This window comes from Panicum virgatum, chromosome 4K (genome assembly GCF_016808335.1).
Source record: "Panicum virgatum strain AP13 chromosome 4K, P.virgatum_v5, whole genome shotgun sequence".
NCBI lineage: Eukaryota > Viridiplantae > Streptophyta > Magnoliopsida > Poales > Poaceae > Panicum > Panicum virgatum.
In genome coordinates, this window is record NC_053139.1 from 18,555,120 (window position 1) to 18,627,208 (window position 72,089).

The 72,089-nt window shown below is 44.2% G+C and overlaps 1 protein-coding gene and 2 pseudogenes across 1 annotated transcript; all 3 read left to right on the forward strand.

The window, feature by feature from the left end:
* The first annotated feature begins 18,307 nt into the window (after nt 1–18,307).
* On the forward strand, nt 18,308–22,501 carry LOC120703378 (annotated as a pseudogene).
* Nucleotides 22,502–45,332: 22,831 nt separating this feature from the next.
* On the forward strand, nt 45,333–48,828 carry LOC120703379 (annotated as a pseudogene).
* Nucleotides 48,829–50,740: 1,912 nt separating this feature from the next.
* On the forward strand, nt 50,741–65,385 carry LOC120703380 (phosphomannomutase/phosphoglucomutase-like). Its single transcript, XM_039987432.1, has 6 exons — nt 50,741–51,407; nt 62,345–63,128; nt 63,255–63,454; nt 63,642–63,754; nt 64,822–64,962; nt 65,038–65,385. Exons 1-6 carry the CDS (start codon nt 50,853–50,855, stop codon nt 65,102–65,104), a joined length of 1,860 nt encoding a protein of 619 aa, XP_039843366.1. The 5' UTR covers nt 50,741–50,852; the 3' UTR covers nt 65,105–65,385.
* The last annotated feature ends 6,704 nt before the right edge of the window (nt 65,386–72,089 follow it).

The window sequence follows — 72,089 nt, forward strand, 5'->3', positions numbered from 1 at the left end:
AATCAATCGATGGTTGGTATATTGGCAGTAGCTCAAGTAGGCCACTGCTTGAGCTCAGCGTTTGGTTCGCATCACCGACGGGAAGGTCAGACTCCCTCAGCTGACTGAGCAATCATACCTTCATGGCGACGATGTCGTTACAGAATTTAAATACAGAATTTAAATGCTGAAAAGTAAGTGCTGGAAGTTAGCCATACAATATAAGCCACCTTTAACATTCCCTTAAATCCCTAGGGCTTTACGTTCTAGACTCTTCCTTAAGAAACCAACGCATTTTTGCAAACTTAACATTTTGAAGTCAAATTTTAAAGATTTCTTGTTAGAAAACCTTGTCGTAGTCTCTGGTAAACTGCTTATTTAGCTCTGATACCAGCTGTGGCGGAACCACACAAAATAACTTGGATTAGTGCGCTAACCATCGTTGCAAAGGCAACTCTGATCCAACTCGCACGTACCTCGGCAGTTCCTCGAGTAAAATCTCGATTAAAGCCATGAAAAACTGGGATCGAATAAGCAAACCTCGCACGAAGGCGAGTTCAGAGAGTACAACAACACGCATTTCATACATCATAGAGCCTTGCAGCGGAATTTAAAATTATTACAGACCAGTTCTGAAAGTAAAGACAGTAGTACTACAGAAGTCTTATCTACAACAGTTCATCAGAGTTTATTATTGCAATGGAAGAATAAAAACATGGTAGCTAACGATAAAATGATGTCACGATGAAGCCCGTACGAGACATCAATGTATAGAGTTAGCATTGGTCGGGGAAGCAACCCACTCCACAGACCAACCCGGAGGTAAAGCAGTTAAATCAGCAAACCTATCTTCAAAAGTAATACCTGAAAACAAAGCCACAAGCAAGGCTGAGTATACTAATACTCAGCAAGACTTAACCGTCAACGGATATAACTCAGTCCACTTTGTAAGGATCACCAGGGTGTCCGACCCTAATGGGGGAGGGGGTGAATAGGGTCGCTAATCGCTTTCTATCCTAGGGCTCAATCTATTTGCATGAGATAAACCTAACACGTCCTACACATGCTAGTTATGACTAAGGTTTATCTATGCTACTCTCTACTTACCCCAAAAAGACTTGCAACCTATAGCCAATCCTAATCAAACTAACTAGGAAAGTAAAGGCACGCAAGATAGAGTAAATGCGGAAATGTAATACAGTAAGTAAAGAGGTAAGGGAGAGAATATACAAACTCCCGTGAAGACACCAAGACACACGATTTAACGTGGTTCGGTTAGGACACCAAGTCCCTCCCTACGTCCACGGCCACTTGTCCAACAAGAACAAGTGTGATGCCAAGTCTCTTCGCTTGATCACCGTCTTGCGTTCGCCACCGTAGGGGCGGCCCTTCGGGTCTAGCTACGCCAATCTTCTCTTTGTCATCACTTGAACCTAAAAACCTGAGAATGGTCATCTTAACACATATATTAGTGTAAGGATCACCGGGGTGTCCGACCCTAGAGGGGGAGGGGGTGAATAGGGTCGCTAATCGCTTTTTAACCTATGGCTCAAACTACTTGCATAAGATAAACCTAACACGTCCTACGCATGCTAGTTATGACTAAGGTTTATCTATGCTACTCTCTACTAACCCCTAAAAAGACTTGCAACCTAGCTAATCCTAATCAAACTAACTAGGAAAGTAAAGGTATGCAAGGTAGAGTAAGTGCGGAAACGTAATGCGGTAAGTAAAGAGGTAAGTGCAAGAGGGATGCAAACTCCCGAGTAGACACGGTCATGTAACGTGGTTCGGCATAAACGCCTACGTACACGGGACACCGAGGCTCTTCCGATCACCGTCTTGCACTACGCCACCAATGGCGATGCCGGCAAGCAAAGGCAAGTGCCCACAAGACACCGAGTCTCGTGCACCGCCACCGTCTCTCTCGGTCACCCGGCCGAAATCCACTACGGAGCTTCTCCACCAAGGAGGGGGCCTCCTCTTCCCCCGCACAAAGTGTCGTTGCCACTCCACACCAAGACGGAGGGTCACACGACGGATCACAAGTTGCTTGCCGCAGCAAGACTTCTCTCAAGGGAGCTCTCGCAAGAACTAATCCCTATTACAAGCACTAAGCACTCTCACAAGTGTGCTTAAGCCTATATGATGTACAATGAAGCTCTATGGTGGTTGGAGATGATCTTTAGCTCTTGTATACTTCCTTGAACTCCAGCACACTCAAATGACCCGGCCTTGGGGGTATATATAGGCAGCCCAAGCAAATGTAGCCGTTGGAGAAAAGCTGCCAAAAAAACGCTTAACACCAGTTAATCCGACGTACCTCCAAAGCCATCGTCGGTTTAACCGGTGTATGTAAACTGCTACTTGAAAAACTAGCCGTTAGCAATTAACCGGTGTATCGCCGGTTTAACCGATGCAATCAACCGGTGTATGTAAAATTATCGTCGGTTTAACCGGTCCTCCAAAAACCACCTCTCTGGACAACTGAACCGATGCAATTGACCGATGCATCGTCGGTTCAACCGGTGTATGTATTTTCATCGGTCTTCGTTTGGCAATGCACCGACGTATGCATTTTCTTCAACGTCGGTTAATCCGGTGAGTGTATCTTCAGTTTCCAGCTTCTGGACAATTACACTGGCGTGTGTCTTTTCCTTAATGTCGGTTAATCCGGTGAGTGTATCTTCAGTTTCCAGCGGAACCCCCGTAGGGGTGGCTCTTCGGGCCTTGCTACGCCTCTCTTCTCTTTGTCATCACTTGAACCTAAAAGCCTGAGAATAGTCATCTTAACAATCACATTAGTCCAAGTGTTGTGTGTGTCATCAATCGCCAAAACATTATATTGAAATATGGCATGAGAGGCCATTTTCGCTACAATTAGTCCAAGTGTTGTGTTGTCTACATCAATCACCAAAATATTATATTGAAATATGGCATGAGAGGCCATTTTTGCTACACACTTAACTAGACATGCAAGGCTTTTTGGCTAGAGGGCTTTGTTTTGCCGAAAAAGCGACTAAGAGTAGATCCTTAATTTCAGAGTTTAACTTTTCCATATTCTAGTTCAATTAACCATTCTAGATAAGCATTTATTTCTAAACAAGCATGGTAGTGAAAAACATTAATCATACAACAGTATTATCATCAACAACATATTCCACTTGTTACTCTATGTAGCAGAAGTGTTAAGGAGTCTCATTTTCCGTGAGCGACGGAATGATTCGAATCGAGTTTATTAATCTGGCCAGGGGAACCTAACACACACACCTATGGGAACCAAGTCACCCACACAACTATTCCCCTTTCTTTACAGTCCGTGGATCCGAGTCATCCCCCTCGACTACAGAGTAAGTCTACTCTAGTAGCCGTGTGGCGCGACCACCCTGAACAAGTTCAGAAGGGGATGAATGATCGTTCCACTCGCCGGTCTAATCAGGTACTAGAGCTTACCGATTACCATATTCCTCGGCATGTGGTTAGTACTTTTAAATGCTTAACAACCACTACCACACACTACGACCTTATCCATTTTTCTCTCTACGACGGGGTCCCATGATCCCGTCCATAAGCCTTATATTTGCAGTATGTGGTAAAACAGTCAGATCCTATAATCTCGCGAGTAGAAAGACCACTCGATTTTTACCGATCCTAGTTAGCAGAGCATCTAGTCGAACTTAACCTCTAGTATCCAAAACATGGGTACCTAGGATCATGCATCTATGGTTTCAACCAACGCCTGAACGTAAATGCACAATAAATAATAGTACAATATAGATTGCATAGATTAAAAATATAGGCATTAGATGCACCAGGGCTTGCCTTCCCGGGTACTGCTAGCCTTGGGCTCTTCCGAACTTTGGTTCGGGTCTTAGATTAGTTCAAGTGCATTCACTTGTGCACCAGCGGTGTCAGCCTCGTGCGTTGGCACCAACTCGTAGGTACCGTCAACGAGATTGGCAGTTTCTATATGAATGCAACAATGAATTTTGTTACAACATGATACAAACACATTTATTTCCTTCACTATAAAGTTGTAGTCCAACAAAAGATGGTTTGTTGTGGTGATCTTAGTCAACTTTATTTACTGGGCAATCGTTTATAGAGTAGTAATTATAGTGAACTGGGTGGTAGTTTTTAATGCGAATTAAAATACATGAAGTAATTTGACTATTTTAACTCATAAGCTATGAATAGTTTCTGCAGCTACAATATTTATACCAGGTAGTACATCTAATCAGCAACTTGCAGTAAAAATTTCAGCTAAAAACAGTAAGGCATGAATCCATGAAAAATACTCAACACAGATCATGTTTAAAAGAAGATGAATTTCCACAGATCAAAATATAACAGTTATGAAGCTTAATTTGTTACATAGAAGTCTAAAAATGGTCCTAAACATACTGTAATTATTTCAGAATTTTTCTAGTAATACAACAGAAGTAATAAATTCGAAAAAATTAAACCACATATAGTAAAATTAATTAGTACAGAAAGTTATATAGCTTTTCTGGATCTTAAATTTTTCAGACATGCATATATGACCAGGATCAAGTTTCATAAATATTTTTAGATTTTTCTAACCAAGTAAACTATTTATCATAATTAAAGCCTACTTAACAAGCATCAAATCAAATATATAGTTAAACAGATCTAAAATTTCTCAAACTTACGCAACAATAAGGTTTTAGTGACATGCACACAAGAAAAAAGTTTCATATACAGAACCTCAACATTTCTACCAGCATTAATACATAAGCAATACTAGTAGATCTAGGAATCTTGGAACTTTGACTTCGTTATTGATGTCAAAATGGGTTCAAATTTTTACCAGACCCTAGTAACAGTATGACACACATTTTACCCAAAAATCATATAAAGTTAGTTAGTAGAACTCCTAGAACTTCCATATCCCATTTAATCTAATCTTTTTCCTAGATTAAAAACTAGACTGATTATGAAGATGTGCATGTAACAAACTTTGTAGCGCTTGTTGCAAGGATTCCAAAACATTTTAGTTTGCATTTTTATGATTTTTCTAGGATTTCCTAGGCATTTTTTGAGTTCACTGATTTCATTTCTAAAGTTCATGTACATTTTTCGCTCAGACCCCTAGAAAAGATTGCAAGCAATGCAATCCGGACCATGGAACTGGGCCGGCGGCGACGACGGCCAAATCCGGCCGGCGGCGAGGGCTAGGGGGCGGATGGGCAAGAGGAACTCGAGAGCTACCTGCGGGTACCTTGGGTTGGGGCTGGGACGGCTCGAAGTGGTGGAGCCACGGCTAGCGGCGGCGGTTCGGGGGTCTGCTCGCTGGCGGCGACGCTCCGTCGAGTTTTGGAGGGGTTGGACGGGCTCTAGAGCTTCAGCAGGGTGAGGCGAAGCTCGTGGTGGCCTTGGTTTGGGCAATGTGGGTCGGGATTGGGCCGGCCACGGCGAGCTTGAGCTCGCCAACAATGGCGGGTGGCAGAGGGAGGAGAAAAGCGGCTCGCGCGCGAGGGTGAGGCCAGGGTTCTATTTATAGGCTGAGAGGACTTCGTTTGCTTCGCTTGGGAGGCAATGTAGGTGTCAGGGGAGGTCGGGACCGGGACGGCCGATCGTCGGTGGCGCTGGCGGAGCGAGGGGTGCCTCTGCGACGGCGGCCAGGCGGCGTGGCGTCCTCCCAACTGTTCTGGGACGCGTGGAGGCTCGAGGGAAGGACAGGGCGGACGCGGGATGGCAAAACTGGGGGCGTTACGGGGTCCACTTGGCCGAAACCAGCCTCGCACGGCGCACGGCGCGACCGGCGGCGTACGGTCGCCGGTTGAGAGGGAGAGGAGAGAGATAGACTCAGTGGCAGTCTTGTAAATATTTCGAAGTTCTGATTTCAGTTTTCTATTTTCAATTTTTTCCCTCTTCTTTGCCTCAAATGAAAAACTGTTGAATACCAATATTGCTCAGTTTTTCGAGAGCTACAACTTTCGTTTTAGGCACCTTTTCATTTGAGCAAAGGTTTGTGAGTTAATTTAAAAGATTCCAAAACTACACAAAAGGCTTCAATTTGATTTATTTACTTGGGCTGAATTTGGGCCCACCTCCAATTGAGCACATGTCACTAATTGTACCAGAATTTTGTGTACTTTATTTTGGTGAGTTTATTTGTACATGAAATATAGTTAGATTTTGCTCTATTTGCCCTCAAATTGTGAAACCACTGTTCGAATTTGAATTTAAATTGCCTTCTGTTGCTTTTAATAAATGTTTGCTCTCACATTAGCTCTCTCCATTGTTCTAGTTTTGTCCATTAATGACTTTTGAACACCTAGGGTGTCAAGGATCCGCCGGGGACGAAGCGGCGGCGCAGCGAGGATGACACAGACGGCGGCCGGGGACGAGGATCGACGGCCGGGACGGCACGGACGGCGGCCGGGCGAGGATGGCGCGGACGACGGAGCGGTGGCGCGGCGGCGGGGATGAGTGACGATGCGGATGGGATGGGGTGCGGCGGCATCCGGCGCTGGGAAGGGAAGAGCTACGTTGGGGAGGGGCGACTCGATTTGGGGCGGTGGGTGATGGGTGGTGGGTAGGGGCGATGAATTTTGAATCAGCACGGGTGCGAGCGATGTACGGTCGGGGAGGGGGCGACGAACGAAGCACGAAGTACTACTGAAAAAAATGTCACCCTTAGCATCTTTTTAGTAGTAGAGATTTACCGGTCATGAGGTGTTTAGAGGATAACGTATGACCGGATTGATAGGATAAATAGTCATACTATCAAGAGGGGTCATTGTGCCCATGCTTGACTGTTCTTTAGTGCCATATTTGCTTAAACTTATGTTGCATGCATAAGGGTTAACTTCATTTGAAAAATGGCAAGATCGGTTTGAAAATGAGGGCTGAATGCTAGGGGCGGACGGTCCGCCCCTCCTTGGTTTGTCTGGACAGAAGCTCTTGTTTCTGTGTTGTGCCGAAGTATATAAGGGCGGACGGTCCGGCCCTCACAGGCGGATGGTCCACCCCCTAATAGTCCAGTTTGGACATAAACATCGCGTCTCTAGTGGCTCGCAAAAATTGACTGGCGGACGGTCCGCTCAGTGGGTGCGGACGGTCCGCCCCTCATTTTCTATTTTGTATAGAGATGTTGTCTCTCTGAGTTGTTAGAGCTTTTGAACGGTGGACGGTCTGCACCTAAGGTGCGGACAGTCCACGAAGTGCTGTAACGGTAGACTCTGACATGTAATAGTTGCGAATCTAGCCATTGGTTTTGAATGGTGGACAGTCCAGTTTGTTTAAAGTGGACAGTCCGCAAATCCTCTGTATGCACGCATTTTGAGTGTAGCAGCTAGATCCCAAGGGGTACTCTATATATATCACATACCCGGCCGTGGGGGGAGCTCTTTTGACCTCTTGGAAAGCTTTTCTGACATACTTGAGCTAGTTTCCCCCTCTCTTACACACTCTTTACTTAGGAATTGCATTCTTGTGAGTGTGAGAGCATCCTAGTGTATTGCATCAAGAGTTTGAGCTTTGTGGCACTAGAGAATCTTCAAGCAAGCGTCCTTGACTTGTTACTCTTGGGAGTTGCCGCTCCCTAGATGGCTTGAAGAAGGTGATTTCGTGGAGACCTTCAAAGAGATTGTGGAGGAGCCCCGAAATTGGTTGGGAGAGGTCTTTGTGCTCACCTCGCTGGTGTGGTGCAGAGCAACTCTAGTGGAATCGAGGCTTGGAGAGGTTCATTGATTCAAGCCAACTCAATATCAAGGGGAGCCTTGATAGAGGAGCGGTTGATTCTTTGAATCCACCCCAACGTGGATTAGGGGTGACTGGCAAGTCATCGACACTACAGGAAAAATTCTTGTGTCAAGCTCGGTTATCTCTTTGCTCTTTTTGATTCTTGCAATTTACTTTGAGCAATTTACTTTCCTAGTGCTTAAATTGTCTCTTGTCATCCTAGGTTGCAAACCCAACTAGTGATAGGATATGCTAGACATAGGAGCTCACTTGTTTTACTAATTAAATTTCTCTAGTGTTTGTGTTTGAACTTAAAAACCGCCTATTCACCCCCTCTCTAGTCGGTGTTCTTGAACCTACAAGTGGCATCAGAGCTAAGTACTCAATTAATAAGGATTTAATCATCTCGGAGTAGGGACAATGACTAGTGAAAATGAAATTCACGTTGGGATGCCACCATTCTTTGATGGAAATAACTATGATTATTGGAATGTTAGAATGATGTCCTATCTCAAGTCTTTGAGTAGAAAAATGTGGACAATTGTGATGGATGGATATGTTATTCTTGATGAGAAGAATTGACACCTCGTGATGAAGAGAATGACATACTCAATGATCAAGCCGTGAATGTGCTATTTAGTGCTCTTAATGTTAGTGAGTTCAACCGGGTCAAGAATCTTAAGGTTGCAAATGAAATATGGAAGAAACTTATGGAAATTCATGAGGGTACATCAAGCGTGGAAGATGCAAAATTATATGTGCTCAAGGAAAAATTTAGTGAGTTTGCCATGAAGAAAGAAGAAGGTGTGCCCGAGATATTTAACCGGTTGAATGATAATGTGAATGAGCTCAAGGGTCTTGGATTTGAGGTGCCGGATGAGGATTTCTCTCACAAGTTCCATAGATGTCTTCCAGAGGGATATAATCAACACACTAAGCCTGAGAGCACCGTTCGCCAAGCTCAGACTGCAACTCCTTCGAACCAGGGCGTGCCAGTCAATTTGACCTATAAATTGACAAGAAATTGGCAAACGTTAAATTCGAGAGCGTGTCGGCTGGATTTATGAATATCTCTCACACAGTATATCGGCAAACCCTGCCGACACAGAAGACAACAAAAATGGTCGAAACGACCGATACGATCGGCAGACTCAACTGATGCAGAAAACGACAAATCGGCTAGATCAACCGATGTACACGTGGAACGATGTGAAGGCTATCAATGCATAACCTAAACAAAGTTACTCGAATAACGACACTTGGAATAGATCTAATCGGCTTTGTGAATATTCTAACAATATAATAAGATTAATAACCGATCTAATCATTGCTCCAAGTTGGACAAATTTGATAAAAGCTAAAACAATAGGAAAAACCTATAGATCTAGCAAATATCGGTAGATTGTGAATAAATCTAGATGAGACTACAACGATGTGCCTGAAGTCAAAACCTAGATAAAATTCGATAACTTTTGGATAGATCTAAACGAAGCAACAATGATGCGCCTGTAAACTAAAGCTTAGATTTACTCGGTAAACGAAAACTCACAAGCAAATCAAATCGCTCGAATGTGAAGCGTCCTTGATCAACTCGAAAGAACTCACAGAAAAGAAAATAGCGAAGTTGCCAATAAGAAAGTAAATTGCAGAGAAATTGTAAAGGTTTGTTTGATTTGGTGTGTACCAACCTTTCTTAGGTCCCATACAACTGCTATTTATACCCCTAAACTAAACGATTCCTGGCCGATTACGGCAAATACATAACTTGACGCAAAAGAAAAAACTTTCTAAATAAAACAAATCGAACTAAAATAGGACTCCACCGGAATCTGAGCAAATCCGGATATCCCTCCGGCTAAAGGAATCCCCATCGGCAACGGCATCATTGGCCAATCTTCATATCGGATACGCTGATATCTTCCAAATCGGCAACCTTTCTCCATTCCATCGTTCAACTTGATGCGTGTCAAAAAATGGCGTCAACATATGCCCCCCAGTTTCAGAGTAATATATCTTTTTGCTTCGAAACTTACTCCAGTCATGATTACTTTTCTAAACCAACACCTCAAACAGTGTTCAAACCAGTTCTCATACCCCGTGCAGGCGGCGCGTCAAATTTCCATTATGCCCCTCAAGGCAAACACTATAAATATCCCATTCCATTATTCCATCTTCTTCTCCGTCGGCACTCCTTCAGCATTTTCATTCTTTCTCTCTCCTCAAGAACAAATCCGTTCCACCATCCCCAAGATTCCAAGCGGGCTGCTTCCTCCGGCGGCAGGAACTCATCCCCTTTTTGCACCAAGAACTCATCCTCCTCCAGCAATGGCGTCTTTCTCCGAGAAGTACATTTTCTGTGGCAGAACCGTCGGCCCAACATCCAACACCTTAAAAATGGCAGAGACACTAGCAGATGGCAACCAGATCCTGCTTGGGAAACATCTCCTTGGATCAGTATACTACCAACTGCATCAGGTGTTAGTTAAACTCAAAGCCGATTAGCCGATCGGCAACCTTGGAGGGTCATGGTGGTTCATTCAGCTGTGGTTGAACATGTACATGCACATAACCATGGGTATGAATCTGCGACAAATATCCTTTCCATCAAAAAATTTTGCAGAAGGGGAAACACTCCGGACTCACCGATGCACCTCCTTTGGCGAAACAACATTAATGATAGCAAATGATCCTCAAGCTTTCGGTGTGACCGATTTCTTCAGATGCTTCTACAATGGCTTTTCGGAAGAATCCATCATCTAGTTTGCCTACTTCGATGAAAACCATAGCTTTGAGAACCTAGTAAAGTTTCAGCTCGACATCTGGAGAAATGATAAGTACACAATCAACAGCTTGAGAGAAGTCCTCGTCCCAAGAATTCTGCCTGTCAACTTCATTTTGGGACGAGGCTAGCACGGCTTTGAGTTCTACTATCCATCGGAGGTACCACGACAGCTGGGATTTGGCCAAGTACCGATCCAACTTTTCTTTGCCGATAAGGTTCAGGCCAGAGATGCTATCAAGAGTGCTTTAGCCTACAATCGCTTAAAAGAATCTAGAGCCCAATGCAAGTGCTATCAACTTGGGTGATTGGCAAATTGCCGCCTTCACAACAATCCCTTTCAAACACTGGTGGTCAGAATGGCAAGGGCACTTCTTCTGCATATCGGCAAGCATTTACTGCAAAAACTTCGATGCTGATTACCAAGAACCTGAGAACGAGGTATATAACTCCAAACTTTCCAATAGTCAATCATTCATTTTCCTTCTGATTGATATTAAAAAAATTATTTGACAGGTTCCTAGCACAGCTCCCCCCAACCATCAGTAAGAGCAACCGACCGATCGCATATGCTCCTCCATCGGAGAATTCCTTCATCGGTCATGGCGCCCCAACCTTGGATGATATCTGAGCTGGGAAGAAACGCAAAGCATCCAGTACCAAGACAACATCGCGCAAGGTACTTATCCAAGGTTCTTCAAGCCAACAGATTGACTCATCGGCAACACAATCATCGGCACAGGCTGCCAATCCACCAATCGTAGAGATCTTGGATTCTCCATCAACAGGTAACTCACTCATCCTTGACCCCAAGCTGGAATAGATTTAGCATTTCCATACTTAATTTTAACTACACTGTTAGCTGAAGAACTCACCAAGAACGTGCACGATATCGCTGGTGACCGAGCTGTGAGTACAGGAGAAAAAGAAATCCAAGACATGACACCACTATCTTCCCCTTCAACTCAGGTAACTGTACTCCAGCAACACTTTTCTTCTTGTAAATCACCTTTAAATTACCGAAATCTGTCAATTATTTTCAGATCAATATGTTGTCTCCTGCATCCAAAAGGGCAAGACCGACTGTATTAACTTCTCAGGTAAAAATTCCGATCTTTCATTTCGCAATCCGTTATTCGATTCTAATAATTATTTTCAGGATACTACTTCCAAGCAAGCATTGGTTGGAACTTCCGATCAGTCAATTACTTTACTCCCTGATGCTCCTGATGCCGGGACCAACATTATTCTGCCGATAACTGCACCACTACCCCCTCCTGGTTCAAATTTTGATGTGATAAACTTGAAACAAGTAAGAATTAATTTTAGTCGATTTCATAATACTCTAAAATTCCCATCGGCTAACTTTATTTTTCTTGTAGGCGCAAGATACTCCACTTTATTTTTCTTGTAGGCGCAAGATACTCCAGACAACAGTATGTTTTCTTTTCAAATTGGAGTCGCCTCACAAGAAGAAGAAGTGCAATCGGCTGAATCGGCTGCAATGTCAGAAAATGTTAGAACCAAGCTTCAAGAGATTCTTCAATTCTTGAATCGAACCATCGGTCAATCGGTTCAGGATGCTGAGCCTATTCGCACCATTCTGAAAACTTTGGAAGGCCAGCTCCCAGAACCGATCGAGGAAGCATTGACCCCCGCAGCCTTCATCGAGAGTCATCGGGAGCAAGTCCTCAAGGCTCAAAAACGCCTTGCCGATCGCCTCCAGCAAGAGCAAATCATCAAGCAGAGAGATGACCTCAAGGGCCTTGTAGATTCAACCCGTAGTGAGATTGATTCGTTAAACCAATCTCAAGCCGGTCTGGGAAAAAACCAAAGGCGAACTGGAAGCCAAGCGGGACCTCCTTCTCTAGGAACTCAACCAAATCAACCAGGAGATTGCTATCATACACAATGACTTGTCCCAAATTCAACCAGCAATCGAGAAGCTTAAAGGTGAGAAACAGGAATGAGCCCGCCAAGCTTATCAGCTTCACAAGAGCCTCCAGCCGATTCTTGGTTCGGCCGATGATGACAACAAAGCAATTCAGGAAGCCGATGAAATTCGCCTGCGTGCGATCAATGTAATCCAAGACTCTCTTGGGTTACTGTAATAGGTTTCAGACACACTCTTGATTCGTGATGTAAACACTCTAGCTTCACCATGATGCAAACTGTGGTGTGAACAATATTCTGCTGTGTATATGTAAGCATCGACTTCCCAAAATAATCGCTTCTCCTTGTTCGTATTTTTCTTATTGCTCTAAGGTCGATGCATATCACATCGGTCATATAGTAACCAATGTATTTAAGTTACGATCGGTATTCCAATCTGTTTCTGCATATTTTTTGCACTAAAGGTGATACTTCTCGTATCGGCTACAGCTCATAACCCAACCGATGCAATTATTCATCGGCTCTGTGTCTACCCATATACTAGGGTAATATTTCTTCAAATACTTCCCATTAAGGGCTCTAGAAAATTCTTCTCCCTCGAGTGTTTCCAAAATATAAGCATTACCAGGAGCACACCGATTTATTTTGTACGGTCTTTCCCAAGTTGGTGACCACTTGCCAAATTTTGAATGTTTAGACCATATTGGCAGGATTAATTTCCACACTAAATCTCCCGGGGCAAAATTCTTAACCTTAACCTTTTTATCATACCATTTGGCCACTCTAGCTTTGTTCGCTTCAACATTTATAAGAGCATTTAACAGATGACTAGCTAAATCTTCCAAGCCATCTTTCATCAGAGCTGAGTACTCATCGGTTGTTAGTTGATCTTGAAATGTCACATGCCTAGAGCCCATTTTCAATTCCCAAAGAAGAACAGCTTCATGCCCATACACCAATTGATATGGAGACACCTTGGTAGCACCATGACAAGCCATCTGATACGCCCACAAAGCCTCATTAAGCGTGTTGTGCCATCGCCTTGGCTGCTCATCAATTTTTCTCTTAATCAACTTGATAATTCCTTTGTTGGACGCTTCTGCTTGCCCATTAGCTTGAGCATAATATGGAGAAGAATTCAATAATTTAATTCCCATACTGGTAGCAAATTCTTCAAATTCTCTAGACGTGACACTCGTCTTCAAAGTTCACAACAGCTTTGGCAAGCTGCTGCTTCTGCTCGGCACCGAGCTGCTCCTTCTGACCTTGACGGTGTTGTTGGCGTGGATTTCTCCAGGGGTGCCATCATCAGTAGCTTTTCCTTCGTCGGTCAATTTGACCTCGACCATGTTGATGTAGCCGTACATGATGTTGTTGTGGATGTTGATGACGCATCGCACAAGGCGTGCCAAGAAGCGTGTTGACGCGAAAATCCCACCCGATGGATTCTCACGCTCCACGTATGCTAGGGCTAGGGAAATCTGCTTCACTCTAAGTACCAAACCAAAACTCGGTCCATGTATGCTCGAAGTACACTCGGCGGTGGGCAGGCCGGCGGCCTGACACGATTAATGGTGGTCGGGCTGCCGGCCGTGCAACCGCCTCAGTTTAAAGATTAACCGAGGTGGGCAACTTAAAGAAACCGCCTCGGGAGGTGGTTGCTTTACATCGACCACCTCGGTTAAGTTTTAACCGAGGCAGCACATTGTAACACAACCGCCTCGGTTAATGGATGATTAACTGAGGTGGTTTCTTTAAGTTGCCAGCCTCGGTTAAGTTCGCTCTATATAACAAGCACCTAGACCCCTTCTTCCCATTGCTGCTCCCCCTTCATTTTCGTGTGTTTTGAGCTCAAAACACGAAAATTGGCCATTTTAGATGAGGGGAGGTTTTGCTCTTGGATTTGGTGAAGGGGGGCACCGCAAGAGGTTGATTTCTTAGTCTCCAACTCTCATCTTCTCTCTTTTACATGATTTTGGTGCTTTTCTTCTAGATCTAGATCTTGATCTAAATGGAGGAGAGAGAAAACCAGATCTTGAGCTTATATGACTTTAATTTCTCTCTGTGTGTGCAAGGTCGCATTTATGGACAAGAAAGTGGATGTACAAGTTACCGAGGGTAGGCAATGATCTGCCTTTCCTGCATCATGTGAGAAAATTTGTTCATGCAATAGCTGCAAGAACAAACTTCTCCCGAAAGATAACATGGTGCAATCTCACTTGATCCGCCATGGTTTTGTAGAGAATTACACAGTCTGGAAGTTTTACGGCGAAGCAGAACCTAGTGTCACCGGTGCATCTGAATGAAACTCTTCGATGTCCATGTCGGTGAATGAAAGAGAACAACAACCCTCATCAGCAACAGCAGGAGGCGATAGTGCGAATCGCGATTACATCAACATTGATGAACTTCTTCAAGACTTGGCAGACAATGAACTTCTTCAACATTGATGAACTTCTTCAACATTGATGAACTTCTTCAAGACTCTTCGAAGATTTTTGAAAACCTTGCTAACCATATAGACCAAGGTGATGTTCTGTTTGGGAATCTGAAATGGCTAGAGAATTTCAAGGAGATGAAGCAGGCCACAATTGATCCGCTGTATAAGGATTGTATGAAGCATTGGACGGTGTTGCATTTTAACCTCCAGTTGCTGATACTGAAGTCTCGCCATGGGTGGTCCGACACTTGCTTCAACGACCTATTACATGCTTCATCATGATGTCTTGTACTTGTCATACCCACTACTAGTTGGCCGGTGGAATGGGATGCGTCCCCAGCCAATGATGATAGTGTTGAATGATATCATGTACTAGCTTTATCATGATGTCTTGTATCGTCGCTGGACTTTTGTATACTTTGTTTCGATCATGATCCAATGATTGCATCGGGATGTTACCCGACATACTGTTAGATTACTCTGTTTGAAGTGCGTATTAATCCAAATTGTCTTTATGGTGATAGTTAGCGCACTTGAGCTGGATTAATTTAGGCGGTTCTACCACACCCCTGCTCGCAGCCTGCCCGCCTGTCACCATGTGCACACGCATCCGTAGGCCTTGCGCATCCCCGCATAGCTGCCTCGTGCTCGTGCGCCTCCACGCGCTCGAAGCTCCGGCTCGCCCTATCGGCGCACTCGCAAAACGAAGTGGGTACCATGGGTATGAGCAACGGGTACAACTGCAGACGGTGAGAAAAACAATAGGATTTTGGCAGAAACATCTCCTAACTCGCGATTTCTTTGGGTCTACCCTTCCTCCCACCTCCCTAAGCCCCGACAGGTGGGTCCAGCGTGGAGGTACCGCAGGCACGATTTGAGTGAGAAACGTCTTTAATTGTCTTCGATCTTTATAGTATGAATAACGTTCTCTTCGACGATGGTTCACAGAACCATCACCTCAAATGACGCATAATCGCATCCTGTAGCGGGCGTTGGATTGCCTAGGCTTCCACGTGGTATCAATCGAAAGCCGGTATGCATAGGCATAGGTTTGCATATTGGCTCCATCAAATTTTTCCCACGCACAGCCGCCATGCGTCAAGAAATTTGGAATTTCGCCATTATCGGAAGTGGGCTTTGTTGTTTTTCCATCCCGCAACTGGGTTTCGCCAGCTTGCTATTATGAAACCACATCGCACCGCTGGAATGCCTTTTCGAGATTTTTCCATTCATTTTATGTTTTGTCCTTGATTTAATCAAAGTAGCTGACCATTATGCCCTTGTGGTGGTCTCACGCAGCCTTATATCCTTTTGGTCACGAATATAGATGATCACTTCTTCTTTCTCGCGTTCCCTTCCCTTCTCTCTGCTGCTGTGTGGGCACGGACACCTTCTCCCTGCTCAGCGGCCGCCGCAGCCTGAGCTTCCCCCACGCCATATGAATGTAGGAGTCGATTTGCAAGAAGGTTGAGTGTGGGGAGGCGATGCCTGCCGGTGCCGTCCTTGGCGCCGCTGCTCCAGACGATGGCGATAAATGCAAAGTGGGCTGGGTTCGATGCAGGGAAGGACCGCGCGTGGGCGCAGCTCCCGGGGATCAAGGAGATCAGGTGTAAAGCCAGGAGGCAGTAAGAAGTCGGTGTCCGAGGCCCGTGCGCCCACGCGCCCGCGAGCGAGAGGCGAGGCGGCGCCGCGTCGTATCCTGGACGGTAGTGGGGGGCTCGGAGGCGCGGTGGTGGCGGGAGGGGTGCTGGGCCTATCCGCGCGGGAGCGTCAAGCAGATTTCAGAGCCATCGACATCTAGCGCAACCTCCTTGGCGGCGGCGGGGGATAGGAGTTGCGCCATGGCTTGAGGCAATGGGAGGGGAGAGGCGGCGGCAACCGGCAGCCAAGTGGTTATGGGTTTTGTTTTGTGATGATTCGTGCCTAGAAGGTGATGACCGCCGACGGCGTCCTGGGCGATGCTGCTCCAGACGACAGCGAGACAAGAACCGGCGGTGACAAGAAAAAAAAAGATGCCGATCTCGTACAGCCTATACTGGAAGAGGATTTCGATTGAGAGGTCGGGGGCAATTTGGAAAGTTTCATTCAAAAACTGAGTGAATAAACAAAAAATGAATTAGAAAATTTCAAAAAATTCGAGCAGTGCGACGTGGTTTCATATATAACTAGATGATTCCCCGCACGATGCTGCGGGATTTGAGAGAGTTTTTTAATAAACAATAATAAAAAATACAATAATTCTTTAAATAAAACACCATGGAGAGCATGTATAGTAAGAAAAATAAAAACTTAGATCGAGTTTGCTAAAGAAACAAAAAGATGATAGATTTTTTAATAAAGAAAAGCTCGTATAAAATCTCTTGGATGAAAAATAATAGATTTTTGAGTTATTCTTTGGTTAGAGAAGAAAGAAACGGATAGGACATGCATTTCATGGATATAGGACATGCACGAAGTTGATTGAATGGTTGCAATAATAAGCATGATGTGGCTGATTCAAAGAACACAGAAATAGTAATAAATTTTTATGGACCCTAATAGTGATGCACATGTTGATGTGGATAAATGAAGTAATTATATATATTCTAATTACTTTTATAAATGAATAAACTATTATAATTAAATGTTACTGGATTGCATGACATGTTGACTTGGATAACAAAATGCTAGTGGATTTTAATTGTATGTAATAGTGCATTGCTAAGGTGGATAGCTTGCATGTTGAGAAAAATCTCTAATGAGGACTAACTATATAAGTTTTATAGATGTCAAAATTAAATGGGCGAAACCCAATTACCAGACGGTAAAACGCGAAACCCACTTTTAATAATTGCGAAATTTCAAATATCTCTACCTGCGCCTCCCCCGCCCCCACCCCAACACCCAAAAAAAAACCCAAACCGGCGACGGCCGATCTGCCTCCACCCATCCCGCAGCCCCTGCGCGGCTCCCCTCTGCCGGCGATGCAGCCCTCCCCTCACCCTTCTCCCACCAGCGACGCCGCACTGCGCGGCCCTCCTCTCACCGGCGACGGCCGGCCTCGGCCTCCCCCCACCGGCGACGCCGCCCCTGCGGGCCAGCACGGACAGCGCGCGCGGGTGCCCTCCAAGCGTGCATCTGCAGGGCCGGCAAGTGGGCTCTCGCCACCGCGTGCCCCTGGCGTCTGGCCAGGCACAAAGAGCCATCAACCCCGGCTGCCGGCGGGACGCCATGGAAGGGGCGACTACGCTCGCACAACGCGACCCCTCAAAGCTTATTCTTGCGGAGGCACCCTTCCTGTGCCAAGACCCGGGGCGAGGCGGAGCCCCAGACGACGAAGAAGCCGGCCGCCCCCATGAACACGCGGAGATGCGGCGGCTGCCGGGCTGAGGGTGCCGGGGCTGCGCGGGTGCTGAGAGCGCCTTCCCACCGCTCGCCTCGCCTCGCTGGCAGGGATCCGGAGCACCCGATTGTGATAGACGACCAAATCAAGGTGGGTTTTTTGGGGGGGCGGGGCGGGCGGTGTCTCGATCGTTGCGAAATAGGTTCGGATAGGGGGTACGATATGCGTTATTTTTTTGCTTGATTGGTTCCTGCTTTTTAAGAATTAGAGGGGGAAACAGTTCTATGATTTGGCCCCTGATTTAGGCTCTCTTTTAAATACGGTTGAATAGTAAGTAGTAACGCAATAGAAAGGATGTCATGGCTGTCAAGAAAAATCTTGTTCTGTCTTATTTGTTGCCATATAAAATTATTTTATCTCACTGCTCACTAGTAATAGTTCGTAAGCTGTTTCTTGATATCTATATCTTAATATCATTTTGATCTTGTTGATGTTTATCTCATCCTAATACTAGCATGTTCATTAGTTTGATATCTCCATCCAGATCACATTGGATTTGTAGATTGTAAGACGTGGCATTATAATTTCGGCTCACCATTGTAGGGATGTGAGGTCAGGGATAATCAATCAGCAATCACACCACTGCGCAGATCCCCACGGTTCCATCCAGCTGGTAAGAGTTTGGGCAAACAACTGCTGCCTCAGAGGCCCCTTGTTACTCATAACAGAAAGACTCCAAATGCTTCAGGGAAAGATAATAATATAACGAACCTTAGGAGTAGCCAGAGAAATGCTGCAGCAAAGGCTTTGCCAAGGATGAAAAGCGACAAGGCGCCACAGCCACTGTGTTCGAATTCCCCGGATATTCCTATCAGGAAAAAGATTGCAGATCTATCTTGCAAAAAGAAAGAGAAGAAAGAGCTAAACGCCAACCCTTGTGAGGTGCTTACTAGAAAGAGGAAGAGAGGCACTGAAGGCAGATCCTCACCAAAGAGACCAAATTACCAGGACCTCCAATCACTGCCTCCAGATAGCCAAGAAATTGCAACTAGCAATGAAACCAGAAAAGTTAGCCACCAAAAAGGTAAAAATAAAAAGGATTCAGCTTTGGTGGTGCAGCCCAAAATTGGGGATGATAGACTGATGAACACCGAGGAAAATAATGAAGAGCCATCTGGGACTGAAAGAGAAAGAAAACAAAATTTTCATGGTTCAGATGATTGAACAGAAGAGCAGGATGTCGCATTGCGCAAGGCATACTTCAGTGCCCGACCTTCCCCGCATTTCTGGAAGAGAGTTTCCAAACTGGTAATTCGAGTCCTTATGATATTTGCTTTAGTGTTTTCATCATTTTTTCATAATTGCAACAGCTACCCCAAGAACCATTATTGTATATCATTATCTTGTCTTATTTTATCATAAAAATTGAACAAGAATGATGCAGTTAATGTATTGTGGTCTGACATGATTTTACATCTATTTAGGAAATGCCCACGCAAGCATGGATTGTTCATGGTTTTTTGTGCTACTCCTTGTAGCTTAGTTGGTATTCCTCTTATGAATGATGTACAACAGAAACAGTAAAGTGCAAGGCTAGACACTTGTCCACAATTTTGTCATAGTCCAACTCCAACCTAACCTAAATAATAATTAGTAAAATGGGATGAGTAGTTGCAAGATGTATGGTCAACTATAACGGGAAAAGAGAATGCTCCACTCCAAAGAATTAGATGGTGTCATTTTTCCGAACAAGAATGTCTATTTCCCAAAACTGTTCACTGTTCACTGTTAGCTTTTTGACTTTTATATTTGTTAGGTCGGTTCTTATTTAATATTATTCATACATAATTGTTACTTGTTAGGAAAGTCCTCTTTACAAGTAGGCTTATTATAATTTTTATTCTCAAGCAAGGGTAGTCCAAATAAGTTCTTTTATCTCAGCTTCTCAATGTCTTCTAGTCTTGGCTGATGGCATGGAAGAAGAGCTCCTGGCTCGCCTGCTAAAGGCAGATGCCCAGCCGCCCATGTAATATCTCCTTTCCATCTGGTCTTGGATCCTTGGCAACAGCATGGGCATCTGCCCCACCCTTTACCCACCTGTGCAAATTACACAGGAAAGCAGTAGTTGTGAACCAACTCTGCTGGCCTGCCAAGGATGAATGCCCTATCCTTGGTCATCAGATCCTTACCCACCTGTGCAAATTACACAATAAAGCAGTAGTTGTGAACCAAATGCTGCCTGTTTGATTATGAAACGGGCTTTGCTACGGTACTCCGAAATAACTGTGGACCGTAGATCTTGAGGGTGAAAATAAAGTATTACCTTCTAGGAGGTAATAGTATCTATATATTTAATTCTAAAAATAGAAAAAATATAGGAACTAACTTCCTATTAGATCTAACCTCTAAAAGATCTAACGGGACAGATAAAGTTTCATTGTTTTAACGTGACACAATTTCCTGTTCATGATGAGAGTGCGTACGAAAGAATTTCGTTTTTCAATGTGAACGTCAAAACGTGTCAGGTCACTACATGGGTGCGTCAGCCACCAAGAAGAAGATTTGAGGCACCTGCTTGACATACACATGCCAATTGCTACTTCTCCCATCAAATGGCCATTTAATTTTTTCCCCATAACTAAATGTGATATGGTTAATGGGTTGACACTTTAGAGAATAATAATGGCATGTGACGTTTTAATTCTAAAAATAGGAAAAATATCTTCTTATTAGATCAAGTTATACAAGCATGAGTGTATCAGATCAAACGATTACTTTTTCCTAATATGAATGGTGAACGTGCGTGACATGGATTTGTTCATAACAAAAACGTGACATGGGAGACATGTGAAGGCACACTTGAAGATTTGGTTATTTTTATGGCACGTACCAAACAAGTAGTTATAAGATGAAATTTGTTCCTTCTGTAGGTTTGATTTGAATCATACAATATTTGGTTGTGTTGAGATGGCTGACATTTTTTTTCCATGATGCGTACATGAGGAGTTGGCTCTCCGCGCATGAAAGCGTATAGGAAACGGAAGCTGCATGATTTGCGGGATATTGTTGGGATTTTTCTCCTATTTATTTTAATTACTTAACAGATGAAAATTTCAAAAATCAACGGCTGTGATTTCTTTTGACTCTCTTACCTCTTAAGAGGTAATTGGAGTACCGTAGCAAAGCCCTTATGAAACATATGGTCATATGCGCATTGGGCTACTTTCCTCTCTAAATGTGTAATTCCTGACATATTAGTAAATTAAAAATAGGCAATGGTATCTAAATACTTTGTAGATACTAGCTAGTAACACATGCCATACATTATGAACAATAGCTTTTACATGTATTGCTTTCTGTCTTCTCCGGTTTTTTCTGACACTAACTCAGAAGAACATTAGTGTTGTTAGCATTTATTGTTTGACAGTTAATTTCCACTATTGTTTTGACTTTTGCAGGCGCCAGTTCTTAGCATTCCTGACAGTTAATTTCCACTATTGTTTTGACTTTTGATATTTTAAGGCAAACCTTAGTTCTATTTATTTGCAGGTGCCAGGGAGATCTGCTGAAGAGTGCTTCAACAGAATCCATGCTAACCTCTCAACACCTACTCCTATTGCCCGTCGTTCTAGGATATGCAAAGCAAAGTTTTCTCCTCTAGCAAATTTTTCATTATACGATCCTGAACTTCCAAATCTCTTGGAACCTGCAGTTGGGAGGCAAAGGACTTCTAAACAAAAGAGCCTAGCAGCACAGAAGACAGTGAGACACTTGCTTCAAAAGCAGTGCCTCATTGACCATGCTCATGAGGCTGATCACTTCTCAATATTTGAATCCTCACCAAGTGCCTTACAATTGAACATTTCTTTTGAGGATTCTCCCGGGACTCCTCACAGTAGTGTGAATTCAGGTTCTACGCCCAGGTTCAGCGCAAGTTCTTTAGGACAAAAGAAACCATTTTCACGGTTGAAAACTAAGCCAGATGAACCAAGCCCAGGAGTTTTGAAGCCTGTGAAGAATGTTATCTTGCATGAGAAGTACATTGACCAGTTGTCTCGCAGGCAAAGCACAAAAAGGCCTCGTAGAAAGACTCCAGGTTCTAAAGCTGCTGATTCTGTGAAGGCTCATTCTGAGCAGAAAGCTGGTGATCTGAAAGCTGCCAAAAACGCTCTCATCTCGGAAGCAACTGACTTTATAGGCCATTTTAAGAAGCTGCATGCTAATTCCCTTGCGCATGTCATCGAAAATAGTGAAGATGATGAGATTGATGGTTCTGAAGGTGACTCATGCCAGTGACCATTGCCATGATGATAACACAAAAATGGAGACTGACTATACCAAAGCTGCCGCGCTTCACGAATATGTTTTACCGTGAGTATACCAACCTGCAAGGGGGAGGAAGGGGGGTGGTTAGCAGTTTGTCAACTAACCATAGTCACTAGTGCATGACTGACAATAAGGCTAGGCAGTTTCCAGTACAATGTCTGTATTCGGTTTTGTTCTTGTATTCAGTTTTGTTCTCACTAGTTCCTTCATGCTCGTTATGATAATGTTACTACCTTATGCCTGTCAAAAGCACTTGAAAATTGAAATAAGGGAAGGAAATGATGCATTCCTCCATAATCTTTTTCCCTGTAAGTTTTGCCAAATTATCCAATTATTGACAGTGATTCAATTCATAAGAAATCTTCGTATAATCGTATCCTTCTTCCTGCAGGAGTAACAGCTTAGGTACGTTTTGTTGGGTACGAGCTGGAAGGTGTTTTAGCTCACAAATGACACATGTACATACAACTATTGCCAAATACTCCCTCCGTCCCAAAAAAAAATAAGTCATCCTAGAAATTGTAGAATAAATTAAGAAAAAGATAAAATGATCATGTTTGTCTCTATTTATTATCCATATTTGACACTAACTGATTCTTGCAAGTGTACTTTCAAAATAGGGTAGGATGACTTATTTTTTGAGATAAATTTTGAATCGTAGAATGACTTACTTTTTAGGACGGAGAGAGTAGAGTCTAGAGGTATATATTTGTAGTCCCTTTCGCCGCGCGTGGCATTTTGGCATTTGGCCATTCATTCTAAGAGCATCTCCTGTGGATCCTCATTTCCCAATTCAACTATCATACTGGGAGAGTTTGTGTAAAGATTATGCTCTAACAGATTTCTTTTACATTTTCTTTTTTCCTAATAATTACTAGGACAAACCAATATTGCATCCTAGCTCTTCCAAAATAGAAGACTAACTCTTCCACGGTAGTTGGCTTGGGATGAGATTATTGGGGAGCTGCAAAAGCACCTCTTCCAATAATCATAAAAGAATTATTGAACATCTCCATTAGTTGGTGTTGGGGATCGCTACCTTCGGGTATTCACCCGAAGGCCGTAAGCTACGGCGGTAACCTTCGGATACTCTAGCACTAAGGTAATGCGACCACATCTCCCCCAGCTTGGCTACAGGAACCTAACCAAAGGTGATTCGGTTCCACGGGCAAAAGCACCAAGTACATCGAAGGTGAACGCGCTGGCCTTCGGGAGCACGCTGAGAAGACCGGGAGTCCCCGAATGAGGAGACAAGAATCAACCGAAGGTCTCCCTCATGATCGACTAAAGGAAAAGCACCACGTGGAATCAGAGCGCTGCGAAGGTGCCGAAGGCTTCGGAGGTGGCATGAGAAACGTGATCATGTAGACAAATCCGACTTAATATACCCCCTGAATGTTAGCAGGTGAGGGATATTCTGGGAATTAGTAGGAGAAGGTCCGGGGTATAAATAGCCCCCCTTTTCTACCTTGAGACGGGTTGATAACTTTTTACCATTTGAGAGATATACTTCTGTTCTCCCTCTTTGTCAACTCTGTATCCTTCACATTGTATGTTCCCTGTCTGGTCGATCACTAAATGAAGATCCCAACAGTGGCGCCCACTGTTTCAGCTCGAAAAGCAACCCTCGATGGCACCACAGAAAAAGAAAGCTCCTGCCGACCCACAAAACAACCAACCCCCACCACATAACACCCTCGGCGACCAGCCTATACTCAAACAGACCAAAGATCCCGAACAAGAAGCAGAAGACACCGAAGCTTCGCGTGTGCAGTTCGATGAGCTCACAGCAGCAGCCATCAAGCTCAAGGCCCTGGAGAAACAAAAAGCACACCTCGCAGCACAACTAGCCACTAAGCAAAGAGCTTTAGACCAAGCAAACAAACTAGCTGAAGCTAAGCGCAAGCTCACGGCAATGCAAGAGGAGGTCGCAAATCTACAAAAAGCTTATGAAGAGACCCCCGGAGGGTCATCACAACAACAGGAAAACCACAGTTTCCGCCAAACCAACCACCTTCACTATGATGAGTAGCCCCCTCAACCTCCGGTCAATCTCCCTTTCGACCCCACCTCACCACTCTCTGCCACCTTACAGCAAACTCCATGGCCGTTAGGCTACAAACCCACAAAGCTGCCCAAGTACAATGGCTCCGCAGATCCAACCCAATTTCTCATGGCTTACGAAGAAACTATCGCCTCAACTGGTGGAAATGATTCAATCATGGTGAAATCTTTTGTCATAGCCTGCGAAGGTCCAGTGGCCAACTGGTACTCCTATCTCGCCCCGCAGTCAATCACGAGCTAGTATCAACTCAAAAGCAAACTTCTGCAAGATTTCCAAGGTTTCAAGAGACTCAACACAAACACAGTGGCACAATTCGAATGTTACCAGTTTGACAGAGAACCCCTATATGATTATTTCCAAATGTTCGTCCAAAAGAAGGCCCAAATCCCCAACTTCCCAGAAAAGGATGCGATTGAGAAATGCATCGAGGGATTATTGACGGGGTTGGCTTCTCATCTTTCGAGAGAACCCCCAGAACACTCAACGAGCTGTACACAGAGGCGGAAAAATATGCCAAATCAGATGCTGACCATCGCAGGAGAGTCAAGTAGAGAAAAATGATGCGCCAATCAGAAAGATACAACTAGCAAGCATGGCAGTAGCAAAAACCTCAAACCCAGCAAGTTATCTTGCCTATTGAACCCTCGCAAGACGATGAAAATCCACTAGCACCCGGCTCCTTTATGATACCACCCCCAAGCCCATCCGAAGCCCAGCAATACTCAAATGACAATCAACCATCGTCTAGAGGCCATGGCAGAGGTCACGGCAGAGGAAGAGGAAGGGGTCGCGGACCCTCGAGGGACCAAAGGAAACTCTTTTGTCACTTTCATGGGACAGATTCCGACCACAGAACCAACAAGTGCCCAGAAAAAAAAAGAAAACCCTCGAAAGAATGAAGGCTGAGAAAAAATCCAAGCTAGTTGGACATACTACTTGATCTCAACCACAACAAATCCAATATTTACCTCCCACAACAAATCCAATATTTACCTCCACCTTAACCCTTTACCCCAGCACACCGACCCCCCATCTACAACTACAACCCATATGTTGGGTATTTTAGCATCACGAATAAATCCGCAAGCGCACGGATACCGTTGTAGCATTCACCTCATAGTATTCCAAGGGTTATCGAATCCACAGGGAACGTGTGTGCACTCTCTTCTATTCTAATCGGTCCAAGGACACACCAAGATAGGTATAAGGGTAGAGAGAATTCCTAAGATAGTGCTACTGCTGAGTTGAAGGTCGATCTCTCGGGAACAATACTCACTTCGGGCACTGACTTACAACTGGTCTGCCAGTCAACTCCGGCCAACAGCTCTACGCTATATCCGAACATGGAGGATTACGAATGACCAATAGGGCTGTCACCACCTATTGCCTACCTCTACTAAACTGTGGGATATAAGGCAAACGAAGGATAACCCTTAGCCTAGACACCACACCTACGCTACTGATTACTACTGCAGTCTAACTACGTATGATATCCCGTAGCAAACTACAGCACTCTGTATAAATACAGAGCGACAAACCCGCGAGTAAGAGAACTGATCTCACTCAACTACAAGCACTACTAGCATATACTATACCAAGTATAAAACTAGAGATAGGAACCACGAATACTTACTAAACCCGAAGAATGTAGCAGCATCCGTAGAGGTACAAGCTGGGAGCAGAGAACCGACACACCGGCACTTCTCCCGAGCTACTCTCTCACTCTCGTAGAGGTACAAAATGGAGAAGAGCGCCGAAGACCGGTGCCCCTCCTGAGTACCTCTACCCTCTCCCTAAGCTAGGACTACTCTAAACCAAAGAGGAGGCTTGGAGTTGCACTTGGTGGATGCCTTCATTTGGAGCCCCTCCCCTCATATATATAGGTGGGAGCCATGGCCAGCAAGGTCGGTTTCAGCAGGTGATCCTCCCAGAACCGGCTTCTAGGACCAATGGGGAGCTGCCACGTCGAAGGCTGAGGTCGGTTGGTGCTGTGGGCAGGTCGGCCAACCTACGGCCGCCTCCGAATCGGCCCAACTTTGGCTGGGTGACTGCTAGGTGGGCCCTCATCACTAATCCACTGGTAATAGCTCTTGTATAAGTCGGTAGCTTGCTCAAGTGGGCCCATGAATCCATGTGAGGCTGAATATCGTGCTCTGATTGGTCGACACCTTTTGCCTTGGATTGAGGAGTGTGTTTCCATGCTCTTGAAGTATGTTTTCACCCTTATTTCACCTGCATACAAATATTTACCAACACTCGTGGAAATGGTTAGTAATAAACCCCTACCACTATGTTGATGATTACATTTTATGTATTTATGCAGGAGTTGACGGTCTAGATTTGGTACTTAAGAGCCGTCAACAACTCCCCCACACTTAGCCTTTGCTCGTCCTCTAGTAAAGCAGAAAGGAGTAAGGTGGAACATGACTTCCAAAGGTATGAAGCGAGCATAAGAGATATTCCAAACCATACCTTGCACTTGTGAACTTTGAAGTGTCTATCATGCCATCTTGGGTAGTTGAGGAATGGAATGGTCGTGAATCAAATCATTTCTACTCCTTATGTCAAGTAGCTTGGGGGTTTTTCAATAAGTTTTCAAAACAAACCTTGCTTAGCTCCTCATTTGATTCTCTCGGATCGCCCAATGTGTATATGTCCTTACCAAGGCATTTGACTTGCCTTTTCTTCATCCTACTTCTAGTGAAGGCTATATGTGGAGCTCAAGGTAGGGTATGAAGGATAACGCATACTTGTATCACATGTATTGCAAAGTCAAAGACCGGATCCAAAGAGAAAAGCAAGTCATACAATCAGATCAAGATGTGCACATGTATGAATTGTGATGGATGGAATGGAAACTCCTTTTGTATGATCTCTCTCCCTATATAAATTCTTTTGAGAGTATGGCTATCTTTTTTTCTTTTTTTTTTTTCATGGACCTTCATTTGGCCACATTTTTTTCTTTTTTTTCAATACTTGGACCTTCATGTGTCCTTATTTTTTTTCGCGATAGCCCATGCCTGTCTTTTTTTTAACAAAAACTGGAGAGAAAGACCAACACATATAGTGGAGCATTTATTTTGTGGAATGAGTGGATGGTACAATGCTAACTTCTCAAAGAAGCATAGTAAGGGGGTATGTGGTGTGCACATGAATCTTGATCATGAAAGCATGAAAAGAATTCTCTCAAGGGTCACAATAATTTGACAAAGCTCAATGCAAAAACAAGCAGCATATGTGTGTATGGTTTTCAAGAAGTATCATCATATGGCTTTGGTAGGACTTTGGCATATCAAAGAGGAGCTTCGCAAAGGGTTTTCTAAATTTTCAAATAAATTTCCCAAGCACTTAAACAATAAAGAGAGAATATCATATCATTCAAACCATATCTCAAACGTCAACTACTTAGATGAGCATGCTTTCCTAAATATTTTGGTTCACAAGCATCAAGGCGATAAGAACGGAATAAAACATATGCAAGCCAACCATATGAAACATGTAGAGCAGGAGCAACACACTGATTCTTGAGTTTGATTTTAGTGAGTAAGATTTAAAAACCAATCAAACTCATGAATCAAAGAGAGTTGAGAAGTAGAGGATGCACAAACCATCGCTTTTGAAGAAGATGGGGATCAAGGCAGTGGTGACTCGGCCAAACCACTAGGTGGCTTGCTGAATTTGGTGTCCTTGCCTTGTCTCTTATCATGTTGGTGCAGACGATTTTGTGCGATGCATCTGTGGGAGATCTTGAATGTGTATGTCAATGACGATCTTGAGAGATCTCCCCACACTTGTACTTGTACCTGGTGCTGTATTCAACGAGATAGTGGAAACAAAATAATGGCTCTGCTGGTTTTAAGAACCTAGAATTTATTCAAACTAAACTTTACTCTCACCATGAGACTTACTCTGGCGATCCTCGGGTGACCTCCCGACAGGGCTTTGTTTAATGTCAAAAGCAAGGCATTAAGAGTACTTACCATGGTGTTTTGTTGATGAGAACTCAATATTGTCACCATGGCAACTCCTCTCATTTTTTTTATGGAGCAAGATGCAAGGACTAGCACCAATTCCAAAACACGATACGGATTAGCAAGAGAGATCTTACTTGGGGTCCTCACATACCTCCCCCACACTTGGAGTTTGCATTGCTGGGCAACAAAACTTCAAGTGCGTGGAGTTCAAGCTCCCTTTCGTAGTTGTTCCCTTGCCAAGACGTATCAATATGTTGAAGTTGATGTTGCTCCCATGCTTGTAGGCATCACCTATCCATCGTTCATTTTGATCTCCACCTGAAATGGTTAGCGGCCCAAAATACCCGAAGAAAAGCTTTATCCTAGAGCATGCTCTTGCTTTTATTGAAGGGAAATAAATAAATGATAATTCGAGTTATCTCCCGGCAGTGCTTTGTTTTTGGTCATAAGCTTGACCATGGGAACATCCTCTTGCAGCTATTGTTGATGATGTGTTCCCCTTTTCATCACCAATTGTTGATGTGTCATGAAGGTTTAGCTGCAAGGTCAGCACCACAGAGCATCCACGAAATTTGCAATGTTTATAGTAAACATATACATCTATAACTAGCCTTCTAAAGGTTTTGCAATAGAGGACCTTAAGGCAGTTATAGTCCTCATGTGTGCTCTGGGCACAATGCGTGCCTAACTCTGTAGAGGTATGGAAAGAGCATGGTTTTTGAGGTATCACTAGGATGAAGTTCCCATGCTCATATATGGAATCCTTTTCTATGGACTCCAGAGTCGGCGCCTCATAACATTCCGTGGCCCGTCGGTTCTTCATATCAAGAGATTCATCGTGGGAAATCATGATTGAATCTCGACCGTAGTCGAGAACAACTTCCTTGGGGCCAGAGGAAAGAGGCTCAAACTCACTCAAGAGGGATGATGATCGTTCATCTTCACAAGAGCGAAGGATTTCTTCCGAGTTGTTCTCTTCGGAAGTGGCAGATTTTGCAACCTCGAAGAGAATGGACTCAGATGGTATGAATGGAGATTCATGCATCACTTCCTTGAGCGGGTTTGGCATGGGAAAATGCTTCGCCATAGAATTTTCTAAGCTAGAGATAGTGGCAAAAGTGATTTTCCTAAACTTTTTATCTAGAATCCCTTGAGATGTGAGAAGTTTTTCAAACGGGGAGCCTAGGAGAAGATCAAAATCAAGGATATCGAAGATATGGACATCTAAGTTAACCTCGATTTTGTCTACTATGAGCGGCATGGCACTTGCAACCCCCCAACATTTAAGGATGTGTCCCGAGGGACAACTCTTTAAGAGCGTGTCGAATGTTCTTAGCGTAACATTGCCCAAAAGTGTGTACGCTAAGTGCCATGGCGAGACATTAACCTCCATGATGGGGTTAATGTGGGCTTCTACGGTAGTTCCCCTTATAGAACAGGGAGTGATCATGGAGGGTGAACTGATCCAAATTTCTTCAGAAAAGCATTTCTCTCCGCTTGTCCATTCCTCCTTCATGGCTTCCTCGAGTGGTGCTTCATTATGGGGATCAGGAGGAGAAGGAGGTACCATTGATCTGTCAAGAGATCTCTAGATTGATCGGTGTGGACAGAGGAAGGTTCCTTCCCTGAATGGGTATCTATGAGATTCGAGGTGTTTCTATGGTTTCCCATTGATTCATCCTCGAATCTAGAAGAGAACTTCGGGGGGTGAATATCTTCTACCTCCGATGTTCCTGGTTCAGGAGAGGTTTCTACAGCTGAATCTAAGGATATGGGAAATGAAGGATTGGGTTCAGCCGCTAGTAGATCCTCATGGGTCATCTCACACTCCTCTTGGAGACGATCAGACTCGGCTGACAAGGAGGTATACTCGGCAATATAATCTAGGATTTTATTAGCCTCAGCCGGAAACATATGGAGGGGTACTCCTCCGGTGATTGAGTTGAGATGATCGGCGGATTCCTTATCGAGACTCCTCTTAAATTTCCAAAGGACTAAAGGATTGAGTGTCGACATGGTAGGGGCGGACTTCACTAGGAGCGAAAATCTGGCCCTAGTCGCGCCTAAAGTTTCCTTCTCATTCTGCTGGAAGAACATGACAGAGAATGTCTTCTTCAAGGAGTGACAGCTGCCCTTTTCCGGTATATGTATAAGACGTGTACCATTGCTCTGCCCTCCCTTTAAGAGAGAAGGGAAACAACATCCACCGGAGGACATCTTGTTTCATGCTTGTAGAGGCAAAGTGTGAACAAAGCTGCTCGAACTCCCGCATATGGTGGTCTGGGTTCTCGCTACTTAACCCAGAGAAGGAAAGCTCCTGAACCATTGCGATAAGGTCGGGACAAGGTTCATAGTTGGATGTGGAAGAGGATGGTGGCTCATTGAACTCACCCCTTGGGGTAGAGAGGCTGTGAAAGGATGGCTTCTCCATGGGTAGCGGAGGTAAAGATAGTAGGAAGAAAACTAAAGATGATATGGGATAAATCCCGTAGGGTAGAGAAGCTTTTAAAGGATAGCTCCTCTATGGGTAGCGGGGGTCAAGGTAGAAGAAAAGAAAAGCAAAGGATACGAGGACGACTAGGTTCGAAGAAAGATACAACAACCGTTCCCCGGCAACGGTGCCAGAAAGCTTGTTGGGTATTTTAGCGTCACAAATAAATCTGCAAGCGCACGGATACCGTTGTAGCTTTCACCTCAGAGTATTCCAAGGATTATCGAATCCACAGGGAATGTGTGTGCACTCTCTTCTATTCTAATCGGTCCAAGGACACACCAAGATAGGTAGAAGGGTAGAGAGGATTCCTAAGATAGTGCTACTACTGAGTTGAAGGTCGATCTCTCGGGCACAATACTCACTTTGGGCACCGGCTTACAACTGGTCTGCCAGTCGACTCCGGCCAACAGCTCTACGCTATATCCGAACGTGGAGGATTATGAAGGACCAATAGGGCTGCCACCACCTACGGCCTACCTCTACTAAACCGTGGGATATAAAGCAAACGAAGGATAACCCTTAGCCTAGACACCGCGCCTACGCTACTGATTACTACTGCAGTCTAACTACGTATGATATCCCATAGCAAACTACAGCACTCTATATGAATACAGAGCGATGAACCCGCGAGTAAGAGAACTGATCTCACTCAACTACAAGCACTACTAGCATATACTATACCAAGTATAAAACTAGAGATAGGAACCACGAATACTTACTAAACCCGAAGAATGTAGCAGCATCCGTAGAGGTACAAGCTGGGAGCAGAGAATCGACACCCCGGCACTTCACCCGAACTACTCTCTCACTCTCATAGAGGTACAAAATGGAGAAGAGCGCCGAAGACCGGCGCCCCTCCTGATTACCTCTACCCTCTCCCTAAGCTAGGACTACTCTAAACCAAAGAGGAGGCTTGGAGTTGCACTTGGTGGATGCCTTCATTTGGAGCCCCTCCCCTCATATATATAGGAGGGAGCCATGGCCAGCAAGGTCGGTTTCAGCAGGTGATCCTCCCAGAACCGACTTCTAGGACCAATGGGGAGCTGCCACGTCGAAGGCTGAGGTCGGTTGGTGCGGAGGGCAGGTCGGCCGACCTACGGCCGGCTTCGAATTAGCCCAACTTTGGCTGGGTGACTGCTAGGTGGGCCCTCATCACTAATCTACTGGTAATAGCTCTAGTATAAGTCGGTAGCTTGCTCAAGTAGGCCCATGAATCCATGTGAGGCTGAATATCGCGCTTTGATTGGTTGACGCCTTTTGCCTTGGATTGAGGAGTGTGTTTCCATGCTCTTGAAGTGTGTTTTCACCCTTATTTCACCTACATACAAATATTTACCAACACTCGTGGAAATGGTTAGTAATAAACCCATACCACTATGTTGATGATTACATTTTATGTATTTATGCAGGAGTTGATGGCCTAGATTTGGTACCTAAGAGCCGTCAACACCATACAATCCCAATTGGCAACCCCAGCCAGTTCAATCCCAAAGACAATCTTCCCAACCCATAGCCGAAGCTCAAAACCGCGAGGAACTCCCTCCACCACCGCCTAGCCCACCACCAAAACTATGGCAGAACCAGTTTGAATTGCACCAGTTCGAGTGCGCTAAACATCTAAACGCACTCAACCGGTATAATCATTAGTCTGTCGGGTATCATCCCGATGTGACCACTGAATATCCGATCGTAACACAAGTATACATCCCGCATGAAGGCGAGTCAGAGATACAACATTCCACAATATTTTACATCACATAGATAAAGGTGTAACTTACATCAGAGTTTTGAAGCTAGCAAGCCGAAGCTCTAGCTTTTACACACTTATTCCAAAGGATCTTAGAGAAGTTTAACAGGAACTAAGTGTAACAGAGAAGTTCTGCAGCGGAAAAGAAGACACAACTATACACAAACGTCGTAGGATAGGTGCCATGGTAAGCCCAATCATGACATCATTCAGCCGAGTCATTGCTGGTTGGGGATGGTTCCCATTCCATAGACCAACCAGTAGGTAAAACACTAGGCCAAGTCAAACTAGTGTTTGGGTCTTCCAAAGTCATTCATGAAAAACAAGGTCACAAGCAAGACTGAGTATGCTAATACTCAGCAAGACTGACCCGACTAAGGGTATATAACAGCCCTTTAACTAGACATCCAAACTTGTGAAGGCTCTGGGATTTCTTTCGCTGAAAAGCAACAAAGAGTAGATCCTTACTTTCAAATTTTAGCTTTCAGATTCTAGTTGGATTAACCAGTCTAGATAAGCACCTATCTACACAAATATGGTAGAGAAATTAATTGCATCCAACAAAATTGAGTATCATAATTGTTCCACTTCTTACTCTATGTGACAAAGGAATCAAGCAGTAAACCTAACAATTCTGAATCGAATTTCCAACCTTGCAAGGGTAAACCGAACACACACGCTTGGAGTACTGTCGAGTCACTCCCAAGCAACCGTTTGCTTCTCATTCTGGTTCATGGATCTGGGCCACTCTTCCCGACTACAGAGAACCACCACACCTCTATACCCGTAGTGTTGCAACATAAATTTAACTTCTTATCTCTAAGGGAGAGTGGGTGGTATGTCCATTTGCCGGGCCGATCAGTTACTAGGCTTACCGTGTACTATATTTACGGCATGTGGCTAGTACTTTCAAACGCTTAACCACCGTTACCACACGCTGCGACCTTATCAAGTTCATCAACACAGACGGACTTTAACAAATCCGTCCATGATCCTTATAGTGATTGCAAGAAAGTAAACAATCAACTCCTATAAAGCTCGCGAGTGATAGGCAATCACTCAACTTTTACCGGTCCTATTAGCATAGCAGCTATTTCGGACTCAAAGCTAGTATTCAATCAATAGGAACAAAGAATTATGCATCTAAGTTTTTCATTCAACTCCAACAATTTAAATGCACAAGTAAATAATAACAATAAGTTGTATAATTTAAAATAATAGGATTATACACTAGGGCTTGCCTTCAGTGGTGTCTAAAGTGTCAGTAGGCTTTGGCTCTTCCGAATCGGAGTGCGGAACTTCAGTTAGTTCAACAACATTGGCCTGGGCTTCAGAAATATCCCCGTCAGGTTCCTGGATGAGCTCGTATGTTCCGTCTGCTAATGATGTTGTTTCTATATATAATGTAGTAATTGGAAATTAGTGAAGTGCTTGAGTATAGATTTCCTTCACTAAAAAGCTGTAAACCAATAAAGTAAACATTTAAGACTAAACTTAAAATTTTTACTTTACTGGGCAATTTGTTTATAGAGTAAAAGTGAACACAATAAACTCCATAAAATAATATAAAAAAGGATTTTATTTAAACAACAAAAAGGATTTTAAAAAAATAAATCATGAAGAACATAAACAAGACACTAACAAGAAATTTTAAAAGTACAAACTAGAGTCTACTAATGGTTCAAAAAAAATATATAGAGTTTAACATACTCTAAAGAGCATATGGCCAAAAGCTCACTCAAAATATAGCTCTGGAACAAAAGATATAAATAAAAAGAGCTATATCCTAACCCTATTTTTAGAAATAGCTACAAAAGAAAACAACTTAAACTCATAGCATCAAACTGTAGAGCTAATCACAAGGAACATAACAAAATTGGTTTGACATTTTTTTATTTTTCTACATTTTTCTAGGATTTTTCAAAGTTCACTTGAAAAGGAAAAGATCTTTTTGTAGAAAGGACCCTGGAAAGTTTTAAATCAATGCAATCGGGTCCTCAGTCCAAGGAAGAAGAAGGCAGGGGAGGTTTGGCCAGATTCCGGCGAGGGAGGTTGCCGGCGGCGAGGGTGCTCCGGCGGTCAGGGGCGCAAAAAGGGTGGCCGGTGAGTTGCGCTGGAGCAAGGCGGAGCTACTGGGGTGCTTGGGAGGGGCGGAGCAGCACTGGAGCGGTGGGGCCACGGAGGGCAGGAGCTCGTCGGAGTTGAAGGAGGGCGGCAGTGGTGGATGATGGTGAATGAGAGGTGTGGCCGGCCAATTTATAGGCCGAGGGAGGGGAGGATAAGCGTGCGGGGTTCCCTGGGGAGATAGACTTGGCCGGGGGGAGGGGAAACTGGCGGCGGAATGGGGATTCTATGGTGACCGGCGGCGGCGGGAGTTCCTGTGCGGCGTGGCGCTGAGGAGGAGCACCGACGAAGGCGGTGGAGCGGGTGTAGGAGCTTGTGGGCGACGCGTGGGGCTCCAAAGGCGGTGCGGGGAAGCCGGCGGGCAGGTGAAACAGCGGCGGCGAAGCGGCGGCGCTATTCCGGCCAAGCGGGAGGTAGAAGAAGGGGTTCCAGGGACTAAAGTAGAAATTGTGAAAACCTCATGGGCTTCACTGTAATCTAAAATTTTCTATTGTTCTAGGGCTCAAATGAAAAAGTGCCCAAAATAAAAGTTGTTCAGTTTTTCAAGATCTACAACTTTTATGTTGCGCAAATTTGCACTAGATCAAAGGATTTTGAAATATTTTCAAAAGTTCGAATGAACTTTAATTAATAAAAGAAAAGTACTTTTTGGTTGCAAATTACAACAAATTTGGGACTTATTTGCAATAAAGCTGCCAAGTAATGATTACTAGCATATTTGCAAGAAGGCCCTTTACAAAGTTAAATTACTCCCTAAGCCAAAACTTTTTGCAACAAGGGACTTGTAATTTTCCATAATTACAAAAATACCCCTAATTTTGCATTGAAAATTTAAACTTTCATACAAGAACAAACACAAATTTCACACATTATCCTATGTTCTAATTACCAGACAACTGAAGTGTCACAAAAACAAGAAGCCCAAACTTCAAGCAATCAACCCTCGGCCCTACCAACCTTTAGGATGATAATGCCCATCACCGGAGGTTCATCCCATGAGTTCGAAAACAAGAGGCAATGCAAAAACTACTTTACGCAAGTCCACTGCATCATAACCGAAGGTCCTACCAAGAAAACACAATGGTCTCATGTTCCAATCACCTTCTCCGAAGAAGATGTCAACCTCATTGTTGACACAAATTTGGTAAACACACACGGGGTAGAACATGTGGATCGCAACAATTAATTCACCAGCGAGCTCAGATGGCGACCGGTCAGACCGGTCACGCCAACCAGTCAGACCAGTTGGATGCAGAAGCACGCGAAGACATAGAACCTCAAGCTCAGGAGGGACCTCGTCGGAGCTCGAAGATCTAGGGTTGTTCTAGGGTCGGCAGGCCACCTAGAACGCCCTCAGATGTCGTGGAGACGCAAGAAGAACAGCAAAGGAGTTGGAAAAGCTGGGGTTTGGAAAAAGGGTAAAGTTAATGTATTTGATTCGATTGTGGTTAAAAAAACCATCAATCGGTCGTGGCCTTTATATTTATAGGTCGGGGAGGTTGTACCCCTTCCAAATCGGATTACAAAAGGACTCTATATTAGAAATCTTAACCAACTTGGACTAAACAGGCCTAGACTGGTCTGATCAGTCGGCCCGACCGGTCAGACCGGTTGGCCTCGGTGTTTGCCAATTTTGGCTACCAACACTCATCAGCCACACTCACACCGATGTCCTTGTCATTGAGGCAAACATCCAGGGGTGGACCATCCGCAAAATACTCATCGATATAGGCAGCTCTGCGGATATTCTATTTTCAAGCACCTTCGACAGAATGAACATTGACACAAACCTGCTACAACCTTCAGAATTCCCGCTAATGGGATTCGGGGGGAAAGAGGGTGAATGCCTTGGGCAAAATATCACTCCCCATGTCCTTTGGCGATACAACAAAGCAAGGACCGAACACATCACCTTCGATGTGGTCAAAATGCCATACCCTTACCTCGCAATACTCGGTCGAGGAACAATTAACAAATTCAAAGCTGTCGTCCATCAAATATATCTATGCATGAAGATGCCAGCATCGGGAGGGTCATCACAGTCCATGGGAACCAACAACTTGCAAGAGACATCGAGTGTGGCGTAACCCTCTGACAAAAGAATGTCCACATCCTCCAGACTAACCGAAAGCCAACACCATTCAAGGAGCAACCAAGAGACAAAGAAAAGATAACCTTCGAAGAGGACTGTGAAGTCAAAAAGGTACCTCTGGACGAGCACCTGCCCGATAAGCTAGTAACCATAAATGCAACCCTACAACCTGAAGAGGAAAAAGAGCTACTTGAGTTCCTGTGTAAGAATCAAGATGTATTCGCATGGTCTGCCAGTGACCTTCGCGACGTCATTAGGGACATCATCGAACATCGTCTCGACATAGACCCATCCATAAAACCCAAGAAGCAGAAACTCCGCAAAATGGCCGATGACAAAGTCGCAGCTGTCAAGGCCGAAGTCCAAAGATTGCTAGATGCGAGGGTCATACGGGATGTCAAATATCCCACATGGCTGGCAAACACAGTACTGGTGAAGAAGAAAAATGGCAAATAGCGCATGTGTATTGATTTCACTGACTTGAACAAGGCATGTCCGAAGGACGATTTCCCCCTACCCAGAATAGACAGAGTGGTCGATGACGCAGCTAACAGTCAGCTCATGTCACTTCTGGATTGTTTCTCCAGTTATAATCACATCTGGATGAGGAAAAAGGACGAGGAAAAACAAGCTTCATCACTCCATTCGGAACCTATTGCTTCATTAGAATGCCCGAAGGTCTCAAGAATGCGGGACAATCTTTCTCCAGAATATCTTCAGTAGTCCTTGGACCTCAGCTGAGAAGAAATATCCTGGCTTACATAGACGACATTGTTGTCACCAGCTCTGTTAGAAGCAATCATGTGGCAAACCTCGTAGAAACCTTCGCCAATTTGAGAAAGGCAAACTTGTCCCTCAACCTGGAAAAGTGCATCTTCTGCGTTCACAAAGGAAAGGTTCTGGGTTGCTTAGTCTCGACCAAGGGGATCAAAGCTAACCCAAATAAAGTCAAAGCCCTCTGGAACATGGAGGAGCCCAGTTCCAGCAAGGATGTGCAGAAGCTAACAAGGAGAATTGCCGCCCTCAACATATTCATTCCACGCTCGGCTGACCAAAGTTTACCTTTTTTCAAGGTGCTCCGCAATGCAAAAAAGTTTGAGTGGGGTGATGAACAAAGAGAAGCCCTTCACGCACTAAAAGAATACTTACAAAACATGATCAAGATGACATCCCCAAACCCGAAGGACACACTACTACTATACATTGCTGCTTCACACTCCGCTGTCAGCGCTGCTCTCATCCTCGAACGAGAAGTCGAAGGTCACAAGAAATAGTTGCCAGTGTATTTCATCTCTGAGGCTTTGGCCGGCTCCAAGCTCCTATATTCAGAACTTGAGAAAATAGCTTACGCCGTGATTATGTCCGCTCGTAAGCTACGTCACTATTTCAAAGCACACAAGATAATTGTGGTGACAGATCAACCACTGCATGATCTCTTCAACAATAGAGAAGCTTCGGTCAGAATTGCCAAATGGGCTTCGGAACTCTCAGAATTCTGTATTGACTTTGCAAGAAGAATAGCCATAAAATCCCTAGTCCTAGCAGACTTCATAGCGGATTGAACATCACCTGCCTTCAAAGAGGAACCTCCGACAGAAACCTAGATTGTACATTGCGACGGTGCTTGGTGCAAGGATGGTGTTGGCATAGCTGCAATCCTAGAGTCCCCCTCTGGAGAAAAAACAAGATACGCAGCCTGTCTGAGCTTCGCGCATCTTGATCCATCAACAAATAATACAACAGAGTATGAGGCCCTACTTTAAGGCCTTCGCAAAGTGAAAGCTTTGGGTCATCAAAATTTTATCATAAGATCAGATTCCAAAGTCATCAGAGATCATGTTGAAAACGATGCCGAGGCCAGAAAGCCAGAGCTTATTGAGTATCTAGAAGCAGTAAGAGCAATGGAGAAGCATTTGAAAGGCTTCGACATCGTGCACATCCCAAGAGCTCTGAATGGAAAAGCTGACAAGCTAGCAAAGGCAGCAGTCAGAAAAGAGCCATTACCTCCGGATGTCTTCTTCGAAGAGATCACATAACCTTCGATCAAAGCAAAAAAAAAGAAAAATGAATCGCCGCCATCTCCATTGAAGACTGGAGAACCCCCATAATGGCGTATCTTTGCGGCAACCTTGAGCCAGCAAGCGAGATAGAAGAAAAAAAATGTTCCAAAGGACAAGAGGCTATACAATCTTTGAAGGTGAATTATACAAATTGGGTGTCACAACTCCATGGCTGAAATGCATCCCCGCTTCACAAGGCATAGAGTTGCTTAAGGAGATTCATTCTGGTCTTTGTGGCTCACATAGGAGTCAGACAACTTGTTTCAAAAGCTTTCAGACAGGGTTTCTTCTGGCCTTCGGCATTAAAAGATGCTCAACAAATTGTAAAAACTTATCAAGCTTGCCAGATGATGGGACCGAAGTCAAAAAGACCTTCGGAACTTTCACAACTCATTCCACCAACTTGGCCCCTGCAAAGATGGAGAATTGATCTTGTCGGTCCACTCCCTACAGCACAAGGCAATTACAAGTACGCCACTGTCGCGATCGAATACTTTACAAAATGGATCGAAGCAAAGCCATTAATCAACATAACCTCTGAAACAGTCCGCAAGTTCTTCTGGCAGAACATCATCTACAAATTCGGAGTTCCCAGAGAGATCACAGTTGACAATGGCAAATAGTTCGACTCTCAGCTATTCAGGGAATTTTGCCATAGTGTAGGCACGAAGCTCATATTTGCCTCTGTCTACCACCCACAATCTAACGGAGCAGTCGAGCGTGCGAATGGCATAATTTTCAGCAGCATAAACAATTGTCTGTTTGACCAGAAAAAAGGAAAGTGGGCAGACAATCTCCCGAAGGTCATATGGTCTCACAATACCTCAGAGTCTAGAACAACCAAATTCACCCCATTCAGACTGCTTTACGGTGCCGAAGCTATGACACCAGAAGAGCTTAAGAATCGAAGCTTAAGAACAACTTCTCAGAATAATGAAGCACAACCTTCGAACGAGGCAGAACTCTCCGAACTGGACATTCTCCAAACTTTAGAAAACCTTGAAAAGTACCAGCAAGAAACTATCAAATGGAGAGACAAAAACATAGTAAAAAAGAATATCTTTGTAGGTGACTGGGTTCTGAGAAGAAAGCCAAACGCCAAAGGTGTAGGCAAGCTCCAGTCCAAATGGGATGGCCCATTCCTTGTCATCAGGAGCAACAGGCCTGGATCTTACTACCTATCAGACAGCGAAGGAAACGAGCTGCAGCATTCCTGGAATGCTGACAGCCTCAAAAAATTCTACATGTAATATAAGCATGTAAAAGGGCCAGGCCGCAAAGTTATAAGCGACCTTGCACCTTCACAATTTATTTTCTTTCATTTCAAGGGTTGTACTCTTTTCCTCACATAGGGGAACTCCATACTAGAGCTGAGGTTTTTAATGAGGCGGACCTATTGTAAACTTTCCAATTTAATAAAGTTTTTCCCCTAAATATCTCACCGCCGAAGTAGCCTAACGGCAAACTTCGCCACGCATTCGTCGTATGCTATGCAAAAGTAAGTTAGCGAAGTTTGCAGTATCCGCAAACTTAGCATACTTATCCAACAATGCACAATAAGTGCTACGAAGCCAAGGGGCTTTCGACCTAACAAAGGATCAAAACAAAAACACCTTTGGTGAAAAAAAAACTGCACAAACAAATGCAACACACCCAAGGGGCTTTTCAACCTTACGAAGATTTGAAGCCAAAACACCCTCGGTGTTAAAACACAAATGCCAAAAAAACCAAGGGGCTTTGGACCTAACAAAGGATTGAAACAAAAATGCCTTTGGCAAAAAAAAACTGCACAAACAAGTGCAACATGCCCAAGGGGCTGTTCGACCTTACGAAGGTTCGAAGCCAAAACACCTTCGGCGTTAAAACGCAAATGCCAAAAAACCAAGGGGCCTCCGACCTTACGAAGGTTCGAAGCCAAAAACACTTTTAGCTATAAGACTGACAGCACAAACAAGTGCAACAAGCCCAAGGGGCTTTTGACCAAACAAAGGATCGAAACCAAAACAAAGGCTCAATCCCACAAACGCAACAAAGCCAAAAAAACACAAACAGAATGCACAACAGGTGCCACCAAACCAAGGAATTGCCAATCACGAAAAGACCAAATACACAAACACCTTCGGCATTATCCGAAATCCCGAGCAACATGATCTAGGAAGGGGGGAGACGTTTTTCTCACCAAATCAGCAGCACACATTGCTCGGGACATCGATAAAAATACCTCCGACGATAGTGCGCAAGGAAGAGCGGAGACATTTTTTTTAAAAAAAATTCTTGCGCACATCGCCTCAGAAGATAGTCCAACACTCCCCAAAAATGGCCCGTGCAATATGGCCTAGAAAGGGGGAGATGTTTTCTCAGCAAAACCTAAAAGCCCATATCACTTTGGCCCCAGCAGCACAAACACAAAGGACCTCCGATCCTAGGACAACATGCAGCGAAGCTCACAGCTTCGGAAAGTAAGCGCAAGGAAGGGGGGAGACGTTTTTCGAAAATTTTGTACACACCACCCGAAGCTGCATCCGCTTAATTCTAGCCCATCCCGAAGCTAAAAGGAGGGGGAGACATTTTTCAAAGAGCACTTAAGCCCCCACCACAGGAACGAGAAAATAACAAACAACAAGCCATCTCGAAGGATGAGCACAACAAGCCATCTCGAAGGATGAGCACAACAAATCACCTTGAAGGACGAGCACATATCTTGCATCGAAGATTCAACAAACATGTCATATGGAGTCTCTCCCAGACCAATCAAGAAACTCAGCCACACTAGGCCCTGGACGGGAGAAACAGTACACTTCCCACAGAGTACAAGCTGCCAAGTCATTGCCCTAATCACCCTCCACCGTCGAAAAGTTTTCCAAAAGATAATTAAACTTCGAGCCCTGAAACAAGGAGATGTTTACAAAACCTCACTCGACATCATATCCCAAATAACACTAGCATAACTCTGCACCTCCTGGTTTGCTTCGCCAGAGCCAGCTTTGTCCGCCTCCTCCGCTCCACCACCCTCGGCCGAAAGTCCTGGCTCCTGTATCGCTTCTGAATTCTAAAAGACAAAGCATAATGTGAGATCAAAGAGCGAGGTCAATAGACCAAAACCCCGAAATCCCGATCATGTTACCTCCAGTTGGGTAGCGGCAAGAGCACGCACGGCTTCTTTTCTAGAAGTATACCAAAACTTTTCAAAGAAGGCTGCCTTCACAGGCTGAACCCCCAAAACTTCACCACTCAAGTCGCCATACGGCACAAACGTAAAATCATCTTCCGCAAGCTTCGCAAGATCAGTGCATCCCCGCGCACTTGATGCCCTCAAACTCAGAAACCAGCCAATTCATTAGGCGAAGCACTCCCTCCCCACCCTCTGCTGGCTCGGGTAGCGGCAACGGCTCAAAACCAAGAACTGCAAGAGCTTTCTTGTACTCTATGTATACAGCATCGGCCCACCCCGCAATATCCGCAAAGACCTGCTCAACCTTCGTCAGCTTGGCGCCAAGATCCACCGAAGCATCGTCCTTCTTCTTAGCCTCTTCTTCCAAAAAATTCACTCTCTCCTTGAGAGATGCCATTCTGTTGGCATCTTTCTCCACAGTGTCTCGAAGGCTCTCCAAAACCTTCTCGTTATTCGCCATAGCCAGTTCCATCTTCTCATTTTTTTTCCCTTCAACAGTGTGTTCTCCTCCTTCAACAGGGAAGAAAGGTTGGTCAAAGTCCGAACCTCCTCTTCAGCCTTCTTCAGCTTGCTCACCAGGCCTAGCATCTCGTTGGCCTGTTTAAGCCAGATCTCATCGTCTAAGGAAAGTTTCTTCACAGCGAAGCGGCTCGAAACTGCAAGTTTTCTGCTGAGATCTTTGACAATTCGAACCGCCTCGGAGGTTCCACATTCGGCCAAAACTGCATCAAATTCTGCAGGTCAAAACTGTCACCTCCGGGCGATAAAACAATAAAGCATACTTACATGATCAAACACGCAGCTTTATCTGGCGGTAGCACACCCAACAAGCTTGGACCTTCGATCAAATGCTGCAGCTCCAGTATGGACATAGCTACAGCTGCATCAAACCATCCATCAAGTCACTATAGCGATAACAAAACCAAAAAAATGGTGGGGGGGGGGATCGAAGCTTACCAGTCTTGTCAATAGACGCTCCCATCTCAAGCGCATCATCACCTTTCGGGGGACCCTCAGGCAAATCCAAAGGTACTTCGAAACTGCCCCAGCACAAGGTGCAACAACGGCCTTCTCCCCTGAAATCTCCCCCGCCCCCACCTCCACAACATTGCGTGCACTCAACGCGGCCGTCACCTTTGGCTGCAGCACCTTCGGGACCACCGCAGCCTTCTTCTCACCAATATTAACGACGCTCTGCAGCCTCCTCCGCTTTCGAGAAGCTTCAGGGGCATTGTGCAGAGCAATCAATGCCTTGGCAACCTCCACACGACGGCTAGAACCTGCGAGTATAGTGCCATATTCATCACCAAGATCGTGGAGAGACAACCATAATGCTCCCTCGGGAGCAACAATCTCCCCACCCACAGTTTCTAACAGCTCCTTCATGAATAGGGGCATACCTCTATTATGAGGGAAAACCTCTTGATCCAATGCCTTCCTTTTGATACTCTCCACCTTTTTGACATCAACCTTCGCAATCGAAGGTTTCAAAGACCCTCGGACACGAGTACCTACAGCAGCACTACCTCCCGAAGTTCACACTTCCTCTGCTTTACCCTTCCCCTTTGAATTTTTTAGGAGAACCTCCGATCCAACATTCCCAGGCTCTATCATACGCTTCAGCACGCCCGAAGGTAAAGGACGTGCTTCGTATTCGACACACATTTCTGAAAGACATCTGTTCAACCGAATGTCCCCCCCCCCCCCCCCCCCCCCGCAAATCTCCACCAAAGAATTATACTCTTCACGATTCCACGGGCCAAGCATCTCCGAAGCCTCCCTCTCCAGCTCCTCAACAATAACCTCATCACTTTTACCCTCCGGCTTCCTCAAGTCAAACAGGAGCAGCAATCTCGTAATCCAAGCCTGTAAACTTTTTGTGCACCAACTCCCTCGGGGCCCACCCGGAGGTTAATGGCCACACCCTTGCTGCAAGAAACTCTTCAACGATATCTCTACCACCACAAGCCTTACAAGCCGCTCGAAAGGCTGCAATGCAGGACTATAATTCAGCAGAGTGCTTGATGAAGCCCGGCTGTTAAGTATGATCAAAATCCTCAATTTCCGAAGCCAGTGGATATATCTCCTCACTAGATCCTTCAGGATCCGGAAATCCAATCTTGGCATAAAACCAATACCTAAGCCAATTCCCCTCCCACTTGTTCCTTTGGGCCACGGAAAGCAAGATCTTCTCAAGCCCCACCTTCTTGTTCGGCTTGCGGGGCACGAAGGTGCCACAGCCTTTTTGCACCTCGCTCGGATCAGCGTCGCTGTCCATATAAACCTTCTGAGGCTGGCAGTGCAGCTCGAAAATGAAGTAATAGTGCATTGCTAAGGTGGATAAATGAAGTAATTATATATATTCTAATTACTTTTATAAATGAATAAACTATTATAATTAAATGTTACTGGATTGGATGACATGTTGACGTGGATAACAAAATGCTAGTGGGTTTTAATTGTATGTAATAGTGCATTGCTAAGGTGGATAGCTTGCATGTTGAGAAAAATCTCTAATGAGGACTAACTATATAAGTTTTATAGATGTCAAAATTAAATGGGCGAAACCCAATTACCAGACGGTAAAACACGAAACCCACTTTTAATAATTGCGAAATTTCAAATATCTCCACCTGCGCCTCCCCCCGCCCCCACCCCAACACCCAAAAAAAAAACCCCAAACCGGCGACGGCCGATCTGCCTCCACCCATCCCGCAGCCCCTGCGCGGCTCCCCTCTGCCGGCGATGCAGCCCTCCCCTCACCCTTCTCCCACCAGCGACGCCGCACTGCGCGGCCCTCCTCTCACCGGCGACGGCCGGCCTCGGCCTCCCCCCACCAGCGACGCCACCCCTGCGGGCCAGCACGGACAGCGCGCGCGGGTGCCCTCCAAGCGCGCGTCTGCAGGGCCGGCAAGTGGGCTCTGGCCACCGCGTGCCCCTGGCGTCTGGCTTCTTCTCCTTGCTGGAGGCAAAAAAAACACAAGAAGCATGGCCAGGCACAAAGAGCCATCAACCCCGGCTGCCGGCGGGACGCCATGGAAGGGGCGACTACGCTCGCACAACGCGACCCCTCAAAGCTTATTCTCGCGGAGGCACCCTTCCTGTGCCAAGACCCGGGGCGAGGCGGAGCCCCAGACGACGAAGAAGATGCCTCGCCTCGCTGGCAGGGATCCGGAGCACCCGATTGTGATAGACGACGAAATCAAGGTGGGGTTTTTTTTGGGGGGGGGGGGCGGGGGCGGGCGGCGTCTCGATCGTTGCGAAATAGGTTCGGATAGGGGGTACGATATGCGTTATTTTTTTGCTTGATTGGTTCCTGCTTTTTAAGAATTAGAGGGGAAACAGTTCTATGATTTGGCCCCTGATTTAGGCTCTCTTTTAAATACGGTTGAATAGTAAGTAGTAACGCAATAGAAAGGATGTCATGGCTGTCAAGAAAAATCTTGTTCTGTCTTATTTGTTGCCATATAAAATTATTTTATCTCACTGCTCACTAGTAATAGTTCGTAAGCTGTTTCTTGATATCTATATCTTAATATCATTTTGATCTTGTTGATGTTTATCTCATCCTAATACTAGCATGTTCATTAGTTTGATATCTCCATCCAGATCACATTGGATTTGTAGATTGTAAGACGTGGCATTATAATTTCGGCTCACCATTGTAGGGATGTGAGGTCAGGGATAATCAATCAGCAATCACACCACTGCGCAGATCCCCACGGTTCCATCCAGCTGGTAAGAGTTTGGGCAAACAACTGCTGCCTCAGAGGCCCCTTGTTACTCATAACAGAAAGACTCCAAATGCTTCAGGGAAAGATAATAATATAACGAACCTTAGGAGTAGCCAGAGAAATGCTGCAGCAAAGGCTTTGCCAAGGATGAAAAGCGACAAGGCGCCACAGCCACTGTGTTCGAATTCCCCGGATATTCCTATCAGGAAAAAGATTGCAGATCTATCTTGCAAAAAGAAAGAGAAGAAAGAGCTAAACGCCAACCCTTGTGAGGTGCTTACTAGAAAGAGGAAGAGAGGCACTGAAGGCAGATCCTCACCAAAGAGACCAAATTACCAGGACCTCCAATCACTGCCTCCAGATAGCCAAGAAATTGCAACTAGCAATGAAACCAGAAAAGTTAGCCACCAAAAAGGTAAAAATAAAAAGGATTCAGCTTTGGTGGTGCAGCCCAAAATTGGGGATGATAGACTGATGAACACCGAGGAAAATAATGAAGAGCCATCTGGGACTGAAAGAGAAAGAAAACAAAATTTTCATGGTTTAGATGATTGAACAGAAGAGCAGGATGTCGCATTGCGCAAGGCATACTTCAGTGCCCGACCTTCCCCGCATTTCTGGAAGAGAGTTTCCAAACTGGTAATTCGAGTCCTTATGATATTTGCTTTAGTGTTTTCATCATTTTTTCATAATTGCAACAGCTACCCCAAGAACCATTATTGTATATCATTATCTTGTCTTATTTTATCATAAAAATTGAACAAGAATGATGCAGTTAATGTATTGTGGTCTGACATGATTTTACATCTATTTAGGAAATGCCCACGCAAGCATGGATTGTTCATGGTTTTTTGTGCTACTCCTTGTAGCTTAGTTGGTATTCCTCTTATGAATGATGTACAACAGAAACAGTAAAGTGCAAGGCTAGACACTTGTCCACAATTTTGTCATAGTCCAACTCCAACCTAACCTAAATAATAATTAGTAAAATGGGATGAGTAGTTGCAAGATGTATGGTCAACTATAACGGGAAAAGAGAATGCTCCACTCCAAAGAATTAGATGGTGTCATTTTTCCGAACAAGAATGTCTATTTCCCAAAACTGTTCACTGTTCACTGTTAGCTTTTTGACTTTTATATTTGTTAGGTCGGTTCTTATTTAATATTATTCATACATAATTGTTACTTGTTAGGAAAGTCCTCTTTACAAGTAGGCTTATTATAATTTTTATTCTCAAGCAAGGGTAGTCCAAATAAGTTCTTTTATCTCAGCTTCTCAATGTCTTCTAGTCTTGGCTGATGGCATGGAAGAAGAGCTCCTGGCTCGCCTGCTAAAGGCAGATGCCCAGCCGCCCATGTAATATCTCCTTTCCATCTGGTCTTGGATCCTTGGCAACAGCATGGGCATCTGCCCCACCCTTTACCCACCTGTGCAAATTACACAGGAAAGCAGTAGTTGTGAACCAACTCTGCTGGCCTGCCAAGGATGAATGCCCTATCCTTGGTCATCAGATCCTTACCCACCTGTGCAAATTACACAATAAAGCAGTAGTTGTGAACCAAATGCTGCCTGTTTGTTTATGAAACATATGGTCATATGCGCATTGGGCTACTTTCCTCTCTAAATGTGTAATTCCTGACATATTAGTAAATTAAAAATAGGCAATGGTATCTAAATACTTTGTAGATACTAGCTAGTAACACATGCCATACATTATGAACAATAGCTTTTACATGTATTGCTTTCTGTCTTCTCCGGTTTTTTCTGACACTAACTCAGAAGAACATTAGTGTTGTTAGCATTTATTGTTTGACAGTTAATTTCCACTATTGTTTTGACTTTTGCTGGCGCCAGTTCTTAGCATTCCTGACAGTTAATTTCCACTATTGTTTTGACTTTTGACATTTTAAGGCAAACCTTAGTTCTATTTATTTGCAGGTGCCAGGGAGATCTGCTGAAGAGTGCTTCAACAGAATCCATGCTAACCTCTCAACACCTACTCCTATTGCCCGTCGTTCTAGGATATGCAAAGCAAAGTTTTCTCCTCTAGCAAATTTTTCATTATCCAATCCTGAACTTCCAAATCTCTTGGAACCAGCAGTTGGGAGGCAAAGGACTTCTAAACAAAAGAGCCTAGCAGCACAGAAGACAGTGAGACACTTGCTTCAAAAGCAGTGCCTCATTGACCATGCTCATGAGGCTGATCACTTCTCAATATTTGAATCCTCACCAAGTGCCTTACAATTGAACATTTCTTTTGAGGATTCTCCCGGGACTCCTCACAGTAGTGTGAATTCAGGTTCTACGCCCAGGTTCAGCGCAAGTTCTTTAGGACAAAAGAAACCATTTTCACGGTTGAAAACTAAGCCAGATGAACCAAGCCCAGGAGTTTTGAAGCCTGTGAAGAATGTTATCTTGCATGAGAAGTACATTGACCAGTTGTCTCGCAGGCAAGGCACAAAAAGGCCTCGTAGAAAGACTCTAGGTTCTAAAGCTGCTGATTCTGTGAAGGCTCATTCTGAGCAGAAAGCTGGTGATCTGAAAGCTGCCAAAAACGCTCTCATCTCGGAAGCAACTGACTTTATAGGCCATTTTAAGAAGCTGCATGCTAATTCTCTTGCGCATGTCATCGAAAATAGTGAAGATGATGAGATTGATGGTTCTGAAGGTGACTCATGCCAGTGACCATTGCCATGATGATAACACAAAAATGGAGCCTGACTATACCAAAGCTGCCGCGCTTCACGAATAGGTTTTACCGTGAGTATACCAACCTGCAAGGGGGAAGGAAAGGGGGTGGTTAGCAGTTTGTCAACTAACCATAGTCACTAGTGCATGACTGACAATAAGGCTAGGCAGTTTCCAGTACAATGTCTGTATTCGGTTTTGTTCTTGTATTAAGTTTTGTTCTCACTAGTTCCTTCATGCTCGTTATGATAATGTTACTACCTTATGCCTGTCAAAAGCACTTGAAAATTGAAATAAGGGAAGGAAATGATGCATTTCTCCATAATCTTTTTCCCTGTAAGTTTTGCCAAATTATCCAATTATTGACAGTGATTCAATTCATAAGAAATCTTCGTATAATCGTATCCTTCTTCCTGCAGGAGTAACAGCTTAGGTGCGTTTTGTTGGGTACGAGCTGGAAGGTGTTTTAGCTCACAAATGACACATGTACATACAACTATTGCCAAATACTCCCTCCGTCCCAAAAAAATAAGTCATCCTAGAAATTGTAGAATAAATTAACAAAAAGATAAAATAATCATGTTTGTCTCTATTTATTATCCATATTTGACACTAACTGATTCTTGCAAGTGTACTTTCAAAATAGGGTAGGATGACTTATTTTTTGAGATAAATTTTGAATCGTAGAATGACTTACTTTTTAGGACGGAGAGAGTAGAGTCTAGAGGTATATATTTGTAGTCCCTTTCGCCGCGCGTGGCATTTTGGCATTTGGCCATTCATTCTAAGAGCATCTCCGGTGGATCCTCATTTCCCAATTCAACTATCATACTGGGAGAGTTTGTGTAAAGATTATGCTCTAACAGATTTCTTTTACCTTTTCTTTTTTTCCTAATAATTACTAGGACAAACCAATATTGCATCCTAGCTCTTCCAAAATAGAAGACTAACTCTTCCACGGTAGTTGGCTTGGGATGAGATTATTGGAGAGCTGCAAAAGCACCTCTTCCAATAATCATAAAAGAATTGTTGAACATCTCCATTAGTTGGTGTTGGGGATCGCTACCTTCGGGTATTCACCTGAAGGCCGTAAGCTACGGCGGTAACCTTCGGATACTCTAGCACTAAGGTAATGCGACCACATCTCCCCCAGCTTGGCTACAGGAACCTAACCAAAGGTGATTCGGTTCCACGGGCAGAAGCACCAAGTACATCGAAGGTGAACGCGCTGGCCTTCGGGAGCACGCTGAGAAGACCGGGCGTCCCCGAATGAGGAGACAAGAATCAACCGAAGGTCTCCCTCATGATCGACTAAAGGAAAAGCACCACGTGGAATCAGAGCGCTGCGAAGGTGCCGAAGGCTTCGGAGGTGGCATGAGAAACGTGATCATGTAGACAAATCCGACTTAATATACCCCCTGAATGTTAGCAGGTGAGGGATATTCTGGGAATTAGTAGGAGAAGGTCCGGGTATAAATAGCCCCCCTTTTCTACCTTGAGACGGGTTGATAACTTTTTACCATTTGAGAGATATACTTATGTTCTCCCTCTTTGTCAACTCTGTATCCTTCGCATTGTATGTTGCCTGTCTGGTCGATCACTAAACGAAGATCCCAACGGTTGGTGAGCATCTCTGGCGGTCTTTCTTTCCCCCAATAAACTATCAATATTGAAAAAGATATACTCGACCAGTTTCCCAAAATTCTTCCCTTTCCTCAATAATAATTATTATATTGGGTGTCCCAGTATTTTATCCTAACTCCCTCAAATGAAGAGAAAATTTCTGCTCTCCAAATATGTTAGTTGTATTAGGATGAGGATGGGATTATTGAAAAACTGTAAAAACATCTTCCCTAATAAAGTAATAATCTATGAAAATAGTAATACTACTTTATTGAGAGATGTTATCGGGGGACTCCAGGAGATTCTGTGTATAGAAAGATTTGTTCGGAAAATGCCGGAGATGTTCTAATGCAGCTTGCTCTCAGCACCACAGAACTATCACAGCAGCGCCTCCACCCCACACGCTCTATCAAGCCAGGCAGCACCCGCCGCATCCCGACGAACTCCTGGCCTGAAAATATCCCTCCGCCGGCGACCAGCCGCCCTCCGCACGCGACCTCATATCTCTCGCTGAGATATTTCCCCAGGCGGACGCGCGCGTATATCATCTCCCGTCTCCGAGAACTAGCTACTCAAGCTGTCATGCACTGGCATTGTGTGCCGTTTCTCCTCGCTCGTCACTAGCTGCAATGGCCACCGTCACCACTTCTTCGCCTGCCACTCTGCAGTCATGCAAGCACGCTAGCCACGGCGTGGTGCGGTACTGCTCTCCTCTCCCGTGGAGGAGGAGGAGCTACAGCCAGGTGTCGACAAGAGCCACGGCGAGCTCACATGGTCAGCCCTCGGCGACGACAGGCGGCCGGGTAGAGGCGCCCGTTGGCATCGCCGCGGAGGCGGGGGAGGAGGGCGACAGTATCCGGAGGCTGCAGAACGGGCCGGACGTGCGGGGCGTGGCACTGGAGGGGGAGAAGGGCCGGCCAGTGGACCTCACGCCTCTGGCGGTCGAGGTTGTCGCGGAGAGCTTCGGGGAGTGGCTGCGTGAGGAGCTCCAGCGGCCGGAGGGCGAGGAGCTGCGGGTGTCTGTCGGCTGCGACCCACGGCTGTCGGGCGCAAGGCTCAGCGCCGCGCTCTTCGCGGGGCTCGCGAGGGCGGGGTGCTCCGTGTTCGACATGGGTCTCGCCACCACGCCAGCGTGCTTCATGAGCACCATACTGCCTCGGTTCAACTATGACGCGTCTATTATGGTAACTGTTCTGTCTAGTGTCACTTCTTGAGATTGTGTTTCACTTCTTACATGTTACGTGCATTGATATTCTCGACTAGTGCGGACGCGAAAAAGCCGTAGAGTTTCTGTCGTTCAGAGTGCTTGGTAATAATCGATCGGACGTCCGTGCCTACATAAATTTAAATACACTTTACACACACATACAAACATACATACACATTCATACATTTAAAAATTAAATATACAAATTTTGATTTCATTCTAAATAACATGAACTCATATTCACATTCATACACCAATATGTTTTCAAATTTACACAACAAATTATGATGTCACTCTAAATAATATAATTTCAAAAGTAATTAACAAGTTAACAAATAATCTATATTTTAAACAATTATGATTTCACTCTAGTTGCCATCAATAATTATGATTTCACTCTAATTGTCATCACAATTAAATAAATTAACAAATAATCAATATGTTACAACATAATTTGTAAACAAATTTGAACTCATGTAACCTATATTTTCAAATTTCACTAAAAAATAGACATTAGGGTTAGGGGGGCGGCGCCGGCCGGCAGCGCACGGCTGGGATGCCAGCAGGGCCAGGGCGGCGCGCGGCGCACGTACAGCGACAGTGCGCACAGGCGACGGCGGGGCGACCCGGAGGGGCACAGGCAACGGCCGAGGCGCGGGCCAGGCAGCCCGGCCGGAGGCGGAGGTCGGGGAGGAAGACGACGATGTGGCGGCGCGCGGCGTCGGGACGGGGAGGAGGAGGACGATGGTGCGCTCGGGGAGGGCACGGGGCTCGCGGGCGGGGGCCGGCGATGGCGGACGACGGCGCTCGCGGGGAGGAACTCGAACGGGACGACGGCACTCGGGGCCAACACCGCGCGGTGGGGCAGTGGAGCTCGGGCGGCGCGTCCTCTTGCGGCGGAGGTAGGCGGCGCTCGAGGATGACGACGGCGGCGAGCAGGAGGCGGTGGGAGCAGGGGACGGCGGCGGCAAAGGGCGCAGATCAAGAACTGACAGTGTTGGGGGAAGGCGGAGGAAGAAGGGAGATATATTGGGGGGTGGGGGTCTTTTATCCCGGGTCATGGCTTCATCCGGGACAAAAGGGGGGTCTTTTGTCCCGGGTGCAACCACGACCCGGGACAAAAGGGACCCGTTTTCCCTCATTCCCGTCAAATCTTATGTTTGTTTTTGTTTATTTTTACTTCTCTTTTAAAATAGGTTTTCATTTGTTAATTCAGTTAATAAATTTTGATTCCAAAAATTATGGAACAAAATTTCTTATCTCTATATAAACTTGATGCACGCAATAAAAATAATTAATTTTCATTTAAGTGATTTGGTCAACGAAATATCTAACTTTTTTGAAATCATATTTGTTATTTTGACCATGCAAAAATATATTAGGTGAACAAATTTTTTCAAACTGTTTCTTTTCGACAGAAAGTGGATTCTATCACGATATTAATGTTTAAAAAGTAAATTTTACATAAAATTAAGCAATTTCATGATATTAATGAGTAGTGTGTGAGTTTGAGAGATAGTGTGTGTTAGTGAGATTGTGTGTGTTAGTGAGAGAGTATAGTGTGTTAATGTGAATGTAATTTCATGAAATAAATAAAATTAGTTGAGTAATCCATTATTGAATGAAAATTATAATTGAGTCTGGTAATTAAATGAAAAATATAAAAAATGATATATATAACACATAAAGTATAATTGTACAGTACATATATAATAAAAGTATTCGAATTGCGATTACATTTTTATACAATAATATAAAATGATTCAAGTACATGAAGGATTAGCGGTAACAGACTTTCTCTTCACAAATGTCCCTTGATTATGATCACGGCACAAGTATGGAGTATCATCATTGGCTAGCAGGATGCATGGATCAGCATTTATTTCGAAAGATGGAATGGAAACAAAATTATTATATTCTTCTGACAAGTCTGTCTTGTCCTCCACTCCAATGATGTTTCTCTTTCCTGATAGAACTATATGTCGCTTGGGCTCATCCTTTTGCTTGTTTATCCCCTCTTTGGCTTGCTGGACTTGTCCTTAATGTAGAAAACCTTAGCGACATCCTGGGCTAGGACAAATGGCTCGTCTTTATACCCAAGATTGTTGAGATCAACTATTGTCATCCCATAATCATCTTTTCTTACCCCTCCTCCAGATAGCTTAACCCATTGGCAACGAAATAGAGGCACCTTTAAATTGGGGCCGTAATCCAGCTCTCATATCTCTTCAATGTAGCCGTAATATGTGTCCTTTTTTCCATTATTGTCCGTGGCATCCATACGAACACCGCTGTTTTGGTTGGTACTCTTTTTATCTTGGGCTATCGTATAAAATGTGTTTCCATTTATGTCGTACCCTTGGTATGTTAAGATATTCCAAGATGGTCCCCTAGCCAATAAGAACAATTGTTCACTTATATCCATGTTATGCATTAGATGCTTCCGCAACCAGCTGCAGAAAGTGTTCATGTGCTCACGTGTAATCCGTGCTTCAAACTTTTCCGGGAAATTGGAGAGCAAAATTTTCTTGTGTTCCTCGATATATGGGTCAACTAAGGATGATTATTGAAGAACCGTATAATGCGCTTTCTTGAATGAGAAATCATCTGTGCAGACATAAGATTTCTTTCCTAATGTACCCTTTCTAGTTAGTCTCCCCTCATATCGCAATTCAAGTACTCCAATCGGTTTAAGGTCATCAATAAAGTCAACACAAAAGTCAATGACCTCCTCAGTTCCGTAGGCACTGGCGATGCTTCCTTCTGGATGAGCTCGATTACGAACACATTTCTTGAGTATCCCCATGAACCTTTCGAATGGGAACATGTTGTGTAGAAATAGTGGTCCGAGGATATCAATCTCTTTCACAAGATGCACTAGAAGATGTGTCATGATGTTGAAGAAAGATGGTGGAAATATCAGCTCAAAGCCAACAAGACATTGCACCACATCGTTTTGCAGCTTTATCAAATTCTCCGGGTCAATTATCTTCTGAGAAACTGCGTTGAGGAAGGCACATAGCTTCACGATGGTTAACCGGACGTTATCAGGCAGAATCCCCCGCAGCACAACCGGAAGAAGTTCGGTCATAAGCACATGGTAGTCATGGGACTTGAGATTTGTAAATTTCTTCTCTGCCAAATTTAAGATTCCTTTTATATTGGATGAGTATCCAGATGGAACCTTTATACTGCTCAAGCAGTCAAACATGGTTTCTTTCTCTTCCTTGCTAAGAGTATAGCTGGCAGGACTTAAGTATTGTCGTCCATTATCTCGCTGTTGTGGATGTAAGGCATCTCGTTCCTCCATACGTTGCAATTCTTGACGTGCTTCTACTGTATCTTTTGTCTTTCCGTACACTCCCAAGAATGCTATCAGGTTGACGCAAAAATTCTTCGTAAGGTGCATCACATCAATTGCATGACGAACATCTAAGACTTCCCAATATGGTAACTCCCAAAATATAGATTTCTTCTTCCACATGGGCGCCATTCTGTTTTGGTTCGGAATAGGTTGGCTACTAGATCTCTTTCCAAAAATAACTTCTAGATCTTTTACCATGTTGAAGACGTCTTTACCACTACGGTGCATCGGTTTTGTTCGGTGGTCCGCTTAGCCTTTGAAATGCTTGCCCTTCTTTCGTACCGCATGCCTGATGGGAAGAAACCGACGATGACCCATGTATACAACCTTCTTACAGTGAGTCAACCATATATTATCGGTATCATCTAAACAGTGTGTGCATGCTTTGTATCCCTTGTTCGAATGTCCTGACAAGTTACTAAGAGCAGTCCAGTCATTGATCGTTACGAACAGCAATGCTCGTAGGTTGAAGTTTTTCTATTTGTATTCATCCCACATCCATACACCTTCATCGCCCCAGAGCAATAAGAATTCTTCGACCAATGGTCTTAGGTACACATCAATGTCATTTCCGGGCTGCTTTGGACCCGGGATAAGTACTGGCATCATGATGAACTTTTGTTTCATGCAGAGCCATGGTGGAAGATTGTACATACAAAGAGTCACAGGCCAAGTGCTATGACCACTGCTCATCTCACCAAAACGATTCATGCCATCCGTACTCAAACCGAACCTTTTGTTTCTCGCATCCAAATCAAATTCAGGGTACGTTCTATCTATTTTTCTTCACTGCGACCCATCAGCGGGGTGTCTCAACATCGAGTCTTTCTTGCGTTCCTCTTTGTGCCATCGCATCAACTTAGCATTATCTTTATTTATAAACAGACGCATTAAATGTGGTATTATAGGCGAATACCACATGACCTTCGCAGGAACTCTCTTCCGGGGAGGCTCCCCCTCGACATCTCAAGGATCATCTTTTCTAATCTTGTAACGCAATGCACTGCATACGGGACATGCATCAAAATTCTCGTACTCGCCTCGGTAGAGGATGCAGTCGTTGGGGCATGCATGTATCTTTTGCACTTCCAATCCTAAAGGGCAAATAAGTTGTTTGGCTTCATACGTTGTGGTAAGCAATTCATTGTCCTTAGGAAGCATTTTTTTAACAAGTTTGAGTAATTCACCAAATCCCTTGTCGGATACACCATTTGTCGCCTTCCATTGCAGCAACTCCAAGGTGGTGCCAAGTTTCTTCAATCCATTTTGACAATCTAGGTACAATAACTTACGGTGGTCCTCTAACAACTTCTGGAACTTCAACCTCTCTGTTTCACTCTCACAGTCTGCCTGCACATTGTGCAATGCCTGCCCCAGATCGTCGCTGGGATTATATAAATTCTTACCATTACAAAATTATAAATTCTTACCATTACAATGCAAATATTATTTACTATTACAATTACAATGATCAGATTAATAACTCTTGCAAATAACAATGAAATCATATAAAAAAGACAAAATGTATCATTAATTGAAAGAAATCTCTAATTAATTGAAAGAAATCTCTATAACTTCTAATTACTTTGACACCCTTCAGTTCCAGGAGTACACTCTTTTCAATATCCAGAAACCCTCTAGAAGAAAAAAAACTTTTATTTCTAAAAATGTATATGTCAGTAACCTCAACCCTGCGGTGATGATATTGCCTTTCGGGGGGACACGGTGCGGTACAAGGATGTCACCAATCGGCCAGTCGCAGCACCAACATTTACGATTAATAGGCACAGCACTTGTCATAGGCAGCGTGCTCGTTGATATGCTCTCAGTACAACAACGGCCATGCTGACTGCGTCAAATGTTGTCTTCTTATCAATCGGAAGTGCTGGTGATGCGATCAGCCGATTTGCAACGTCCTTATAGCGCATCGTGTATCCCCGAAAGGTAGTGCCATCACCGTTGGATGGAGATTAACGACGTATACTTGTTTCGAAATAAAGATTTTTTTAGCTTCTAGATGGTTTCAATGTGAGCCTGAATAAATACATCACTAGAGTGTCAAAATAATCAATTCATAATAAAAAAATTCTAATATACTCATTTCATTAATTCATTCATGAATACAAAAATCAACTATCCACAATATGGTCATATATACAAGTACATCACATGAAGTGTCTACACTCATTCTAAAAATTTCTACTATCCACATACTCATCTAAATCTAAAAGAAAATCACACCTACATATGCAATCTAAATGTCCAAGAAATGAGCTAGCTACACATTTTCTCTATTTCTAAAGTATGAAATGAGCTATACAAGCCAAGGAAGAAAAAAAAACAAGCCCCAAACCTTTAGCGTCGATGGATGGACGGAGAATCAAAGATCTTCACAAATGTGGTGAAGAAATGAGCAAGAACTCCTCTCTCCCAAGCCAAGAACAGCAAGAACAAGTGAGCTGAATGGCTCGGGCGGGGGGAGAGGGAAGGGGATAAGGGGGCCAAGGAGTTTTGTCCCGGTTGGAGACACCAACCGGGACAAAAGGCTGCTCGGGCCTTTTGTCCCGGTTGGAGCCACCAACCGGGACAAAAGACCACTGTCCCCCCCCCCCCCCGCTGGCCCGGCTAGCCATTGGACCCGGGACAAAAGCCACCTATTGTCCCGGGCCAAAGACTGCCGGGACAAATGGCCTGGAACAAAGGCCTGTTTTGTAGTAGTGGGAGAAGTTTCAGGAGTAAATTATGCAAAGTAGTCTAAAAAAACGCGGCTGGAGGGGGGTGGAGGGGTGAACGGACCCCACCGTTTTTCATTAAGAGGAAGCGACTACGGCCGATCCCCGAACCCTGACCCATGCCCGAGAGGGCCAAGCCTTGCGGTGAGCACAGCGAGGGGATTTTTTTACCCCACGGACCGGAAATTCACTCCACATGGGAATCGAACCCCGGCCGCGGGGGTGCCACCGGACGCCTTCGACCAACCGAGCTAGCGACTTTAGGCGCAAATTAGACTAACAACTTATAAATTGTTCAATATATTTTAAGAACACATCAAATTAGTGGATGTACTGTCCAAACGTAGACATAGCGATGTATTTGACTACTATGCTGGATGGTGAGGTGTCAAGTGAAGGGTATATAGAGGGTTGGTATTCATCCAAGGGGATCGAGGATCATTTGATATATGACTGTATATTTATCTTGGTCTTGTAGGATAAAAATTTTCCAATTCTCTCTACTCCGTGTCACATTGAGCCTGATTGGTTGACTATCAAACTCTTGGCATGCCAACATTTTGGCTAGGTAAAAGTTGCCAATTTTTTTAGCCAGCACTTGGTTTTCTACCAAAAATTATCAATATCTCACATTTACCTTACCAAAATGGTAGGAAGTTTTGGGTAGCAAACCAATCAGACTTATTAATCTTTCATTGGGGGCAAAACTTTTCAAACCCTTCTATTTCTATCCATACGAATCCTATCAACACCAAATGTAATCACTCCGGTATCCAACAACAAACCTTCCATTATCCTTCTATAAAAACTCAAACCTGACCAGATCATAACAAAGACGAACATAGTAATTACAGCAAAAAATCGGGAACAACGATCCGTCAATCACACAAATTCATCAATTAATATTAGCACACTCTAGGTTAATTATTTAAATAATCCCACAAATTCATCAATTAATATTAGCACACTAATAGGGCTGGACAAAATGCTCTTCGCTCGAGAGCTGGCTCAGCTCGTGGCTAACTCGTTTCGGCTCGTTTTGTTTGATTAACGAGCTGAGCTCACATTTTTGTTCGGTCTATAGCAAGCCACCTCAAGCTGCTCGCAAGCGAGAACATATCCTGTGTTACCACATCTTTAGGTGTTACCATGTTACCAAATTTAATTACTTATATTTGTGCATCAAAAATTTAATCTAAAAAATATGAAAGGGTAGAGCACGTAAGCATCTACCATCATGCAAAGTTTGAGGTTGAACAAAAATTTGTGCATGAAGAAACAAAAAAGAGAAACTTGTACATGAATAGTTGCGGGTTGCGGATCATCCACGAACAGTTGAACCCGCTACTATTCAAGTGCAAGTTTCTCTTTTTTGTTTCTTCTTGCACAAATTTTTGTTCAACCTCAAACTTTGCATGATGGTAGATGCTTAAGCGCTCTATCCATTCATATTTTTGATAAATTTCTTATGCATAAATTTAGATGTAAATTAAATTTGGTAACACGGTAACAGCTGTAACATTGGATATGTTCTCGCTCGCAAGCAGCGCAACCATCAGTCCGATAGCGGGCCCAGCCCAGTATAACTCAACTTCAACACTAAAACCTTGTACTCCGCCAGTCCACTGCCCACACGGCCAGATCTCTCCCTTGGCGGTGGCAGTTTTAACCTTCGAGCCTTCCCAAGGCGCACATCTGCGACTCGATCGTGCTTGCTGACTCAGAGTCTCCGCTGACCTCTTCGATCCGTGCTCTTCGCCATCGAGTGCTTGGCCACCGTGGTGCTCGGGCTCTCCATCCAGGCATAGATGATGTTGCTGCTTCCTCGTGCAAGAGCTCACGGTCTTCTACATCCCAGGTCTCGCTCTATTCAACATCTTCAGACGTTATGTGCTGCAGCTTGCAGGCCAAGGAAAAATTATGGAGATTGGTGGTGTGATTGCCTTCTTGGAAACAGGATCTTTCCTTTCTATCGCTTGGAAATAGGATCTTCCATTTCTATCGTTCGATCCATTATTCACTTGTAGTACGTATCTGTAATTGATTATTGCCACCAAGTTGTTCCTTCTTGTCTCAAATTTGGTTGTTCGAGGTCTTAATTTGTGTTAATCGAGTTTCTTCCAGACTTGCACAATCGTGCAACAATCTATTCATTGTTCTTTGCTGTTGCAACATAGAGATATGAAATTTGAGTTCTTAGGACCTCCATATATTAGAGAAGGCAAAATAGCCGAATTCGTTTCTGAACAATCGTGCTTGGCTCAGTTTGATCCCTCAACTATGAAAACGTTCAATTCAGTCTCTGAACTATCCAAATTAACCCAACTTCATCCAATTGCCGATGTGGCACGCCATGTTGGCTCGCCTTGTCACTGCCTGGTCAGCTTAGGGTTTTAACTCCTATTCTAATGACCATTTTATCCTATCCTTATTTTGAACAGACCAGCATCATCTCATCTTGTTTTGAACAGACCGGTGGGCATAGTTAAGACCAATCAGCGACATCTCATTTTGAACAGATCAATTTGCATAAATGGGATGTTGCTAGTCTGTTCAAAATGAGGATGGGATAAAATGGTCACTACAATAGGAGTTGACACCCTAAGTTGGCTGGGCAGTGACGAGGCGAGCTAATATGGCTTACCACATCAGCAAATGGACGAAGTTGGGCCAATTCGGATAGTTCAGGGGCTGAATTGGACGTTTTCATAGTTGAGGGGCGAAATTGAACCGAGCATGATAGTTCAGGGACTAATTCTGCTATTTTGCCATTAGAGAACTTGCTTCCTGTCTTTGTAGCTCGTGGCTCCTGAGCTGAAATGAGCTGGCTCGAGCTTCTCACAAGCCGAGCGGAGCTGATATTTCTGCTCAAGCCGATCTATCTCATTAACGTAACGAGCTGGACCGACCGAGCCGAACCGAGCCAACATCCAGGTCTACATAATCCAACTTAGTTCTTATATATTTTAGCTCAAAATTGAATAAAATAAGAGACTGACCCTTAGATTATCTAGGTTAAAATTCAAAGCCTTTACCAACCGAATATGTAAACCAGCCATCATGCTCGCATGAAAACACCAGCTTGGTGTGATTATAACAGAGGGTTAACGCTAAAAATAATGGACACTAACTATATTCAGGGGAGTGGCATTGGGTTCTTTGGAACAAGAAGGATCATGGTGTGGAGCAGCTGCCCCGTGATATCTGCATTGTAGGTTCTAGAACCCTCTCGACTGTGTCGTCTCATACCATTCTCAATGCAAAATTTCATATTTATATTTCCAAAAATACCACAGAAGCAAGAGTGTATTTAGTTGCTAGATGAAATAGCTCACACAATGCATTGTTTCATATTGTGTTGTTTCCAACGGTACATGCAAGATACAAGTTAATCTTGAAAATAGTGTACACATGGTTTCATCCCTATAAAACTAGTTTCCTCTCTCACATAAATAGTGTGCTATATATGTCATCACAATTGCTTGCATGGCAACTCATGTATTGCCCATGAAACTGCCATTAGGAATGGCTTAAGAGAGAAGATGGTGTTTTCGGTCTCACTGAGCAGAACCTTGGGTATGTGCAAATTTGCAGTCTTAGAGCAGTCCAAACCAAAAAAACTATCTAGTAGTGTCACATGCTATATGTTACATCTAAGAAAGTATAGCTCCCAATGTTACAATTTATAATTGTGTCTACAAAATAAATTCCTTCAATGACCATTCTTCTTTCGCTACTAATCTCCTTCCTCTCCACTCTTGAATTCTATATTGGTATTTGTGGTATTCATCCCAATCATGAGTTTCATATAGTTTCGTGAACTTTGGTTTTTGCAAGAAACCATTTCTTGCATGATACCCAATTGTTGGTCTTTTCCTCTCTCTCTCTCTCTCTCTCCACTTTAATTGCATTGCCAAATTACAAAATATCATACATGATAGCATATTAAATGCTATGGGAACTATATCCTTGTCATAGCATTGCATTGGGGCTACCCTTAAACTGCCCACCACTATACACCACTACCCTCAAGCATAATGCACGTGTAGCAAAAACATCCATTAACAATAGATCCTAACATGTTAATATGTACACCCTCTGTTACATAAAAAGTGCAATTCTCGGTTTAAAGGCAAATCTCATAAAGAGTGCAATTCTAGCAATAACTACATGCATTACCGTTTCAAATATATCTTTTAGAAATTAATTATTTACATGTGGTAGTTAATTCTGTGAAACACCTTCTATGTATAAATTAATGGGATTAAGACAATTACTAAGTGTAGTATGGTCATTTGCCAATAACACTAATTTATCTAATAAAAATCTAGTATTGCATTCTTCATAGGACAATTTTGCTACACTATTGGATTGTACGTGCAATAATTTTCCAAGATATTCCACTAAAATTAAGCAGTTTACAAGTTGTTGGAGCAATCTGCACCACCTGGTAGATTGTCTTATGTGTGTGCTGCGGAGTCCGTTGGGGCTGTATCTGTGTGATGTTATCTCTTCTTTTGTCTTGGTTCAAGTCCTGTATTTTAGCTTGAAAGTCAGGTTAGAGAACGTTTGTCTTTGTTCCTCCCGTCTTAGTTTCTTTCCTCCCACCTATTGCTGACTTTCAACGGGCTATGTCTGAAAATATAGCAACGTTTATGTTTTTCCCAAGTTAAATATTTTTATTCTTATTCTAAATTAAATATAGATATTATGGGATGGAGTGAGTAGTAATTGTGGAGGTGATTTGATATGGGTGATTTTGCGAGACTTGGCAAGGGAAATGATCCTAACCATTAGCTGGCGTGTTTACTGTTGCAGATGACGGCGTCACACCTGCCCTACACCCGCAACGGCCTCAAGTTCTTCACCAAGCGCGGCGGGTTGACCTCCGTGGACGTCGAGAAGATCTGTAATCGCGCGGCGCAAAAGTACGTGGCCCGGAAGATGGGCCTCGGCAGCAGGGGCACGCCGCCGGTGGTAATGCGCGTCGACCTCATGAGCGCCTACTCCCAGCACCTCCGTGACATCATCAAGCAGCGCGTCGCGCACCCGACGCACTACGACACCCCGCTGAAGGGCTTCAAGGTCATCGTGAACGCCGGCAACGGCTGCGGTGGCTTCTTCACGTGGGATGTCTTGGAGAAGCTCGGCGCCGACACAACGGGTAGCCTGCACCTGGAGCCCGACGGCATGTTCCCCAACCAAATGCCCAACCCGGAGGATGCCACTGCCATGTCGCTCACCCGCGACGCCGTGCTGGCCCACGGTGCGGACCTGGGGGTCGTCTTCGATACCGACGTGGACCGCAGCGGCGTGGTCGACGACACTGGCGCGGCTATTAACGGCGATAGGCTCATCGCGCTCATGTCGGCCATCGTGCTGGACGAGCACCCGGGCACAATGGTTGTCACCGACGCGCGCGCCAGCGATGGGCTCACGCGGTTCATCGCCTCCAGGGGAGGCCACCACTGCCTATACCGCGTGGGCTACCGCAACGTCATCGACAAGGGCGTCCAGCTCAACAATGACGGCGTAGAGACGCACCTGATGATGGAGACCACCGGCCACGGCGCGCTCAAGGAGAACTACTTCCTCGATGATGGTGGGTGAACTCCCTTACACGGCCTTGATCGAGCTCTCCTACTGACAGTGTATGACATATCAGAAGATGATGACTTGATCTTATCATTTCGTTCCGTTGCCTCTCTGCTCTTCTTGCCGCGTGAAGGTGCGTACATGGTGGTGAAAATTGTCATCGAGATGGTCCGGATGAAACTGGCAGGATTGGAGGGAGGCGTAGGGAGCCTCATCATGGATCTCGAGGAGCCTGCCGAGTCAGTTTTGTTGAGGATGAACATACTAGGTGAACCCAAGCATGCAAAGCAAAGGGGTACAATGGCCGTTGAGGCTTTCAAGAATTACATCCAGGTAAATCTAAAATTTTGTTACCTTGATTTAAGCAGGAGAGAACTGTTTAGCAACTCTTGTTTGTTTATGCGGCCTATTATTTTTAGATTCTGATGCGCGTATATAAATATTTTGCACGAATCTAACTAATCTGGCAGTTGTACAATCTTACTGAACTCATTCCGTTGTTCGTTCTGGTGCATATTAGGAGGACAAACTTTCCGGTTGGGTGCTCGATGATTGCGGGGATTGCTCAGTTGGCGAGGGATGCCTCGTGGACACAAATGATCATCCTATCGATGTTGATGCATACATGTACAGGTATATATGTTTTCCTTTTTACCAAAGCTTCTTTTCACAATATTATTCATGATAGTAGGCCTATTCTATTTCAAAATGACATCACCTCAGAGAACAGGCGATTAGTACCAGTTGGAAAAAGGTTTTAGTAGTCCTAGTTTTCCAACTGATATACTCCATCCGTCCCAAATTATTTGTCGTTTTGGCTTCTCTAGATACATCACTTTTGCTAAGCACCTAGACATGGTACGCACCTGGTATTATTAAAGATAGAGTCTTTTAGTCTCGGTTACGTAGTACTCTCTCGGTTCCAAATTATTAGTCATTTTGGCTTTTCTAGATACATCAATTTTAATATATATATATATATATATATATATATATATATATATACACTAAGACTAAAAGACTCTATCTTTAATAATAACAGGTGACTACAATGTTATTTTGTTACCAACTAGAACTAAAGTGTAAACACCAACTGGTACAAAAGCGTAAGACGTCTAAAAAATATATTTCAAACCTATGAGGAGGCCTGCGCGCACGCGAAGTCACAAGTCACGCAATTTTTCACACAAAATATGCACGCGTGCAATGCCTCAGATTTCAATAAGGAATCACTTGCCTCGCGTGCGATGCCTCAGATTTCAATAAGGAATCACTTGCCTCGCATGTACGTAGCTTACATACACAGCAGATCTGATTGGAATACAGAGGCTTTCCTTTTGAATTAACCCGTGGAGGATCCTTTATACCAATCAGTACAATAAAGACCTCCTGAGCTATCCATCCACCATAAATATATGAGTTTGTGTTATCTAGCTTGAGTACGGGGTCCAATTTCCACTGGTATATTTGTGGTGGATGGATGAGGGGTTTTCTAGTAGTTTGTGTTACCACCAATTTCACAAAATACAGCACAAGTCAAGTTACAATCAGTTCCACAATTGCTCATTTCTTAGGAAACATTATATTCTATACACGTCCTTAGTCCATGGAGTAAGATGTTAAGCAAATAACCATTCATTGCCACCACAGTGGCTGTCAGGCAGCCCCGGTGCTTACACTACTATACTTTGTGAAAACAGAGCAAAATTTTACAACGAGAATATGAGACCATTGGGCATGGTCCACGTTCGTCAAAGTGTTCATAATCCCAATATAGCACTGAATATGCAATCCTATCTTCCTGGTGGTTGCAAATCCATGGCAAGGGATCTTCACGAAAGGTACATAATTCTCAGCAAATCCTAATTTTGTCTTAGCTTTTCACAAATTATTTCATCTGTGTTTCTTAATTCCAGGTTTTTGTTGGCAAGTGGAGTAAATGAGTTCCTTGACACTAGAGAAGTAGAGAAATTTGTGAAGTAGAGCTTTGTAATCAATATATTTGTATAATGTACATATAGATCCTAGGTGGAGAAAAAAAGTCACCATATATAGTTGGGAAAATCTAGCACTCCAGCTATTACATTATTCGTGTATCCTTGTATATAGAATTATACAGAGGAGGGGAGGGGGGATGAGGTTGGCTGGGAAGGAGGCATCACTACTACGAAAAGGGTTTGTAGGGACGCGTGAAAATCCATTTTAGGGGCGGGTACAACACCTGCTCCTGCTTTCCATAGCTAAAAATAGTCGTTTGCAGACCAGCCCCTGAAAATGCATTTAAAGGGGCAGGCCAGCCCCTCACCTGCCTCTAGAAATCGATTTGTAGGGGCGGGTCGTTTCCAGCGCCCCTGGAAATGCCTAGCTGCCAAAAAATTAACAATTTGAATTTAGATTTTTTGATTATGTTTCCCGCTACTTTTTATAATTTGGATTCCCGCCAATTTTGAGCTATCAATCTAGTTCACGATTGCATGTCATAGTGATCGATATGAAATATGTTTCATAAAATACAAATAATGACATATGCAAAATTACATCATATGGAAATAAAACACACACATATATGTCATTACATATCATTATTATAGTACATCATCAAAATTTAAACTCGAATGCATGTTTTTTCCTATATACCAACGCTACTAGAGGAGGCACGATGCTGCTTCTTCTCCCACTCATGAAGACAAAGATATTTAGACTCCTTTGCTAATTCATGTTATTTATTATAAAATGTGCCCCTTGGGTCGATCACTTCATGCATAATGAAACGACATAAATCGGCGACTACGTGTAGAAGTTCTCTCCCATGAAGTTGCCCCTCGTGCCATGTTGGATGGTCCTGCAATTAATGAGAATCCATGGAGAAATTAAGCAAGTGTTAGATATATGAAAAAAAATAATGTAACACATGTACATCTAACCCTAATAAAGAGTAGTCCCTTACACGTTCAGGATCAGTTGTTTATCTTGCTTGCACCCTGAGATGGTCACACATGTAATACCCGCAGTACCCAGGATTAGCAGGTTGCTTGTGGCTTGGGAAGTTTGTGCGTAGAGACATTTCTGTTTTTTTCTTATTGTGTGAGCACATGCTGGTAAGCCCTGTTTTGAAAAGGAAGAAATCAGAAGTTAGTTTAAATGCATACTTTTATGGAAAAAATTGCATGATGACGTATGGAGAATAATAAGTTCACTAACATTCTGAGGATGAATATGAAATCTTTGTATGTGCTCTTTGACCAATCCAAAAAGTCCAATACGAGGACTCTTCCAAGCTTCGGTTGTAGTACAAAAGCAATCCAGTGATTTATGCAAAAATATTATATACGATTTTTAGCTATATGGATCAGAGCAAGTGCATATTGTAACAAATGATTGAGATTGCATGTACTTGATATTGAATGGTGCAAATATGCAATCAGCCACATCTTCCCATTCTCGCATCATCTTTGATATGTAGAATGCAACACTTGTCATGGCATCTTTGTGAAGCTTTTTTTCTTCCTCAACTATCTCCTTAGGCATTTGACTGTCCTTGAACACATCATTGTTGTCCTCCCACGTACTTGGCCCGTTGTGCCTGTCCTCGCAAATAACTAGTGTTGGGGTTTTTTCTCGAACAGACGAGAGATGAGATAGAGTGAGGAGAGAGCAAGCCAAGTGAGCAAATAACCAAGAGGCCAAAAGTCCCCCACCTCCTCCCCATGGGGGGCTATTTATAAGGAGGAGGAGGTGGCTGTTTATACTTATTCCATTGGTGGGGTCGAATATTACAAGAAGATCCTTGGAATTTACAAATAGATCCCTGGACTAAGTCCCTAGACCTCACAAACAAGCCCTTAAACCACCATTTTATGCCTCTTTTGTACACAAAGGTGTGCTTACCCCTTGGAAATGTAAGCCGCACCCCCAACAGAAGCCCCTCAGCTAGTTGGTCTCGGCTGGCACAGAGAGAGTAAGTAGCTGACCCTGTCAAAAGCAGGGTTCCCCTAACCGGTGGGAACCGGTCAAACCGGACCGGCCCGGTTCCGGTTTGGGCCGGTACCAAACCGGCCCAAATTCAAAATTTAAATTTAAATTCAAAAAAATGAAAAATTCCCAAAAAATTCCTAAAAATACTTCAAGGTGCGACAAATCTAATGGTGTCAAAATTTCTCAAAAATTCGTTCATTTAGTATAGTTTGCGGGGATTTGAAGTTAAACAAAAAAAAAGCGTGAATACAAAAGTATACAAATACAATGTAAAAGTAGTACAAAAGAGGGTTGGAGGGTTCATTTAGACTAAAATATGTTATACAAATATTTATTTAGTATACTTTGCGGGCATTTGAATTTAAACCAAAAAAGAAAAAAATTTGAATTTGACCGGTTACCAGTCAAACCGGCCGGTATACCGGCCAAACCGACCGGTATACCGGTACGAACCGGTTGAACGGCGAAGTTTGAATTCAAATTTGAATTGGACCGGTTCCGACCGGTAACCGGCCAAACCGGACCGGTATACCGGAACCGGACGCCTCCGGTTAGGCCGGACCTGTCGGGAAGGTAAACCCTGGTCAAAAGAGGCCTATTCTCAACATAGTCTCTAGTTACAAGGAGTGTCCTTTGTAACCTTCTCATGTTCGCCTCACCAAAAACTCCATCCCAAAAACCCAGTGGGAAAAAAGGGCATGGAGAAAAGAGCACGCACATGCTTGGATTTACACAAATGCCAGCTTTAGATGTTTGGGGATTCGACTTTGCAGGTAGCTTCACTTCTGGGCTTCGACTGGCGAGTGGCTTCTCCTCTGAGCTTCGGGCAGAGCTCCATCTTCTAAGATGAACTGGTCCTCCAGTACACCCCCATGGTAGCCTCAGCTCCGAGAACCAATGCAATTGGAGTCATCGTGGCCGAAGGTTGCTGTAGCATCTTCAAGTCTTCTCTCACGAGCGCCGGACAAGACCTCATCATCTAGGATGAACTGGTCCTCCAGTACACCCCCAGCCCCTCTTGGCTGGTGCTCGTGAGATAAGCTTCGTGTGTAGTGGAAGTAGTCGAGGTATATGACGTAGAGGTTGAAGTAGCGGCCGAAGGTGGCGACGAGCCCTTCAAGCCAAAGCAGTGGCGATGCTGAAGTTGTCGGCAAGTCCCTCGAGCCGAATTAGGAGGCGTTGCTGAAGTCGGAGATGACGTCAAAGATGTCAGCGAGCCCCTCGAGCCGAAGGTCTCGGTGGAGACGTTGCCGAGTTGAAGGCGATGCCGAAGGTGTGGACGAGCCCCTCGAGCCGAATTTGGAGGCGTTGCCAAAGTCGAAGATGGCAGCGAGCCCCTCAAGCCGAAGGTCTCGGCGGAGACGTTGCCGAGTTGAAGGCGATGCCGAAGGTGTGGACGAGCCCTTCAAGCCATCGTAGTGGTGGAGGCAAAGTTGTTGATGATGCCGAAGGTCACAGCGAGGCCCTCGAGCCGGAGTGGCGAGTTTCTCTAGCTGAAGTAGCTGCAAGGGTGATGTCGAGCAGCTGACGTCTTGTTGCTTGCTCGGCGGCATCATTCAGTGTCGCCTGTGAACGAACGTGACAACAGTTTCGTTGCTAGGGCCTGCACGGCCACCAGCACCTTCGGTCATTTGCCGACCGAGGGGAAAGGAGTAGCATAACCTTCGCATGTTTGCTTTGGGTTTGGACCTTCGAAGGTGGTGCCATGATAATTGTGATACATGCAAATGGCAGAGGCCAGAAGGAGGTGTGCATGGGCAGTACATGCATGTACAGAAGAGATGATGACATGCAAACAAGCTGAAAACGAGCAATTAGTAAAAGAAAGAAGGCTTAATTAAAGGATACATCCTGCAACTCAAAGGTGTTAGTAAAAGGGCACCATCGAAGGTTGCAGGGTTAAATATTACTGTCCAATTAACAAGTTCACAATTGCTTGAGCTCAACCTTTTTCTGCTTTGTTGTTGCTTTTAAAGCACGAGGTGACGAACTGTTGACGCTCCTTAGCACCCCAATTTATATACCGCAAGCGCACGAGATCGTGTAGCTTTTCCCTTAGAGTATTCTGCCAAGGTTTATCAATCCACGGAACCAAAGATACAAGAAACAATCTACTAACATAGAGAATCCTTTGTGTTGGGGTGGTGTAAAATGAATCTAATCTACTAAAAACAGCAAACACCGAAGGTAGCAAGAGAAAGTTAGAGATAACCAATCTAGATCACCTAGATCATGCATATGTTGTAGTTCAAGCCAGATGTAGTGAAGCAAGACAGATGTGAATCTCAATGAAAAGCATCTTTAAACCCAAAATCTCCAATCCGATCCTTCGATACCCCATCTACTAAAGCAACGCCCAGTCACGATGCCCCCCTTTGGATGAAAGCACCCTGAAGCAAGTCGAACCCCCTTTGGTAGTTCCGCCATGAAGCTCTAGCCACCATGACTACAAGATCATGCTAAGCGATCTATCTCGATAATAGATCTAGGATGAAGCAAACCCAAAGAAAAGAACGAAATCGAAAGAGAGAACATGGTCGCTAAAAATTCGGAATCACAAGTAACTTCACCATGAATGATTATACATCACAAGATCACAACCGGGGCCCTACCTTGATCTTGATGATCCTAGCTCCAGAACTCCGACGTGGTCTTCCTTGCAAGGTTCCCACGTCGGCTAGGGAAGCCCCTAGACAACTAGCACGACCCTCGGCTCTCCGAGAGGTATCCCTCTATCTTCTCTGCTCCTTGGCGTCGTCTCTCGAATGATCTTCTCCGTGAGCATGGGGGAGGGGTCTTTAAATAGCCTCAGGAAACCCTAGGTCGAAGGGGAGGCCGAGACTCCCTGAAAAGGGCTTGGGCCGGCCAGCTCAATTGGCCCAGGCCGGCCGGCCTGGCCCATTTTCTCGCCGCCTCGCATCCTCCTTTCTCCCCAAGTCTTCTGGAGTCTTCTGGAGTTTATACCTTTCACGATTGCACCCCATTGGACGTCATTATCTTTGAGATTTCTTGGAGGGAAAGGATAGGACGGAGAATCCTTCCTTAAATCTCTATTTGCTTTGCTTAGCCCCGAAGTATATTGATCTCATCTTGTAGGCTTTGTCCTTTGCGCTTCATTGGAGGGTGGATGTGCATGAACGGGCTTCTAGTCGTCATGGCCTTTGGTCTTTTGTTTGGGCTTTGGCCTTCGTCTTTCTTCGTGTTATTGCGTGATCATGGGCCTCATCATTTCATGCTCCAAAATTGGTCAAAAACCTGCAAAAACGAAGTACCTCCAAAATATATGTGCAATTGTGAAAACGACCAATAATTGGGCCGAGGTTAGGATGGTTAGTGATTTTGATATTAAATTCATGCCATTATCAAAGTTAAATAGGGGATAAAATGGATACTTAAGGAGCGCCAACATTCCCCCTATGCTTAAACCTTGCTCGTCCTCGAGTAAGTCTTTGATAAAAATCAGTATTGCCTTTCGGTGTCCAATCCCTGCACTTGATCATACACGAGAAAACACAATGCTCCCAAAAATATTTTGCAATTAACAGTTCAAGTTGTAACCAGCTTTTTCAATGTGGAAGGTAGATACAAGTTAAAAGCTTCACCACAATTATTAAACACATGCTCTCAAAATTAAACAAGTCTCAAAATTAAGAAAGTAAGTTCCATAAATAATGCTAAACAAAGATCAATAATTTAAATCTCATTGCAATTTGCTCATGGAAACTACTCTCAGCTCATCTTGTCTCTCAAACTTGCTAGAACTTTCTCCTTTCTTTCTCTCATATATATGTGTGAGGCTTTTTCTGGAGCTCTGGAAAGGTTAGTCCTAATAAAAGATATTATAATCAAGATATTATCAAAATAAGAAATACTTCTTATGGATTTACCGAGACTCGTCAAAAAAGACAATTGGAAAATAATTTCTTTGTGGAGAGGGAGAGAATGGAATACACACTTTAGATAGTGGACATGTGCAAATGGCAACGGTTGATCCCAAGGCACAACTGAAGTCCTTGTTATCGGATTGCACATGGTTGGAATAATTGAGTATAGAATAATCTTCAAAGTACTTGGAGTTTAATGAAGCAAACGGAACCGAGGAGCTTTTCATCATCATTTTTTTTCTTTTCCTTTTTTTTCTTTTTTTCTTTTTGCTCCTCAGAACCGTTGGCAACACAATGCACTTACTCCACCTCCCCCCATGCTTGAACGTTTGCTTGTCCTCAAGCAATGAAGTGATGATAATCTGATGGAGTGAGTGCACAAAACTCGTATCAATTCTCTGGACTCAACTTTGGAATTCAATGGGGCATCTCCTCGTAAAAGATTGAAGCCAATAGGGGAGGAAAAGGCCCAGGCTGGCCGGCCTAGGGGTGTTGGGCCGGCCGGCCTACTGCCTGTAGGCCGCCACTTCTTCGGATTTTTCTGCTGCGAACTCTTTGATGCTTCCCAAGCTTATGTTTTACTGAATTTTGCTCTTGATTCCATTGTTTTGCCGTCGAAATAATAATATATACTCAATATATAGGTTGTGGTCAAGGAGGTGTTTCACAAAGAGATGTTTTTGGTTAAGGGTGGATATCCAGCGAGGTTTGCGATGTTCCCGGTGTAGAAACTCACAATGCATGGATAGAATGGTTAGCAAAAGAGAGGTCACAAAAATACGGAATGGTCAGCTTCTTAGTCACATACCAAAGAAGATAATTCATGAATTAATTCACCTAAAAATAAATATTGCTCTATGGTTTGTCCTGATATAACATTTAGGCTTTTAGAAGGGTAGAGCAATTGCAAAAGGTATCATTGACAAGGTTAGCTCAAAATTAAATCCGAATTAAATTTTACTTGACAAGCTTAAGTAAGAGAGCAAGAATAGAAAGATGTGGGTCTTAATTTATCATAACCTCCACAATTGAATTAGCTGACATTTAATTAATTTTTCAGATCATGTTAAGGAGAGCAGTAGTTTAAACATGCATAAACCAATCACAAG

Excerpts from the sequence above, each read along its gene's own strand:
- LOC120703380 (XM_039987432.1), top strand. The coding sequence starts at position 50,853 with ATGGCCACCGTCACCACTTCTTCGCCTGCCACTCTGCAGTCATGCAAG. Across the intron at positions 63,129-63,254 it reads GAACTACTTCCTCGATGATG|GTGCGTACATGGTGGTGAAA; the intron begins GTGGGTGAACTC and ends TGCCGCGTGAAG. Across the intron at positions 63,755-64,821 it reads GTTGATGCATACATGTACAG|AGCAAAATTTTACAACGAGA; the intron begins GTATATATGTTT and ends TTGTGAAAACAG.